Raw genomic sequence first — 71,398 nt, 5'->3', positions numbered from 1 at the left:
ATTACATCTTTTATAATGGACTCTAGCATTTTCCCCACTACCGATGTCAAGCTTACCGGTCTATAATTCCCCGCCTTTTCTCTACAACCTTTTTTGAATAGTGGGGTAACATTAGCTACCCGCCAATCCATGGGTACAGTTCCAGAGTCTATCGAGTTCTGGAAGATGACCAGCAATGCATCTAGGGCCACTTCCTTAAGTACCCTGGGATGTAGATTATCAGGCCCTGGGGATTTATCGGCTTTCAGTCCCATCAATTTTCCTAACACCATTTCCCTACAAATACTGATTTCTTTCAGTTCCACCCTTTCATCAGACCCTATGCTCCCGGCATCTCTGGGAGGTTATTTGTGTCCTCCTTTGTGAAGACCTAACCAAAATATGTATTTAGTTGGTCTGCCATTTCTTTGTTCCCCATTATAAATTCCCTCGATTCTGACTGCAAGGGACCTACGCTTGACTTCACCAATCTTTTTCTCTTCACATATCTATAAAAGCTTTTACAGTCAGTTTTTATGTTCTCTGCAAGCTTACTCTCATATTCTATTTTCCCTTTCTTAATTAATCCCTTTGTCCTCCTTTGTTGAATCCTAAACTGCTCCCAATCCTCAGGATTATTGCTTTTTCTGGCCAATTTATATGCCCTCTCCTTGGACCTTATGCTATCCCTAATTTCCCTTGTTAGCCACGGTTGGGTCACCTTTTTTGTTTTATTTTTATGCCAAACTGGGATGAACAAATTCTGTAGTTCATCCATTCGGTCTTTGAATGTTTGCCATTGCCTATCCACCGTCAACCCTTTGAGTGCCATTCCCCAATCAATCCTACCCAACTCGCTCCTCAGACCATCATAGTTTCCTTTATTTAAATTGAGAACCCTAGTCTCCGAGTCAACTACTTCATTCTCCATCTTAATGAAGAATTCGATCATATTATGATCGCTCCGACGCAAGGGGCCTCTTACGACAAGATTGCTAATTAATCCTTTCTCGTTACATAATACCCAGTCTAAGATGGCCTGATCTCTGGTTGGTTCCTCGACATATTGGTCCAGGAAACCATCCCGTAAACACTCCAGCAATTCCTCCTCCACAGTATTGTTACTAATTTGGTTGGCCCAATCTATATGTAGATTAAAGTCACCCATGATGACTGCTGTGCCCTTATTGCACGCTTCTTTAATTTCTCTTTTAATGCCATCCCCAACCTCCGCCTTACTGTTTGGAGGTCTATAAACCACTCCCACTATCTTGAGCGTGACCCAGATAGTTTGGTGATCCTCCGTTTTGATCACATTATGTAGTTTCAGACAACCCAGCTCCTTGCTTCCGGAGTCTGTATCACTCTTCTGTTCGTCTGAACTACTCTCCGTCACCTTATGTACCTTCTTGTACTTCTCCTGTGGAGATTTCTTGCTGCTGGTTTTCTTTCCCGACCTGCAGACTCTTGCTATGTGTCCTACTTTTCCACACTGTCTGCACACTTTGTCCTTGAACCAGCAATCATTATGGTCGTGTGTTGTTCTGCCGCAGCAATAGCACTTCACTGTTCCGTATGACATTTCATTTGTGCCATATTCCTGCGGTCTCCGTTGTATCTCTGCAACGCCCCGTGCTGCTGCTTCATGTGATACTGCAATGCTGAAAGCCTTGTCCAGCGTAAGACCCTTTTCTGATAGAAGCCATTTCTGGGTTCCTTCACTTTGAAGCCCACACACAAACTTGTCCCTTAAAGTATCTGCTAGTCCCGTTCCAAACTGGCAGTGTTTCGATAGCTTGCGCAGTTCCGTTAAATACTCAGCATTACTTTCATCTTTATGCTGGTTCCTGTTGTGAAACTTAAATCTTTCTGCTATCAGCAGCGGTGTGGGGTTTAAGTGGTCCTGTAGGATTGACACTATGTTTTCAAAATCCTTTTCCACTGGCTTCTCTGGGGTTACTAGGTTTCGTAGTAAGCCATACGTTTTTGCACCCATTGAATTCAACAATACCAGCGCTTTCTTGTCATCTGGCACTTCATTCGCCTTGCAGTACAGTTCTATGCGTTCGACATATGTCGTCCAATCTTCGACTTCATTGTCGAACGCTGTGATACTGCCACTCTTCGGCATTTTTGGGTGTGGTTAGACTGGCTTAAAATGGCATCTCCCGCGCTTTCCTTTCTTCCCCGCTGCGGCTTAAAATGGTGTCTCCCGCGCTTTCCTTTCTTCCCCGCTGCGGCTTAAAATGGCGTCTCCCGCGCTGCTGCCAACGCCGCTCTCGGCAAATGGCAGTGCCTCGCGTTTTCCTGCACGCCTCTCTCCCCCGTTGACGCTGCTCGGCCCTTGAACACCGGCTGCGCTCTGCTCTCTCTCGTCTCTCTCCCCCGTTGACGCTGCTCGGCCCTTGAACACCGGCTGCGCTCTGCTCTCTCTCGTCTCTCTCCCCCGCTGACACCGCTCGGTCCTGAACACTGGCTGCGTCCTGTGCGCTCTGCCCTCTCTCTCTCCCCCGTCGACGCTGCTCGGCCTTTTTCTGTGCCGCTCGGTCGGGCTCTAGCCCGTCGCTGTCCGGGAAGGGTCTGCACAGTACCTGTTGCCAGCCCGTTTCGCTGGACCACCGTGACTGGAAAGCCAAGCCTGGCTCTCGACAGCCTCCCCTGCGATGCTCAAATCTCCGCTGGATGACTGGGCGGTTGCCCGTGGTCGACGCCCGTGCTTCTGAACTCGACCTTCTTCCACTGTTCTCCAGGAGCGAATCCCTGGGAGGTGATGCAGAGTTGCAGGTAGGTTCGAACTTGCTCGTCGCCACTGTTAGGTCCATGTAGCTTAATGTTGTGTCCTTCAATAATCAGACAACAGACTGCAGGGAATGATTTAACAGGTGTTTACTGAATGAGGGTTACTCTAGAACTAACTGTACAGATCACTACTCAGGGTTTATATACAGGTGTGGTCACTACCGGTACTACAGTATACAGGAGCTGTAAAAAGTAGTTCTCCCCTTAAAGGTACATACATTACACTCTGGAATTCAGCTCCTTTGTCCATGTTTGCACCAAGACTGTAATGAGGTCTGGAGTAGATGTTTCTATGTTTCTCTTTGCTTTCCTAATATCATTTTTAATTGCACCCCTGCACTTTCTGTACTCCTCTAAAGATTCTGGAGTATTTAGCCCTCAGTATCTGTCATACGCCTCCCTTTTTTTCTTTATCCTATCCTGCATGTCTCTAGACATCCAGGGGGCTCGAGATTTGTTAGCCCCAACTTTTTTCGTTAAAGGCAGATGTTTGGTCTGAACCCTCCGGATCTCGTCCTTGAATGCCTCCCACTGCTCTGACACTGACTTACCTTCAAGTAGATGTTTCCAGTCCACTTTGGCTAAATCCCCTCTGAGCTTAGCAAAATTTGCTTTTCCCCAATTGCTTGTTGGAGATAGTCATTGCCTGGCACTTGTGTGGCACGAATGTTACCTCCCACTTATCAGCCCAAGCCTGAATGTCATCCAGGTCTTGCTGCATTAGAGCATGGACTGCTTCATTATCTGAGGAGTTGCGATTGGAACTGAACACTGTGCAGTCATCAGCGAATATTCCCACTTCTGACCTTATGATGGAGGTAAGATCATTGATGAAGCAGCTGAAGATGGTTGGGCCTAGGACACTGCCCTGAGGGAACTCCTGCAGCGATGTCCTGGGGCTGCGATAATTGACCTCCAACAACTACAACCATCTTCCTTTGTGCTAGGTATGATTCCAGCCAGTGGAGAGTTTTCCCCCTGATTCCCATTGACTTCAGTTTTACTAGGGCTCCTTGATACTGCACTCGGTCAAATGCTGCAATGATGTCAAGGGCAGTCACTCTCACCTCACCTCTTGAGTTCAGCTCTTTTGTCCATGTTTGGAGCAAGGCTGTAATGAGGTCGGGAGCTGAGTGATCTTGGCGGAACCCAAACTGGGCATCAGTGAGCAGGTTATTGGTGAGTAAGTGCCGCTTGATAACACTGTCGACGACACCGTCCATCACTTTGCTAATGATTGGGAGTAGATTGATGGGGCGGCAATTGGTCGGATTGGATTTGTCCTGCTTTTTGTGGCCAGGACCTACCTGGGCAGTTTTCCACATTGTCGGGTAGATGCCAGTGTTATAGCTGTACTGGAACAGCTTGGCTAGAGGCGCGGCTAGTTCTGGTGCACAAGTCTTCAGCACGACAGCCGGGATGTTGTCGGGGCCCACAGCCTTTGCTGTATCCAGTGCGCGCAGCAGTTTCTTGATATCACGTGGAGTGAATCGAATTGGCTGAAGACTGGCTTCTGTGTTGGTGGGAACCTCAGGAGGAGGCCGATATGGATCATCCACTCGGCACTTCTGACTGAAGATGGTTGCAAATGCTTCAGCTTTGTCTTTTGCACTCGCGTGCTGGGCTCCACCATCATTGAGGATGAGGATATTCATGGAGCCTCCTCCTCCCGTTAGTTGTTTCATTGTTCACCATCATTTATGACTGGATGTGGCAGGACTTTGATCTGATCCGTTGATTGTGGGATCGCTTAGCTCTGTCCATAGCATGCTACTTCCGCTGTTGAATAACCCCTTGTGTGGAACCTTATCGAATGCCTTTCAGAAGTCATTCGATAAGGTGCCACGCAAGAGCCTATTAAACAAAATTAGGGCTCTTGGGATTGAGGGTAATATACTAGCATGGATTGAGGATTGGTTAACGGACATGAAAACCGGGAGTAGGAATTAACGGGTCATTTTCGGGTTGGCAGGCTGTAACTAGTGGGGTACCACAAGGATCAGTGTTGGGCCTCAGCTATTCACAATCTACATCAATGATTTGGAGAGGGGACCAAATGTAATATATCCAAGTTTGCTGATGATACAAAGCTGGGTGGGAATGTAAGTTGTGAGGAGGATGCAAGGAGGCTTCAAGGGGATATAGACAGGCTAAGTGAGTGGGCAAGAACATGGCAAATGGAATATAATGTGGATGATGCGCCTCAATAACTTCAAGACTCAAAGTTAACTGAATAAAACAAGGCTTTTATTAGCAAAGAAAGATGCCTGTGTCTTCACCTAGCTTCACCTAGCGTTCTGCTGTTCTGCTGCAAGACAAGCCTGGGCTTGTCTTAAGTAGGGCCAGGTATGGGCGGAGCCGACACATCCAATGGGGAGAAAGGGGGCGGTGCACTATATACAATACAAGGTAAAACACCGGAGCAGGCAATACAATATATGTAGTTAAATACAGTCTGATGAATGACATACTTTATCACATTCACCCCTTCTACAGATTTAGTCTGTCCGGGGGTGTGATAGTCCTCTGTGACCGACGTAACGGTTGCGGTGCCGCGGGTGCCGGCTGGGTGTCCCGGGTGGTCTCCTGGGTCTCTGCCGGGGGCGCCACCGGGGTTGTTGAAGGAGTAGGTGGTGGGGGTACCGTTGGCTGGTGTTCTTCCGGGGGTGATGAAAGAATAGTGGGTGGAGTGGGTGGGTAGTAGTTGTTGTGGTTGTTGTCGTTGTTGCTGTTGTTGTTGTAGTCGTTGTCGTTGTTGCTGTTGTTACCGGCTGGGGCGAGGTCTTTTATGGACACAGTGTCCTCCCGTCCGTCGGCGTGCCGGACATACGCATATTGTGGGTTGGCGTGGAGCAGGTGCACTGGCTCCACGAGGGAGTCCGTCTTGTGGTCCCTCACATGCTTCCGCAAAAGTACCGGACCTGGGGTGGAGAGCCATGACGGTATGGATACGCCTGAGGTGGATTTCCGGGGAAACACAAACATTAGCTCATGAGGCGTGGCATTAGTGGCGGTACACAATAGTGACCGTATTGAGTGGAGCACATCTGGGAGGACTTCCTGCCAGCGGGAGATAGGGAGGCCCTTGGTCCTTAGAGTTAGGGTGACTGCCCTCCATACTGTCCCGTTCTCTCGCTCCACCTGGCCGTTACCCCGGGGGTTGTAGCTGGTGGTACGGCTCGTGGCAATCCCCTTGGACAGCATGTACTGGCGTAGCTCTTCACTCATGAAGGACGCCCCCCTATCCGTGTGGATATAGCTTGGCATACCCAACAGGCAGAACAGGCTGTTGAGGCATTTAATGACCGTGGCGCTGGTCATGTCTGGGCAGGGGAAGGCGAATGGGAAACGGGAGTATTCATCCACAATGTTCAGGAAGTAGACATTGCGGTCGACGGACGGGAGGGGGCCCTTGAAATCTAAGCTAAGCCGCTTAAAGGGCCGTGTAGCTTTGATTAGGTGGGCTCTATCAGGGCGGTAGAACCGAGGCTTGCACTCAGCGCAAGTGCAGCAGTTCCTGGTCAGGGACCGAACTTCCTCAATCAAGTAGGGTAAGTTGCGGGACTTTATGAAGTGGAACAGCCGTGTGACCCCTGGGTGGCAGAGGTCGTTGTGGAGGGTCTGTAGCCGATCCCCGGTGGTTGGCACACATCCCTCGTGAGAGGGCGTCGGGGGATTCGTTAAGGGCCCCCGGCCGGTATATGATGTCGTACTCGAAGGTGGAGAGCTCGATCCGCCACCTAAGAATCTTATCATTTTTAATCTTCCCCCTCTGTTTATTATTGAACATAAACGCTACCGACCGCTGGTCGGTAAGTAGGGTGAAGTGTTTGCCGGCTAGGTAGTGCCGCCAGTGGCGTACTGCCTCCACGATGGCTTGGGCCTCCTTTTCCACGGAGGAGTGTCTGATCTCGGGCCCCTGGAGGGTCTGCGAGAAGAAAGCTACGGGCCGCCCCGCCTGGTTGAGGGTGGCCGCCAAGGCAAAGTCAGACGCATCACTTTCCACTTGAAAGGGAGTGTTCTCGTCCACTGCCTGTAGCGTGGCCCGCTCAATATCCTGCTTAATGCTTTTGAAGGCAGCATGGGCCTCAGCAGAGAGCGGGAAAGAGGATGCTTTCAAGAGGGGGCGGGCTTTATCGGAGTAGTTGGGGACCCATTGGGCATAATACGAGAATAACCCCAGGCACCTTTTCAGGGCTTTGGGAATGTTGGGCAGGGGCAGCTCCCGTAGGGGGCGCAATCGGTCGGGGTCTGGTCCGATTTCCCCATTCTCCATCACGCTGCCTAGTATGCAGAGGCGCGTGGTGTTGAAAACGCACTTGTCCTCGTTGTAGGTGAGGTTGAGTTTTTGTGCGGTTTTCAGAAAGTCGTGGTCCTGTTGATTGTGGCCGCAGATGGTGACGTTGTCGAGATCGGGGAAGGTTGCCTGCAAGTGGTGGTCATCGACCATGTGGTCCATCTCCCTCTGAAAGACCGAGACCCCATTCGTCACCCCAAAGGGGACTCTGAGGAACTGGTAGAGGTGTCCGTTTGCCTCGAAGGCGGTGTACGAACGGTCCTCTGGTCTGATAGGGAGCTGGTGGTACACTGACTTGAGGTCGATGGTGGAGAACACCCGGTATTGGGCGATTTGGTTCACCATCTCGGATATGTGGGGTAGCGGGTAGGCGTCTAGTTGGGTATAGATGTTGACTGTTTGACTATAGTCAATCACCATCCGCTTCTTCTCGCTACCCCTCACCACCACCACTTGGGCGCGCCACGGGCTGTTGCTGCGTTCAATAATGCGCTCCTTCAGGAGCCTGTCTACCTTGGTCGCGATAAACCGCCTGTCCTCCCAGCTGTACCTCCTGCTTTTGGTCGCTATTGGCCGGCAGTTAGGGGTAAGGTTCGCGAATAGTGAAGGCGGCTTTACCTTCAGGGTAGCCAGACCGCACACTGTGAGGGGCGGCTGGGTCCCACCGAAATTGAGCGTGATGCTTTGGTGGTGGCATTGAAAATCCAGGCCCAAGATCACGCTCACACATAAATCCTTCATAATTAACAGTTTAAAATTATTATATACAGTGCCTTTAACGGACAATCGTACCGCGCAGTAACCCGCAATAGTCGATATCTGGGTTTTGTCGGCCATAGAGATCGTGCCCTGAGTAGGGACTATAGTTAGAGAGAGTCGTTGTACCAGATCAGGGTGAATGAAGCTCTCCGTGCTCCCGCTGTCAATTAAACATTTAACCTTGCACCCGTTTACCTCGATGTCCACCATCGATTTGGATAGTGGGTGCAGTCTGGACTGGTCCACTGTGATCGACGCCACTGTAGGGCCCTGATTGGGACAAGATGGTGGGCCCCACGAGGCCGGGTAAGATGGCGTCCACGATGTCTGCTCGCGAGATGGCGGACCCCACGAGGTCGGACAAGATGGCGTCCAAGATGGCCACTCCCACGGCTCGCACGCGGCGGTGGCGGTTTTGCCTGCGGGGTTCCCTCTGCACACCTTCCCAAAGTGCCCCTTCTTACCGCACTTACAGCAGGTGGTGCCTTTCGCCGGGCACAGGTTCCTGGTGTGCTTCGGCTGCCCGCAGAAGTAGCATTTGGGGCCCCGATGCGTCGCGGCGGTCGTAGGGCTTCTGGGGGGAGAGCAGGGCCCCGACGGTGTTGGGCTACCGGGCGGGGAAGGCGGCGCCCTTGCTGCGTACGAGGCGGCGTGGGCCGCGCGGCCTGCCGAGTAGGAGTCAGAGTTCTTCTGAGCCACATCCAATGATCGCGCTGTGTCCACAGCCTGTGTCAGATCTAGGCCCGTTTTCTCTAGCAGTCTCTGCCGGATGTAATTAGAGCTAAGGCCTGCGATAAAAGCATCCCGAATAAGCTCGTCTGTGTATACCATGGCTTTCACGTCTTTGCATTTGCAGTCTTTGCCAAGCACTTTTAGGGTGACTAGAAAGTCCTCTAGCGACTCTCCAGGTCGCTGTGTGCAGGTAGCAAGCAGGTGCCTGGCGTACACCTCGTTGGTAGGCCGCTGATAGTGGGCCTTTAGAATGTTGCAGGCATCCAGGTAGGTGGCGGCGTCTTGGATGAGTGGAAAAACCCGGTGGCTTACCCGATTCTGCAGGATCCCGAGTTTCACATCTCCGGTGGCTTTAGAGGCTGTGATGGCTTCGGAGTTGGCCATAAAAAATTCCAAGCACTGGAACCAGTGTCCAAACCGTGCCGATGCATCCGAAGCATGCGGGTCCAAATCCAAGCGTTCCGGTTTCAAAAGTTGATCCATCGTTAAAAGTTTGCTAATAAAATTGATCCGCCTCAATAACTTCAAGACTCAAAGTTAACTGAATAAAACAAGGCTTTTATTAGCAAAGAAAGATGCCTGTGTCTTCACCTAGCTTCACCTAGCATTCTGCTGTTCTGCTGCAAGACAAGCCTGGGCTTGTCTTAAGTAGGGCCAGGTATGGGCGGAGCCGACACATCCAATGGGGAGAAAGGGGGCGGTGCACTATATACAATACAAGGTAAAACACCGGAGCAGGCAATACAATATGTGTAGTTAAATACAGAGTCTGATGAATGACATATTTCATCACAGTGGAGAAATGTGAATTTATCCACTTCGTAGGAAAACTAGAAAAGCAGAGTATTTTTTAAATGGTGAGAGATTGGGAAATGTTGGTGTTCAGAGGGACCTGGGTGTCCTTGTACACGAATCACTGAAAGTTAACATGCAGGTACAGCAATTAGGAAAGCAAATGGTATGTTGGCCTTTATTACAAGAGGATTTGAGTATAAGAGTAAAGACGCCTTACTGCAATTATATAGGGCCCTGGTGAGACCACACCTGGAGTATTGTGGACAGTTTAGGTCTCCTTACCTAAGGAAGGATATACTTGCCATAGAGGGAGTGCAACGAAGGTTCACCAGACTGGTTCCTGGGATGGGGGGATTGTCCTATGAGGAGAGATTGAGTAGACTAGGCCTATATTCTCTAGAGTTTAGAGGAATGAGGCGATCTCATTGAAACATACAAAATTCTTACAGGGCTTGACAGGGTAGATGCAGGGAGGATGTTTCCCCTGGCTGGGGAGTTTAGAACCAGGGGTCACAGTCTCAGAATAAGGGGTCGGCCATTTAGGACTGAGATGAGGAGGAATTTCTTCACTCAGAGGGCGGTGAATCTTTGGAATTCTCTACCCCAGAGGGCTGTGGAGGCTCAGTCGTTGAGTATATTCAAGACAGAGATCGATAGATTTTTGGATATTAAGGGAATCAAGGGATATGGGGATAGATCAGGAAAGTGGAGATGAGGTCGAAGATCAGCCATGATCTTATTGAATGGCGGAGCAGGCTCAAGGGGCCGAATGGCCAACTCCTGCTCCTATTTCTTATGTTCTTATGTTTAGCATGCATGTAACATAGTGGTTATGTTACTGGACTAGTAATCCAGAGACGAGCATTCAAATCCCACCACGGCAGCTGGGGAATTTAAATTCAGTGAATTAAATAAATCTGGAATAAAAAGCTAGTATCAGTAATGGTGACCATGAAACTATCGGATTGTCGTAAAAACCCATCTGGTTCACTAATGTCCTTTAGGGAAGGAAATCTTCCATCCTTACCCGGTCTGGCCTATATGTGACTCCAGACCCACAGCAATGTGGTTGACTGCCCTCTGAAATGGCCTAGCAAGTCACTCAGTTGTACACAACTGCTATGAAAAACAATAATATGTTCACCACACGGACTGCAGCGGTTCAAGAAGGCGGCTCACCACCACCTTCTCAAGGGCAATAAGGGATGGGCAATAAATGCTGGCCTTGTCAATGATGCCCACATCCCATGAACGAATAAAAAAAAGTCCTGTGTTGCAGCTTCCCCAGGTTGGCAACTCATTTTTAGGTACGCCTGGTGCTGCTCCTGGCATGTTCTTCTACACTCCTTATTGAACCAGGGTTGGTTCCCTGGCTTGATGGTAATGGTAGAGTGAGAGATATGCCGGGCCATGAGGTTACAGATTGTGGTGGAATACAATTCTGCTGCTGCTGATGGCCCACAGTGCCTCATGGATGCCCAGTTTTGAGCTGCTAGACCTATTCTGAATCTATCCCATTTAGCATGGTGCTAGTGCCACACAACACGATGGAGGGTGTCCTCAGTGTGAAGATGGGACTTCATCGCCACAATGACTGTGCAATGGTCACTGGTACCAATACTGTCATGGACAGGATGCATCTGCGACAGGTAGATTGGTGAGGACGAGGTCAAGTAGGTTTTTCCCTCGTGTTGGTTCTCTCACCATCTGTCGCAGGCCCAGACTGGCAGTTATGTCCTTCAAAACACGACCTGCTCGGTCAGCAGTGGTGCTACCGAGTCACTGTTGGTGATGGACATTGAAGTCCCCTACCCAGAGTACATTCAGTGCCCTTGCTACCCTCAATGCTTCTTCCAAGTGGTGTTCAACATGGAGGAGTACTGATTCATCAGCTGAGGGAGGGCAGTAGGTGGTAATCAGCAGGAGGTTTCCTTGCCTGTGCTTGACCTGAAGCCATGAGACTTCACGGGGCCCAGAGTCAATGTTGAAGATTCCCAGGGCCACTCCTTCCCGGCTGTATACCACTGTGCCGCCACCCCTGGTGGGTCTGTCCTGCCAGTGGGACAGGATAAGAACATAAGAAATAGGAGCAGGAGCAGGCCAATCGGCCCCTCGAGCCTGCTCCACCATTCAATAAGATCATGGCTGATCTGACCCTAACCTCAAATCTTCTATCACTCTGCATCCACCCGAGCCCATGTGATCTCCCGGGAGAGGCGAAAAACCAGATAAAGACCCAATGGCCAATTTGGGAGAAAAAAATCTGGGAAATTCCTCTCCGACCCATCTAGGCAATCGAAATTCTTCCAGGAGGTCACTCTGTCCCTATATTTTCTACAGTACTTACCTTCTGTAAAGGCGATCTCCACCCCAGCCAGGAACAGGAATAAAACCATCTCCTGAAATCTAACACAGAATTAGAACACAGTAGGAGCAGAACAAGGCTACACGGCCCCTGGGCCCACTCCACTACCCACAGGGCCATGACCATTCCGAACCTAGACTCATGTCCAATTTCCTGCCCGCTCCCCGTAACCCTTAATTCCCTTTACTTCTAGGAAACTATCTATTTCTGTTTTAAATTTATTTAATGAGGTATGTCCACAGCTTTCTGGGGCAGCAAATTCCACAAACCTACCACCCTCTGAGTGAAGAAGTTTCTCCTCATCTCAGTTTTGAATGAGCAGCCCCTTATTTTAAGATTATGCCCCCTAGTTCTAGTTTCACCCATCATTGGGAACATCCTCACCGCATCCACCCGATCAAGCCCCTTCACAATCTTATATGTTTCAATAAGACCGCCTCTCATTGTTCTGAACTCCAATGAGTAGAGTCCCAATCTACTCAACCTCTCCTCATATGACCACCCCCTCATCCCCGGGATTAACTGAGTGAACCTTCTTTGTACTGACTCAAGAGCAAGTATGTCCTTTCTTAAGTATGGACACCAAAACTGTATGCAGTATTCCAGGTGCGGTCTCACCAATACCTTGTACAACTGCAGCAATACCTCCCTGTTTTTATGTTCCAACCCCCTAGCAATAAAAGCCAACATTCCATTGGCCTTCTTAATCACTTGCTGCACCTGCATACTAACTTTTTGAGTTTCGTGCACCAGGACCCCCAGATCCCTTTGTACTACAGTACTTTCCAGTTTCTTGCCATTAAGATAATAACTTGCTCTATGATTTTTCCTGCCAAAGTGCATAACCTCACACTTTCCAGTATTGTATTCCATCTGCCAAATCTCTGCCCACTTACTTAGCCTGTCTATGTCCCTTTGCAGGTTTTTTATGTCCTCCTCACTCACTACTTTCCGTCCCATCTTTGTATCATCTGCAAACTTTGATATGTTACACTTGGTCCCCTCCTCCAAATCGTTAATATAGATTGTAAAGAGTTGCGGACCCAGCACTGACCCCTGCGGAACACCACTAGTTACTGGTTGCCAATCTGAGAATGAACCATTTATCCCAACTCTCTGCTTTCTGTTAGAGAGCCAATCCTCCACCCACGCCAGAATATTACACCCAATCCCATGATTTTTTATCTTGAGCAATAATCTTTTGTGTGGCACCTTGTCAAATGCCTTTTGGAAGTCTAAATACACTACGTCCACTGGTTCCCCTTTATCCACCCAGGGATGGTGATGGAGGAGTCTGGGACATTGGCTGAAAGGTATGATTCTGTGAGAATGACTATGTCAGGCTGTTGCTTGACTAGTCTGTGGGACAGCGCTCCCAATTTTGGCAAAGTCCCCAGATATGAGTGAGGAGAACTTTGCAGGGTCGACTGGGCTGGGTGTGTCATTGTCATGTCCGAAGCCGGTGCCAAGGTTGATGCCAGATGGTCCGTCTGGTTAATTCTTATCATCCAGGGTTAACGGAGGAGTGACTCCAGTCTGTGGGGAACATTAACCCAGACCCTGGGGTAACGGGGGAGGAGTGACTCCAGTCTGTGGGGAACATTAACGCAGACCCTGGGGTAACGGGGGAGGAGTGACTCCAGTCTGTGGGGAACATTAACCCAGGCCCTGGGGTAACGGGGGAGGAGTGACTCCAGTCTGGGGAACATTAACCCAGATCCTGGGGTAACCGGGGAGGAGTGACTCCAGTCTGTGGGGAACATTAACCCTGATCCTGGGGTAACAGGGGAGGAGTGACTCCAGTCTGTGGGGAACATTAACCCAGATCCTGGGGTAACGGGGGAGGAGTGACTCCAGTCTGGGGAACATTAACCCAGATCCTGGGGTAACGGGGGAGGAGTGACTCCAGTCTGGGGAACATTAACCCAGATCCTGGGGTAACGGGGGAGGAGTGACTCCAGTCTGTGGGGAACATTAACCCAGACCCTGGGGTAACGGGGGAGGAGTGACTCCAGTCTGGGGAACATTAACCCAGACCCTGGGGTAATGGGGGAGGAGTGACTCCAGTCTGGGGAACATTAACCCAGACCCTGGGGTAACGGGGGAGGAGTGACTCCAGTCTGGGGAACATTAACCCAGACCCTGGGGTAACGGGGGAGGAGTGACTCCAGTCTGTGGGGAACATTAACCCAGTGATGCGCTATCAATAACTCAAAAGACTGAGATTAAGCGAGTAACCAACAGGCTTTTATTAACAAGAGAATGAAGGTGTGCCTAGAGTGGTCGACCGGTCCAGAATACAGAGGGACTGTGGAGCAGTCACCTTTATACCTGGACTCGTGGGAGGAGTCAGCCGAGACATGTACAGGCATGTACACAGTGGAATACAAACAGTGGTTTACCACATTCACCCCTTGTTTAAAATTGAGTCCGGCGGGGTGAAGTGTATTAAAAGTTAGTGTATTGGAGTCTCTCCGGAGGTCTTGTCTGCCGCTGTGATCGACGTGGCGACGGCAGGGGTAGTGAAGCTTCCGGCGTCGAGTCCCGCGTAGGCTGGGGCACTGGTGTGTAGTCCTCGTAGGTGTCGAGCGGGTCGCGGGGCCCAGGCCTGCCGTCTGCTGGGGCTGGATATCGGATCGCGGGGGGGGTGGTAGTGGGTAGTGGGTTACTGCGGCCCCCGAGGGTGCGAGGTCTCGTATGGAGACTGTGTCCTCCCGCCCGTCCAGGTACGCAATGTAAGCATACTGGGGGTTGGCATGGAGGAGGTCGACCCTCTCGACCAGGGGTCCGTTTTATGGGTCCTCACGTGTCTTCTCAGTAGGACCGGCCCTGGGGACGTCAGCCATGGTGGTAGCGATGTCCCCGATGTGGACTTCCTTGGGAAGACAAACATTTTCTCATGAGGGGTGGTGTTAGTGGCCGTGCAGAGCAGTGACCGATCGGGGGAGTGGAGCGCATCGGGGAGCACATCCTGCCAGCGGGAGGTCGGAAGGCCCCTAGACTTTAAGGCTAGCAGGCCGGCCTTCCAAACTGTCGCATTCTCTCTTTCCACCTGTCCATTCCCCCGGGGGTTGTAACTGGTGGTCCTGCTTGTGGCAATACCCCTAGCGAGCAGGTACTGATGGAGTTCGTCGCTCATAAACGATGAGCCCCGGTCGCTATGGCTTTAGCTGGGGAAACCGAACAGGGTGAAGAGGTCGTTCAGACATTTAATGACCGTGGCACTGGTCATGTCTGGGCAGGGGATGGCGAACGGGAAACGGGAGTACTCATCAATAATGTTGAGGAAGTACACATTGCGGTCGGAGGAGGGGAGAGGCCCTTTAAAATCAACGCTCAGGCGCTCGAAGGGGCGAGTGGCTTTTATCAGGTGAGCCCTGTCTGGTCTATAAAAGTGCGGTTTGCACTCAGCGCAGACTTGGCAGTTCCTGGTCATGGTCCTGACCTCCTCAATGGAGTAAGGCAGGTTGCGGGCCTTGATGAAGTGGAAGAACCTGGTGACCCCCGGGTGGCAGAGGTCATTGTGGAGGGCCCGCAGTCTATCGATCTGCGCGCTGGCACAGGTGCCACGCGATAGAGCATCCGGGGGTTCATTGAGCTTCCCGGGCCGGTACAAGATCTCGTAATTGTAGGTGGAAAGTTCGATTCTCCACCTCAAGATCTTGTCGTTTTTGATTTTGCCCCTCTGCTTGTTGTTAAACATAAAAGCAACTGAACGCTGGTCAGTGAGCAGGGTAAATCGTTTTCCGGCCAGGTAGTGCCTCCAATGACGCACAGCCTCCACAATAGCCTGGGCCTCCTTCTCAACAGTGGAGTGTCTGGTCTCCGGGCCCTGGAGGGTTCGTGAAAAGAAGGCCACAGGTCTCCCCGCCTGATTGAGGGGAGCGGCAAGGGCAAAGTCGGACGCGTCGCTTTCCACCTGGAAGGGGATGGATTCGTCCACTGCATGCATGGTGGCTTTGGCAATGTCTTCCTTGATACGGTGGAAGGCTAAGCGGACCTCTGCCGTCACGGGAAAAGAGGTGGACTTGATCAGCGGATGGGCCTTGTCCGCATAGTAGGGGACCCACTGGGCGTAATAAGAGAAAAACCCTAGGCACCTCTTCAGGGCCTTGAGGCAGTGGGGCAGTGGGAGTTCCATAAGGGGACGCATCCGGTCGGGGTCTGGACCGATGGCTCCGTGTTCCACAACACAGCCAAGGATGGCGAGGCGGGTTGTGCGGAATATGCACTTCTCCTAGTTATACGTCAGGTTCAGGAGTTTGGCGGTGCAGAGGAATTTTTCGAGGTTTGCGTCATGGTCCTGCAAGTCATGGCCGCAGATGGTCACATTGTCCAGATATGGGAAAGTGGCCTGCAACGCATTTTGATCGACCATCCGGTCCATCTCCCTTTGGAAGACGGAGACCCCGTTGGTGACGCCAAATGGAACCCTAAGGAGGTGATAGAGGCAGCCGTTTGCCTCAAAGGCAGTATACTGGCGGTCCACAGGGCGGATAGGGAGCTGGTGGTACGCTGATTTCAGGTCAATGGTCAAGAAGGCGCGGTACTGCGCGGTCTGGTTGACCATATCAGCTATGCGGGGGAGTGGGTAAGCGTCCAGCAGGGTGTAGCGATTTATTGTCTGGCTGTAGTCGATGACCAGGCGCTGCTTCTCGCCGGTCTTAACGACCACAACCTGGGCTCGCCAGGGGCTGGTGCTGCCCTCAATAATCCCTTCCTTCAGGAGCCGCTCCACTTCGGTTTTAATGAAAACCCTGTCCCCGGCACTGTATCGCCTGCTCTTTGTGGCGATGGGCTTACAGTCGGGGGTGAGGTTAGCAAACAGTGGGGGGGGGCGGTGACTCTGAGTGTGGAGAGGTTGCACTGGTGCGCGGCGGGCAATTTGGAAGCTGCTGGCTGCGGACTGTGAGTGGGGGGAGGGGTCCACCGTACGCCATCGTAACACTTTTAAGGTGGCACTGAAAATCTAACCCCAGTAGAACGGCAGCGCAGAGGTGGGGCAGGACCAGAAGTTTAAAATTATCGTACACAGTTACACAGTCCCGTCTACTACGAGTGTCACCACGCAGTAGCCGCCAATGTCTGCCGACTGGGACTCGGAGGCCATAGAAATCCGCTGGTGTGCAGGCAGGACTGGGAGAGAGCAACGCCGCACCGTGTCGGGGTGGATGAAGCTCTCCGTGCTCCCAGAGTCAAAAAGGCAGATTGTTTCGTGACCATTTACCTTAATGTCCATTGTGGACCGGGCCAGCTGGTGCGGTCTCGCTTGGTCCAGCGTAACGGAGGCCAGCGTAGGGGTCGGTGTGTCGCTGCGGGTATCAGATGAGGCGGTGTTGGGGGCCTGCTGTGTCCCGGCTGTCGTCCAAGATGGCGGCGTCCATGATCCCCATGTGGCTGGAGGCGTCCAGAATGGCTGCTGTTCCGGTGGTTCGCACATGGCTGGGGAGGCCCAAGATGGCGGCCCGCACGGCCCACACGTGGCGCTGCTGGGGTTCGGGGTGGCTTTGGCCCTGCAGACGCTGGCGTAGTGTCCCTTCTTCCCACAGCCCGAGCAGATCGCATTTTTCGCCAGGCAGCGCGCTCTGGGGTGTTTGGCCTGGCCACAGAAGTAGCATTTCTGGCCTTGGGGCACTGCTGTCTGGTCTTGGGACACTGCTGCGGTAGTTGGGCCGTTGCTGGGATGTGGCTGGGGTGGCACAGCGCTATGAGACGGTCCTACCATGTCCCAGGCTGTCGTTCCCCGCGGCGTCCACGGTGCAGAGGAGTAGGCATCCATGCCCCGGTAGGCTGCGTCCAATGATAGTGCGAGTTCAGAGGTCTTGTTGAGGTCGAGGTCACTCTGCTCCAACAGTCGCTGTCGGGTGTAATTGGACCTGTGGCCCGCTACAAAAGCGTCCCGGATAAGTTCTTCTGTGTACATGGCGGCCTTTACATCCTTACAACCACAGGCCCGGCCAAGCACAGACAGTGCCTGAAGGTATTCCTCGGTCGATTCCCCAGGTTGTTGTTTACGACTCCCCAGAAGGTGCCTGGCGTACACTTCGTTCACTGGGCGCGTGTACTGGTCCTTGAGGAGCTTGATAGCATCCACGTACGAGGTCGCGTCCTGGATGACCGAGTACACTCGGTGGTTCACTTTGGAGGTCAGGACATCCAGTTTGTCCTCGTCCGATTTGACCGTTGCAGCGGAGGCGATCAGGAAATTTTCAAAGCACCTCAGCCAGTGAGTAAACTTGGTGGATGCGTCCGACTCCCGATGGTCTAAGTCTAGGCATGCTGGTGTGAGGATCTTCTCCATTATAAAAATTTTGTTAATAAAATTGATGCGCTATCAATAACTCTAAAGACTGAGATTAAGCGAGTAACTAACAGGCTTTTATTAACAAGAGAATGAAGGTGTGCCTCGAGTGGTCGACCGGTCCAGAATACAGAGGGACTGTGGAGCAGTCACCTTTATACCTGGACTCGTGGGAGGAGTCAGCCGAGACATGTACAGGCATGTACACAGTGGAATACAAACAGTGGTTTACCACACCCAGATCCTGGGGTAACGGGGGAGGAGTGACTCCGGTCTGTCGGGAACATTAACCCAGATCCGGGTGTAACGGGGGAGGAGTGACTCCAGTCTGGGGAACATTAACCCAGACCCTGGGTTACGGGGGAGAAGTGACTCCAGCCTGTGGGGAACATTAACCCAGACCCTGGGGTAACGGGGGAGGAGTGACTCCAGTCTGTGGAACATTAACCCAGACCCTGGGGTAACGGGGGAGGAGTGACTCCAGTCTGTGGGGAACATTAACCCAGACCTTGGGTTACGGGGGAGGAGTGACTCCAGCCTGTGGGGAACATTAACCCAGACCCTGGGGTAATGGGGGAGGAGTGACTCCAGTCTGTGGAACATTAACCCAGACCCTGGGGTAACGGGGGAGGAGTGACTCCAGTCTGTGGGGAACATTAACCCAGACCCTGGGGTAACGGGGGAGGAGTGACTCCAGTCTGTGGGGAACATTAGCCCAGACCCTGGGGTAACGGGGGAGGAGTGACTCCAGTCTGTGGGGAAAATTAACCCAGATCCTGGGGTAACGGGGGAGGAGTGACTCCAGTCTGTGGGGAAAATTAACCCAGACCCTGGGGTAACGGGGGAGGAGTGACTCCACTCTGTGGGGAACATTAACCCAGACCCTGGGGTAACGGGGGAGGAGTGACTCCAGTCTGTGGGGAACATTAACCCAGACCCTGGGGTAACGGGGGAGGAGTGACTCCAGTCTGTGGGGAAAATTAACCCAGATCCTGGGGTAACGGGGAAGGAGTGACTCCAGTCTGTGGGGAACATTAACCCAGACCCTGGGGTAACGGGGGAGGAGTGACTCCAGTCTGGGGAACATTAACCCAGACCCTGGGGCAACGGGGGAGGAGTGACTCCAGTCTGGAGAACATTAACCCAGACCCTGGGGTAACGGGGGAGGAGTGACTCCAGTCTGTGGGGAACATTAACCCAGACCCTGGGGTAACGGGGGAGGAGTGACTCCAGTCTGGGGAACATTAACCCAGACCCTGGGGTAACGGGGGAGGAGTGACTCCAGCATGGGGAACATTAACCCAGATCCTGGGGTAACGGGGGAGGAGTGACTCCAGCATGGGGAACATTAACCCAGATCCTGGGGTAACGGGGGAGGAGTGACTCCAGTCTGGGGAACATTAACCCAGACCCTGGGGTAACGGGGGAGGAGTGACTCCAGTCTGGGGAACATTAACCCAGACCCTGGGGTAACGGGGGAGGAGTTACTCCAGCATGGGGAACATTAACCCAGATCCTGGGGTAACGGGGGAGGAGTGACTCCAGTCTGGGGAACATTAACCCAGACCCTGGGGTAACGGGGGAGGAGTGACTCCAGTCTGGGGAACATTAACCCAGACCCTGGGGTAACGGGGGAGGAGTGACTGCAGTCTGGGGAACATTAACCCAGATCCTGGGGTAACGGGGGAGGAGTGACTCCAGTCTGGGGAACATTAACCCAGACCCTGGGGCAACGGGGGAGGAGTGACTCCAGTCTGGGGAACATTAACCCAGACCCTGGGGTAACGGGGGAGGAGTGACTCCAGTCTGTGGGGAACATTAACCCAGACCCTGGGGTAACGGGGGAGGAGTGACTCCAGTCTGGGGAACATTAACCCAGACCCTGGGGTAACGGGGGAGGAGTGACTCCAGTCTGGGGAACATTAACCCAGACCCTGGGGTAACGGGGGAGGAGTGACTCCAGTCTGGGGAACATTAACCCAGACCCTGGGGTAACGGGGGAGGAGTGACTGCAGTCTGTGGGGAACATTAACCCAGACCCTGGGGTAACGGGGGAGGAGTGACTCCAGTCTGTGGGGAACATTAACCCAGACCCTGGGGTAACGGGGGAGGAGTGACTCCAGTCTGTGGAACATTAACCCAGACCCTGGGGTAACGGGGGAGGAGTGACTCCACTCTGTGGGGAACATTAACCCAGACCCTGGGGTAACGGAGGAGGAGTGATTCCAGTCTGGGGAACATTAACCCAGACCCTGGGGTAACGGGGGAGTAGTGACTCCAGTCTGGGGAACATTAACCCAGACCCTGGGGTAACGGGGGAGGAGTGACTCCAGTCTGTGGGGAACATTAACCCAGACCCTGGGGTAACGGGGGAGGAGTGACTCCAGTCTGTGGGGAACATTAACCCAGACCCTGGGGTAACGGGGGAGGAGTGACTCCTGTCTGTGGGGAACATTAACCCAGACCCTGGGGTAACGGGGGAGTGACTCCTGTCTGTGGGGATCATTAACCCAGACCCTGGGGTAACGGGGGAGGAGTGACTCCAGTCTGTGGGGAACATTAACCCAGACCCTGGGTTAACGTGGGAGGAGTGACTCCAGTCTGCGGGGAACATTAACCCAGACCCTGGGGTAACGTGGGAGGAGTGACTCCAGTCTGTGGGGAACATTAACCCAGACCCTGGGGTAACGGGGGAGGAGTGACACCAGTCTGGGGAACATTAACCCAGACCCTGGGGTAACGGGGGAGGAGTGACTCCAGTCTGTGGGGAACATTAACCCAGACCCTGGGGTAACGGGGGAGGAGTGACTCCAGTCTGGGGGACATTAACCCGGACCCTGGGGTAATGGGGGAGGAGTGACTCCAGTCTGTGGGGAACATTAACCCAGACCCTGGGGTAACGGGGGAGGAGTGACTCCAGTCTGTGGGGAACATTAACCCAGACCCTGGGGTAACGGGGCAGGAGTGACTCCAGTCTGGGGGACATTAACCCGGACCCTGGGGTAACGGGGGAGGAGTGACTCCAGTCTGTGGGGAACATTAACCCAGACCCTGGGGTAACGGGGGAAGAGTGACTCCAGTCTGGGGAACATTAACCCAGACCCTGGGGTAACGGGGGAGGAGTGACTCCAGTCTGGGGAACATTAACCCAGACCCTGGGGTAACGGGGGAGGAGTGACTCCAGTCTGTGGGGAACATTAACCCAGATCCTGGGGTAATGGGGAAGGAGTGACTCCAGTCTGGGGAACATTAACCCAGACCCTGGGGTAACGGGGGAGGAGTGACTCCAGTCTGTGGAACATTAACCCAGACCCTGGGGTAACGGGGGAGGAGTGACTCCAGTCTGTGGGGAACATTAACCCAGACCCTGGGGTAATGGGGGAGGAGTGACTCCAGTCTGGGGAACATTAACCCAGACCCTGGGGTAACGGGGGAGGAGTGACTCCAGTCTGTGGAACATTAACCCAGATCCTGGGGTAACGGGGAAGGAGTGACTCCAGTCTGGGGAACATTAACCCAGACCCTGGGGTAACGGGGGAGGAGTGACTCCAGTCTGTGGAACATTAACCCAGACCCTGGGGTAACGGGGGAGGAGTGACTCCAGTCTGGGGAACATTAACCCAGACCCTGGGGTAACGGGGGAGGAGTGATTCCAGTCTGGGAAACATTAACCCAGACCCTGGGGTAACGGGGGAAGAGTGACTCCAGTCTGTGGAACATTAACCCAGACCCTGGGGTAACGGCGGAGGAGTGATTCCAGTCTGGGAAACATTAACCCAGACCCTGGGGTAACGGGGGAGGAGTGACTGCAGTCTGTGGGGAACATTAACCCAGAACCTGGGGTAACGGGGGAGGAGTGACTCCAGTCTGTGGGGAACATTAACCCAGACCCTGGGGTAACGGGGGAGGAGTGACTCCAGTCTGTGGGAACATTAACCCAGACCCTGGGGTAACGGGGGAGGAGTGACTCCAGTCTGTGGAACATTAACCCAGACCCTGGGGTAACGGGGGAGGAGTGACTCCAGTCTGGGGAACATTAACCCAGACCCTGGGGTAACGGGGGAGGAGTGACTCCAGTCTGGGGAACATTAACCCAGACCCTGGGGTAACGGGGGACGAGTGACTCCAGTCTGGGGAACATTAACCCAGACCCTGGGGTAACGGGGCAGGAGTGACTCCAGTCTGGGGAACATTAACCCAGACCCTGGGGTAACGGGGGAGGAGTGACTCCAGTCTGTGGGGAACATTAACCCAGACCCTGGGGTAACGGGGCAGGAGTGACTCCAGTCTGTGGCCAACATTAACCCAGATCCTGGGGTAACGGGGGAGGAGTGACTCCAGTCTGTGGGGAACATTAACCCAGACCCTGGGGTAACGGGGGAGGAGTGACTCCAGTCTGTGGAACATTAACCCAGACCCTGGGGTAACGGGGGAGGAGTGACTCCAGTCTGGGGGAACATTAACCCAGACCCTGGGGTAACGGGGGAGGAGTGACTCCAGTCTGTGGAACATTCACCCAGACCCTGGGGTAACGGCGGAGGAGTGACTCCAGTCTGTGGGGAACATTAACCCAGACCCTGGGGTAACGGGGGAGGAGTGACTCCAGTCTGGGGAACATTAACCCAGACCCTGGGGTAACGGGGGAGGAGTGACTCCAGTCTGTGGGGAACATTAACCCAGACCCTGGGGTAACGGGGGAGGAGTGACTCCAGTCTGGGGGACATTAACCCGGACCCTGGGGTAATGGGGGAGGAGTGACTCCAGTCTGTGGGGAACATTAACCCAGACCCTGGGGTAATGGGGGAGGAGTGACTCCAGTCTGTGGGGAACATTAACCCAGACCCTGGGGTAACGGGGCAGGAGTGACTCCAGTCTGGGGGACATTAACCCGGACCCTGGGGTAACGGGGGAGGAGTGACTCCAGTCTGTGGGGAACATTAACCCAGACCCTGGGGTAACGGGGGAAGAGTGACTCCAGTCTGGGGAACATTAACCCAGACCCTGGGGTAACGGGGGAGGAGTGACTCCAGTCTGGGGAACATTAACCCAGACCCTGGGGTAACGGGGGAGGAGTGACTCCAGTCTGTGGGGAACATTAACCCAGATCCTGGGGTAACGGGGAAGGAGTGACTCCAGTCTGGGGAACATTAACCCAGACCCTGGGGTAACGGGGGAGGAGTGACTCCAGTCTGTGGAACATTAACCCAGACCCTGGGGTAACGGGGGAGGAGTGACTCCAGTCTGTGGGGAACATTAACCCAGACCCTGGGGTAATGGGGGAGGAGTGACTCCAGTCTGGGGAACATTAACCCAGACCCTGGGGTAACGGGGGAGGAGTGACTCCAGTCTGTGGAACATTAACCCAGATCCTGGGGTAACGGGGAAGGAGTGACTCCAGTCTGGGGAACATTAACCCAGACCCTGGGGTAACGGGGGAGGAGTGACTCCAGTCTGTGGAACATTAACCCAGACCCTGGGGTAACGGGGGAGGAGTGACTCCAGTCTGGGGAACATTAACCCAGACCCTGGGGTAACGGGGGAGGAGTGATTCCAGTCTGGGAAACATTAACCCAGACCCTGGGGTAACGGGGGAAGAGTGACTCCAGTCTGTGGAACATTAACCCAGACCCTGGGGTAACGGCGGAGGAGTGATTCCAGTCTGGGAAACATTAACCCAGACCCTGGGGTAACGGGGGAGGAGTGACTGCAGTCTGTGGGGAACATTAACCCAGAACCTGGGGTAACGGGGGAGGAGTGACTCCAGTCTGTGGGGAACATTAACCCAGACCCTGGGGTAACGGGGGAGGAGTGACTCCAGTCTGTGGGAACATTAACCCAGACCCTGGGGTAACGGGGGAGGAGTGACTCCAGTCTGTGGAACATTAACCCAGACCCTGGGGTAACGGGGGAGGAGTGACTCCAGTCTGGGGAACATTAACCCAGACCCTGGGGTAACGGGGGAGGAGTGACTCCAGTCTGGGGAACATTAACCCAGACCCTGGGGTAACGGGGGACGAGTGACTCCAGTCTGGGGAACATTAACCCAGACCCTGGGGTAACGGGGCAGGAGTGACTCCAGTCTGGGGAACATTAACCCAGACCCTGGGGTAACGGGGGAGGAGTGACTCCAGTCTGTGGGGAACATTAACCCAGACCCTGGGGTAACGGGGCAGGAGTGACTCCAGTCTGTGGCCAACATTAACCCAGATCCTGGGGTAACGGGGGAGGAGTGACTCCAGTCTGTGGGGAACATTAACCCAGACCCTGGGGTAACGGGGGAGGAGTGACTCCAGTCTGTGGAACATTAACCCAGACCCTGGGGTAACGGGGGAGGAGTGACTCCAGTCTGGGGGAACATTAACCCAGACCCTGGGGTAACGGGGGAGGAGTGACTCCAGTCTGTGGAACATTCACCCAGACCCTGGGGTAACGGCGGAGGAGTGACTCCAGTCTGTGGGGAACATTAACCCAGACCCTGGGGTAACGGGGGAGGAGTGACTCCAGTCTGGGGAACATTAACCCAGACCCTGGGGTAACGGGGGAGGAGTGACTCCAGTCTGGGGAACATTAACCCAGACCCTGGGGTAACGGGGGAGGAGTGACTCCAGTCTGTGGGGAACATTAACCCAGACCCTGGGGTAACAGGGGAGGAGTGACTCCAGTCTGTGGAACATTAACCCAGACCCTGGGGTAACGGGGGAGGAGTGACTCCAGTCTGGGGAACATTAACCCAGACCCTGGGGTAGCGGGGGAGGAGTGACTCCAGTCTGTGGGGAACATTAACCCAGACCCTGGGGTAACGGGGGAGGAGTGACTCCAGTCTGGGGAACATTAACCCAGACCCTGGGGTAACGGGGGAGGAGTGACTCCAGTCTGGGGAACATTAACCCAGATCCTGGGGTAACGGGGGAGGAGTGACTCCTGTCTTTGGGGAACATTAACCCAGACACTGGAGTAACGGGGGAGGAGTGACTCCAGTCTGGGGAACATTAACCCAGACCCTGGGGTAACAGGGGAGGAGTGACTCCAGTCTGGGGAACATTAACCCAGACGCTGGGGTAACGGGGGTGGAGTGACTCCAGTCTGTGGGGAACATTAACCCAGATCCTGGGGTAACGGGTGAGGACTGACTCCCGTCTGTGGGGAACATTAACCCAGACCCTGGGGTAATGGGGGAGGTGTGACTCCAGTCTGGGGAACATTAACCCAGACCCTGGGGTAACGGGGGAGGAGGGACTCCAGTCTGTGGGGAACATTAACCCAGACCCTGGGGTAACGGGGGAGGAGTGACTCCATTCTGTGGGGAACATTAACCCAGACCCTGGCGTAACGGGGGAGTGACTCCAGTCTGTGGGGAACATTAACCCAGACCCTGGGGTAACGGGGGAGGAGTGACTCCAGTCTGGGGAACATTAACCCAGACCCTGGGGTAACGGGGGAGGAGTGACTCCAGTCTGTGGGGAACATTAACCCAGACCCTGGGGTAACGGGGGAAGAGTGACTCCAGTCTGGGGGAACATTAACCCAGACCCTGGGGTAATGGGGGAGGAGTGACTCCAGTCTGTGGGGAACATTAACCCAGATCCTGGGGTAACGGGGGAGTGACTCCAGTCTGGGGAACATTAACCCAGACCCTGGGATTACGGAGGAGGAGTGACTCCAGTCTGTGGGGAACATTAACCCAGACCCTGGGGTAACGGGGGAGGAGTGAGTCCAGTCTGGGGAACATTAACCCAGTTCCTGGGGTAACGGGGGAGGAGTGACTCCAGTCTGTGGGGAACATTAACCCAGACCCTGGGGTAACGGGGGAGGAGTGACTCCAGTCTGTGGGGAACATTAACCCAGACCCTGGGGTAACGGGGAAGGAGTGACTCCAGTCTGTGGGGGACATTAACCCAGACCCTGGGGTAACGGGGGAGGAGTGATTCCAGTCTGTGGGGAACATTAACCCAGACCCTGGGGTAACGACGGAGGAGTGACTCCAGTCTGGGGAACATTAACCCAGACCCTGGGGTAACGGGGGAGGAGTGACTGCAGTCTGGGGAACATTAACCCAGACCCTGGTGTAACGGGGGAGGAGTGACTTCAGTCTGGGGAACATTAACCCAGACCCTGGGGTAACGGGGGAGGAGTGACTCCATTCTGTGGGGAACATTAACCCAGACCCTGGGGTAACTGGGGAGTGACTCCAGTCTGGGGAACATTAACCCAGACCCTGGGGTAACGGGGGAGGAGTGATTCCAGTCTGTGGGGAACATTAACCCAGACCCTGGGGTAACGACGGAGGAGTGACTCCAGCCTGGGGAACATTAACCCAGACCCTGGGGTAATGGGGGAGGAGTGACTGCAGTCTGGGGAACATTAACCCAGACCCTGGTGTTACGGGGGAGGAGTGACTTCAGTCTGGGGAACATTAACCCAGACCCTGGGGTAACGGGGGAGGAGTGACTCCATTCTGTGGGGAACATTAACTCAGATCCTGGGGTAACGGGGGAGGAGTGACTCCAGTCTGTGGGGAACATTAACCCAGACCATGGGGTAACGGGGGAGGAGTGACTCCAGTCTGTGGGGAACATTAACCCAGACCCTGGGGTAACAGGGGAGGAGTGACTCCAGTCTGTGGGGAACATTAACCCAGACCCTGGGGTAACGGGGGAGGAGTGACTGCAGTCTGTGGGGAACATTAACCCAGACCCTGGGGTAACAGGGGAGGAGTGACTCCAGTGTGTGGGGAACATTAACCCAGACCCTGGGGTAACGGGGGAGGAGTGACTCCAGTCTGTGGGGAACATTATCCCAGATCCTGGGGTAACGGCGTAGGAGTGACTCCAGTCTGGGGAACATTAACCCAGACCCTGGGATAACGGGGAGGAGTGACTCCAGTCTGGGGAACATTAACCCAGACCCTGGGGTAACGGGGGAGGAGTGACTCCAGTCTGTGGGGAACATTAACCCAGACCCTGGGGTAACGGGGGAGGAGTGACTCCAGTCTGTGGGGAACATTAACCCAGACCCTGGGGTAACAGGGGAGGAGTGACTCCAGTCTGGGGGAACATTAACCCAGACCCTGGGGTAACGGGGGAGGAGTGACTCCAGTCTGTGGGGAACATTAACCCAGACCCTGGGGTAACGGGGGAGGAGTGACTCCAGTCTGTGGGGAACATTAACCCAGACCCTGGGGTAACGGGGGAGGAGTGACTCCAGTCTGGGGAACATTAACCCAGACCCTGGGGTAACGGGGGAGGAGTGACTCCAGTCTGGGGAACATTAACCCAGACCCTGGGGTAACGGGGGAGGAGTGACTCCAGTCTGGGGAACATTAACCCAGACCCTGGGGTAACGGGGGAGGAGTGACTGCAGTCTGTGGGGAACATTAACCCAGACCCTGGGGTAACGGGGGAGGAGTGACTCCAGTCTGTGGGGAACATTAACCCAGACCCTGGGGTAACGGGGGAGGAGTGACTCCAGTCTGTGGAACATTAACCCAGACCCTGGGGTAACGGGGGAGGAGTGACTCCACTCTGTGGGGAACATTAACCCAGACCCTGGGGTAACGGGGGAGGAGTGATTCCAGTCTGGGGAACATTAACCCAGACCCTGGGGTAACGGGGGAGTAGTGACTCCAGTCTGGGGAACATTAACCCAGACCCTGGGGTAACGGGGGAGGAGTGACTCCAGTCTGTGGGGAACATTAACCCAGACCCTGGGGTAACGGGGGAGGAGTGACTCCAGTCTGTGGGGAACATTAACCCAGACCCTGGGGTAACGGGGGAGGAGTGACTCCTGTCTGTGGGGAACATTAACCCAGACCCTGGGGTAACGGGGGAGTGACTCCTGTCTGTGGGGATCATTAACCCAGACCCTGGGGTAACGGGGGAGGAGTGACTCCAGTCTGTGGGGAACATTAACCCAGACCCTGGGTTAACGTGGGAGGAGTGACTCCAGTCTGCGGGGAACATTAACCCAGACCCTGGGGTAACGTGGGAGGAGTGACTCCAGTCTGTGGGGAACATTAACCCAGACCCTGGGGTAACGGGGGAGGAGTGACTCCAGTCTGGGGAACATTAACCCAGACCCTGGGGTAACGGGGGAGGAGTGACTCCAGTCTGTGGGGAACATTAACCCAGACCCTGGGGTAACGGGGGAGGAGTGACTCCAGTCTGGGGGACATTAACCCGGACCCTGGGGTAATGGGGGAGGAGTGACTCCAGTCTGTGGGGAACATTAACCCAGACCCTGGGGTAACGGGGGAGGAGTGACTCCAGTCTGTGGGGAACATTAACCCAGACCCTGGGGTAACGGGGCAGGAGTGACTCCAGTCTGGGGGACATTAACCCGGACCCTGGGGTAACGGGGGAGGAGTGACTCCAGTCTGTGGGGAACATTAACCCAGACCCTGGGGTAACGGGGGAAGAGTGACTCCAGTCTGGGGAACATTAACCCAGACCCTGGGGTAACGGGGGAGGAGTGACTCCAGTCTGGGGAACATTAACCCAGACCCTGGGGTAACGGGGGAGGAGTGACTCCAGTCTGTGGGGAACATTAACCCAGATCCTGGGGTAACGGGGAAGGAGTGACTCCAGTCTGGGGAACATTAACCCAGACCCTGGGGTAACGGGGGAGGAGTGACTCCAGTCTGTGGAACATTAACCCAGACCCTGGGGTAACGGGGGAGGAGTGACTCCAGTCTGTGGGGAACATTAACCCAGACCCTGGGGTAATGGGGGAGGAGTGACTCCAGTCTGGGGAACATTAACCCAGACCCTGGGGTAACGGGGGAGGAGTGACTCCAGTCTGTGGAACATTAACCCAGATCCTGGGGTAACGGGGAAGGAGTGACTCCAGTCTGGGGAACATTAACCCAGACCCTGGGGTAACGGGGGAGGAGTGACTCCAGTCTGTGGAACATTAACCCAGACCCTGGGGTAACGGGGGAGGAGTGACTCCAGTCTGGGGAACATTAACCCAGACCCTGGGGTAACGGGGGAGGAGTGATTCCAGTCTGGGAAACATTAACCCAGACCCTGGGGTAACGGGGGAAGAGTGACTCCAGTCTGTGGAACATTAACCCAGACCCTGGGGTAACGGCGGAGGAGTGATTCCAGTCTGGGAAACATTAACCCAGACCCTGGGGTAACGGGGGAGGAGTGACTGCAGTCTGTGGGGAACATTAACCCAGAACCTGGGGTAACGGGGGAGGAGTGACTCCAGTCTGTGGGGAACATTAACCCAGACCCTGGGGTAACGGGGGAGGAGTGACTCCAGTCTGTGGGAACATTAACCCAGACCCTGGGGTAACGGGGGAGGAGTGACTCCAGTCTGTGGAACATTAACCCAGACCCTGGGGTAACGGGGGAGGAGTGACTCCAGTCTGGGGAACATTAACCCAGACCCTGGGGTAACGGGGGAGGAGTGACTCCAGTCTGGGGAACATTAACCCAGACCCTGGGGTAACGGGGGACGAGTGACTCCAGTCTGGGGAACATTAACCCAGACCCTGGGGTAACGGGGCAGGAGTGACTCCAGTCTGGGGAACATTAACCCAGACCCTGGGGTAACGGGGGAGGAGTGACTCCAGTCTGTGGGGAACATTAACCCAGACCCTGGGGTAACGGGGCAGGAGTGACTCCAGTCTGTGGCCAACATTAACCCAGATCCTGGGGTAACGGGGGAGGAGTGACTCCAGTCTGTGGGGAACATTAACCCAGACCCTGGGGTAACGGGGGAGGAGTGACTCCAGTCTGTGGAACATTAACCCAGACCCTGGGGTAACGGGGGAGGAGTGACTCCAGTCTGGGGGAACATTAACCCAGACCCTGGGGTAACGGGGGAGGAGTGACTCCAGTCTGTGGAACATTCACCCAGACCCTGGGGTAACGGCGGAGGAGTGACTCCAGTCTGTGGGGAACATTAACCCAGACCCTGGGGTAACGGGGGAGGAGTGACTCCAGTCTGGGGAACATTAACCCAGACCCTGGGGTAACGGGGGAGGAGTGACTCCAGTCTGGGGAACATTAACCCAGACCCTGGGGTAACGGGGGAGGAGTGACTCCAGTCTGTGGGGAACATTAACCCAGACCCTGGGGTAACAGGGGAGGAGTGACTCCAGTCTGTGGAACATTAACCCAGACCCTGGGGTAACGGGGGAGGAGTGACTCCAGTCTGGGGAACATTAACCCAGACCCTGGGGTAGCGGGGGAGGAGTGACTCCAGTCTGTGGGGAACATTAACCCAGACCCTGGGGTAACGGGGGAGGAGTGACTCAAGTCTGGGGAACATTAACCCAGACCCTGGGGTAACGGGGGAGGAGTGACTCCAGTCTGGGGAACATTAACCCAGATCCTGGGGTAACGGGGGAGGAGTGACTCCTGTCTTTGGGGAACATTAACCCAGACACTGGAGTAACGGGGGAGGAGTGACTCCAGTCTGGGGAACATTAACCCAGACCCTGGGGTAACAGGGGAGGAGTGACTCCAGTCTGGGGAACATTAACCCAGACGCTGGGGTAACGGGGGTGGAGTGACTCCAGTCTGTGGGGAACATTAACCCAGATCCTGGGGTAACGGGTGAGGAGTGACTCCCGTCTGTGGGGAACATTAACCCAGACCCTGGGGTAATGGGGGAGGTGTGACTCCAGTCTGGGGAACATTAACCCAGACCCTGGGGTAACGGGGGAGGAGGGACTCCAGTCTGTGGGGAACATTAACCCAGACCCTGGGGTAACGGGGGAGGAGTGACTCCATTCTGTGGGGAACATTAACCCAGACCCTGGGGTAACGGGGGAGTGACTCCAGTCTGTGGGGAACATTAACCCAGACCCTGGGGTAACGGGGGAGGAGTGACTCCAGTCTGGGGAACATTAACCCAGACCCTGGGGTAACGGGGGAGGAGTGACTCCAGTCTGTGGGGAACATTAACCCAGACCCTGGGGTAACGGGGGAAGAGTGACTCCAGTCTGGGGGAACATTAACCCAGACCCTGGGGTAATGGGGGAGGAGTGACTCCAGTCTGTGGGGAACATTAACCCAGATCCTGGGGTAACGGGGGAGTGACTCCAGTCTGGGGAACATTAACCCAGACCCTGGGATTACGGAGGAGGAGTGACTCCAGTCTGTGGGGAACATTAACCCAGACCCTGGGGTAACGGGGGAGGAGTGAGTCCAGTCTGGGGAACATTAACCCAGTTCCTGGGGTAACGGGGGAGGAGTGACTCCAGTCTGTGGGGAACATTAACCCAGACCCTGGGGTAACGGGGGAGGAGTGACTCCAGTCTGTGGGGAACATTAACCCAGACCCTGGGGTAACGGGGAAGGAGTGACTCCAGTCTGTGGGGGACATTAACCCAGACCCTGGGGTAACGGGGGAGGAGTGATTCCAGTCTGTGGGGAACATTAACCCAGACCCTGGGGTAACGACGGAGGAGTGACTCCAGTCTGGGGAACATTAACCCAGACCCTGGGGTAACGGGGGAGGAGTGACTGCAGTCTGGGGAACATTAACCCAGACCCTGGTGTAACGGGGGAGGAGTGACTTCAGTCTGGGGAACATTAACCCAGACCCTGGGGTAACGGGGGAGGAGTGACTCCATTCTGTGGGGAACATTAACCCAGACCCTGGGGTAACTGGGGAGTGACTCCAGTCTGGGGAACATTAACCCAGACCCTGGGGTAACGGGGGAGGAGTGATTCCAGTCTGTGGGGAACATTAACCCAGACCCTGGGGTAACGACGGAGGAGTGACTCCAGCCTGGGGAACATTAACCCAGACCCTGGGGTAATGGGGGAGGAGTGACTGCAGTCTGGGGAACATTAACCCAGACCCTGGTGTTACGGGGGAGGAGTGACTTCAGTCTGGGGAACATTAACCCAGACCCTGGGGTAACGGGGGAGGAGTGACTCCATTCTGTGGGGAACATTAACTCAGATCCTGGGGTAACGGGGGAGGAGTGACTCCAGTCTGTGGGGAACATTAACCCAGACCATGGGGTAACGGGGGAGGAGTGACTCCAGTCTGTGGGGAACATTAACCCAGACCCTGGGGTAACAGGGGAGGAGTGACTCCAGTCTGTGGGGAACATTAACCCAGACCCTGGGGTAACGGGGGAGGAGTGACTGCAGTCTGTGGGGAACATTAACCCAGACCCTGGGGTAACAGGGGAGGAGTGACTCCAGTGTGTGGGGAACATTAACCCAGACCCTGGGGTAACGGGGGAGGAGTGACTCCAGTCTGTGGGGAACATTATCCCAGATCCTGGGGTAACGGCGTAGGAGTGACTCCAGTCTGGGGAACATTAACCCAGACCCTGGGATAACGGGGAGGAGTGACTCCAGTCTGGGGAACATTAACCCAGACCCTGGGGTAACGGGGGAGGAGTGACTCCAGTCTGTGGGGAACATTAACCCAGACCCTGGGGTAACGGGGGAGGAGTGACTCCAGTCTGTGGGGAACATTAACCCAGACCCTGGGGTAACAGGGGAGGAGTGACTCCAGTCTGGGGGAACATTAACCCAGACCCTGGGGTAACGGGGGAGGAGTGACTCCAGTCTGTGGGGAACATTAACCCAGACCCTGGGGTAACGGGGGAGGAGTGACTCCAGTCTGTGGGGAACATTAACCCAGACCCTGGGGTAACGGGAGAGGAGTGACTCCAGTCTGGGGAACATTAACCCAGACCCTGGGGTAACGGTGTAGGAGTGACTCCAGTCTGGGGAACATTAACCCAGACCCTGGGGTAACGGGGGAGGAGTGACTCCAGTCTGTGTGGAACATTAACCCAGACCCTGGGGTAACGGGGGAGGAGTGACTCCAGTCTGTGGAACATTAACCCAGACCCTGGGGTAGCGGGGGAGGAGTGACTCCAGTCTGTGTGGAACATTAACCCAGACCCTGGGGTAACGGGGGAGGAGTGACTCCAGTCTGGGGAACATTAACCCAGACCCTGGGGTAACGGGGGAGGAGTGACTCCAGTCTGTGGGGAACATTAACCCAGACCCTGGGGTAACGGGGGAGGAGTGACTCCAGTCTGTGGGGATCATTAACCCAGACCCTGGGGTAACGGGGGAGGAGTGACTCCAGTCTGGGGAACATTAACCCAGACCCTGGGGTAACGGGGCAGGAGTGACTCCAGTCTGTGGGGAACATTAACCCAGACCCTGGGGTAACGGGGGAGGAGTGACTCCAGTCTGTGGGGATCATTAACCCAGACCCTGGGGTAACGGGGGAGGAGTGACTCCAGTCTGTGGGGAACATTAACCCAGACCCTGGGGTAACGGGGGAGCAGTGACTCCAGTCTGGGGAACATTAACCCAGATCCTGGGGTAACGGGGAAGGAGTGACTCCAATCTGAGGAGGATGTCGTGAAACTCCAGTACGATTTGGCCAGATTGGGTGGTTGGGCAGGAACATGGCAAATGCACTATAATGTGGATAAATGTGAGGTTATCCACTTTGGTCGCAAAAATAGGAAGGCAGATTATTATTTGAATGGCAATAGATTGGGAGAAGGGGAAGTGCAAAGAGACCTGGGTGTTCTTGTGCACCAGTCGCTGAAGGTAAGCATGCAGGTGCAGCAGGCGGTTAAGAAGGCAAATGGTATGTTGGCCTTCGTAGCAAGAGGGTTCGAGTACAGGAACAAGGATGTCTTGCTACAGTTGTACAAGACCTTGGTGAGACCGCCCCTTGAGTATTGTGTGCAGTTTTGGTCACCTTACCTGAGGAAGGACGTTCTTGCCATGGAAGGAGTGCAGCGAAGATTCACCAGGCTGATACCTGGGATGGCAGGAATGACGTATGAGGAGAGATTGTGTCGATTGGGCTTATACTCACTGGAGTTTAGAAGATTGAGAGGGGATCTCATCGAAACCTATAAAATTCTGTCAGGCCTGGACAGACTAGATGCAGGAAGAATGTTTATGATGGCCGGGGAGTCCAGAACCAGGGGTCATAGTCTAAGGATAAGGGGTAAGCCATTTAGGACTGAAATGAGGAGGAATTTCTTCACCCAGAGAGTGGTGAACCTGTGGAATTCTCTGCCACAGAGGGCGGTGGAGGCCAGTTCATTAAATATATTCAAAAAAGAGTTGGATATATTTCTTAAGGCTAAAGGGATCAAGGGATATGGGGAGAAGGCAGGGACAGGGTACTGAATTTGGATGATCAGGCAGGATCTCATTGAATGGCGGAGCAGGCTCGAGGGGCCGAATGGCCTACTCCTGCTCCTATCTTCTATGTTTCTATGGCCTAGAAATTGGGTATAGCCCCGCTTGAGGCGTTAGAACTGGCGATGCGCAAAGTTTATAGCCAGACGAGACTTATCTGCGCCTGGCACGATATTGGGTTGCTTCGCCCCCAAAGGGGATTGAGGCGCTAAATCAGCCGTTGCACGGTGCTCTTAAGGCGCAAAAGGTCAGGCGCTACTCAATATCGACGCGGACGGGCGCAGCGCAGGTGAACTCAATTACGGCAAAGCACGAGACCTACAGGCGCCGGCCGGCTCTTAAAGGGGTGGGTCAGTCAGACTGAGCTTCAACACCCAACGCTCTGCAGGCCTCAGATTCGGCGCTCGCCCTTGTCTGGCGGTACAAGGTGATCATTATGGAGAAGGTTAGGCAGAGAGCAGAGCGCTTCAGCACTGAGGCTCTGGACCACTTGGTGGCTGCAGTTGAACACCGTCGACAGGTGCTGTACCCGGATAATGGCAAGAGGCCAAATCAGAAGGCTTACCGACGATCTTGGAGGGAGGTTGCTGTGAGGGTGAACTCCATCAGCATGGCGACCAGGACCCCTGTTCAGTGCAGGAAGAAATTCAACGACCTCACATGGATCGTCAGGGTGAGTGATGGTTTACCAAACTTGTGCTTCCCTCCATCTGCAGCTGACTTCAGGCACCCTGCTGCAATGATGCGCCAATGGCCATCTGTCAGTATGCACCCATGGCCCTTTCTGGGCACGCACATGGACAGATGTCTCAAGGCCTCACGTAAGGGCTCTTGCACAATGGGGGGCATGCGAGAAGGTCTGAAGGCCTCATGTAAGGGCTCTTGCACAATGGGGGGCATGCGAGAAGGTCTGAAGGCCTCATGTAAGGGCTCTTGCACAATGGGGGGATGCGAGGAGGTCTCAAGGCCTCATGTAACAGAACCTCCCCTTCTTTCCCCTGCAGTCCAAGATGGCGCAGATCCGGAAGGAGCAGCGTCGAACCGGTGGCGGACCTGCACAAGTGGTCACTCTAACGGATCTGGAGGAGAGAGTGCACCAGATACTTGGAGGACATCTGTCTGGTCCTGTCACCACAGCATCTGCCGACCCCATTACCGACAGCGAGGGTAAGACTCTCCCCTTTTCCACCTGTTGCCTTCCACTTGGTCCCCCCGCCAGCATGCATCCTCAGTGTGCAGCCATGCCAGAGCCTTGCTGCAATCTGACATGCCTTTCAGCAAACCTGTCCTTCTGCTAAGGCCACTCTTCCACCTCCCACTTTCAGATGAAGCAGCACCAACTCGGGCTCAACGCGCTGAAGCTGCCGTGCCAGTGCCACCGGAGGCGAGGACCAGGAGGAATCCGGACCAGCTGCTGCAGAATCCGGGGAGCTGAGACATCTACAGACTGGGGATAGTAGTCCCCTGGAGGGGAGGGGGGGGGGCTCTGAGGATGAACCAGTTGCCGGACCAAGCGGCATGGAGCAACGCAGGGGGGATAGGCAAGTTCGGCCACCGTCTCCCCGCAGGGCAAGGCAGGTCGTCATGACTGCTGCACAGAGTGCAGATGAGGTCCGTCGCCTGGCAGAGATGAGCAAACAGGCCCGGGTCAGACACACGGAGCTGATGGCTGCAGTGGAGAAGATGCCTGAGTCAATAGATTCATTGGCTAGGAGTATGCTGGACTTCGGGGCAACAATGGAGAGGACTCTGCAGGGCTTTGGCGCAACAATGGAGAGGTCTCTCCAGGTGTTCGGGGAAACAATGGACAGGTCTATCCAGGGCTTCGGGGCCACAATGGACAGGACTATCCAGGGCTTCGGCCCAACAATGGAGAGGACTGTCCACGGCTTTGAGTCGGCAATGGAAAGGACTGTTCAGGGCTTCGGACAATCCCTGGAAAGGTCTGTGCAGGGCTTGTCCGAGGCAGTGGAGCGGTCGGCTCCTGCCTTGTCCGAAGCCATGGGAAGAACTGTCCAGGCGTTCTCCGAAGCACTGGCACCTGGCACACAGGTCCTCACTGTTGCCACGCAGTCACTTGCTGGGCTTCTCCACAGCCAGATTGACGCAACGCGATGTCTGACTGCAGCCACCCTCTCTGCATCAGACAGGATCACCCCGGGCCCTTCCACTCCCGTACAATGCCAGGAATCCGTGGAGCCTGCGATTGTGGCGGATGAGCCGAACCGCTCCCCTCAGATAGCCAGTGTGTCGTCCGACCATGGTGCAGGTGTCCTCTCTCAGCAGGAGACCATTGCACATGCCAGCGCTGGGACGCCTGCATTGCAGCTGCCACCACCTGCAGCCCACACTGCTTCCAGCCATGCTCAAAGCAAGCATCCTGCGTCCGCACCCTCCAAGCCCAGAGGTCGGCCAGGCCGTACCTCAGGGGCTTCTGCGCGTCCAGACAGTGAGCAAGCGTCCCCCAGCCTTGAGCCCGCCACTGGGGTGCAATTACGTAGGAGCAGCAGGGAGGGAAGGGGCCGGGCGTGCAAGAGAAGTCGTTCTCCCTCAAGGGGCCAGTTGTAGAGGGAGGTGTTGAGATGTTTGTTTGTCCAAATTGAAGGACACCCTCAGCTGCTGTTATAGTTGCAGATTTTTGTTGAGTTTTGCGGCTTGGCCGAACAGGTCACTTTTATTTTGTCCGTTATGGTTTCTGCTCACTTTACGTTGTTTAGCTGTAATGCAAGACTTTTGTGTCAATAAACAGAAGTTTCAATGTTGCTTGGTGCATGTGACTACTTTCAGTGATGCTGGCATGCAGAGGCCCTCAAACATCCAAAGTGCGCATGAGGTAAGACTCTCATCATTCTGCCACAGGGGCGTCGAGACGAGTCCAGAGGAGCCTCTGACGTATGGACCTTCCACTTTCAGCAGCCCTTCCATCTTCCTCCTCCTCCTCCTCCTCCGCCTGCTCTTCCTCCTCCTCCTCCTCCTCCTGCTCATACTCCTCCTCCGTCTGCTTGTGCAGGGTCCGAGGGAAGGTAATGAATGGACGCGTTCGCCTATAAGGGCCTCTGTCACTTGCCGGATGCAACAGCGGACTGCAGCCTGAGCGTCAGTCACCTTGTCCTCAATGGCTGACTGAAAGGATCCATTTGCATAAAAATGGAGGCCATCAGTCAGTGTAGCCATCACGGACAGAGAGGCTCTGCAGCGTTCACACGGCTGCAGATCCTGACCAAGCAGGTGGCACAGATCAGTAACAATGTCCCTCCAGATTCGGAGCCATCGCTAACACTGCTCCTCCGACATGTCAAGGCTTGTCTCCTGCTGCCTAAAGACCCTCGCAGCATCCTGTCGGATTGGACGACCTCGATTGCCCCTCCTCCTTCTGGCCAATCCCTGCCCTCTCTCCCGCCGTCTCTCTGCCCCTTCACAGTGTTGGGCGATGAGGCCGTCACCCCCCGAACAAGCTCCCATTCCAATGCCATTTGGTCAAAAGGCTTTTAGGTGTAGTGCTGCAAGTGCTTGGGACAGGGTTGAGGGTCCCAAGTACTGTGTAGCTCAAATCCCAGAACTCCGCTCCACATTGCGATCGCTGCTAGAGAGAGTTGGCGAGCTAATGAGCAGGCCAAGTGGCAGAAGATTCTGCACTAGAGCTGTCCCCTTTAAATAGCGCCGCCCTACTCCGAGAAGGGCCTGTTAGCCCTCCTTCGAACTGTCACTAATAGCGCTGGGCGCTAAGGCTCCGGGCGCCGCCCAATATGCGCTCAGGCGCTCCTAAAAGGCGTTGCACACTGAAATGACGTCATGAGCTGCTTGCGCTCGCGGGCGCGCGCAAACACTTAGCGCAGGCGCTAAATGTATAGTCAATTTCGAGTCGGCGCTATCTTCATAGCGGCCACCCCAACATAGGGCTTCGCCCCAATTCTAGGTCTCTTTAGGCGCTCAGCGCCGGCGATACCAACCCAATTTCTAGGCCTATGTTTCTACATTAACCCAGATCCTGGGGTAACAGAGGTGGAGTGACTCCAGTCTGGGGAACATTAACCCAGACCCTGGGGTAATGGAGGAGTGACTCCAGTCTGTGGGGAACATTAACCCAGATCCTGGGGTAACGGGGGAGGAGTGACTCCAGTCTGTGGGGAACATTAACCCAGACCCTGGGGTAACGGGGGAGTGGGAGTGACTCCAGTCTGTGGGGAACATTAACCCAGATCCTGGGGTAACGGAGGAGGCTGTCGGTACTTTAACTGCATAGTGTTGTGAATGTGGTGCGTTGTTTAAGATGTCACTCGGGACCCGTGTACTTCCTGTGGCTGAAGGGCCATCGCATTTAACCTCTCCGCATAATATAGGAAACAAAACAGCTGGAAGAGACTGGTAACTGACACTTTATTTAGCACATCCCAATATACAGTCAGAAGTTGCAGTCATTCAAATCATTTGCTTTAAGCAACAGCCAGTTATTACATCATTGCAATTCCATCAGGGAAAAATTAGCGAGAGATCCTTTCAGAGGGACCTTGCAGATCACAGTGTGAGACAGGCAGAAAAGAAACAGTGAATCAGTCACCGGTGAAAACGCGAATGCCAGGCTGTGACAGGCTTGCCCAGAGGCGCTGGGTCCCCAGGTGGCCGTGTCGGGCTCCCTGTACACATGCTCTGGGAGGGGGACAGTTGCCCTCACTCATCCCTCCACCTCCAGAAACCCAACACCAAACATTGTTCCACTTCCCGCAAGGTCAGGATTCTAGTATGAGGAGAGATTGGGTCGATTGGGCTTATACTCGCTGGAGTTTAGAAGAATGAGAGGGGATCTCACTGAAACTTATAAAATTCTAACAGGACTAGACAGACTAGATGCAGGAAGGCTGTTCCTGATGGTCGGGGAGTCTAGAACCAGGGGTCACAGTCTAAGGATAAGGGGTAAGCCATTTAGGACTGAGATGAGGAGGAATTTCTTCACCCAGAGAGTGGTGAACCTGTGGAATTCTCTACCACAGAAGGCAGTAGAGGCCAATACATTAAATATATTCAAGAAGGAGTTGGATATATTTCTTAAGGCTAAAGGGATCAAGGGATATGGGGAGAAGGCAGGGACAGGGTACTGAATTTGGATGATCAGCCATGATCTCATTGAATGGCGGAGCAGGCTCGAGGGGCCGAATGGCCGACTCCTGCTCCTACCTTCTATGTTTCTAGTCTGGAGAATCTCTGTGGCGACAGCAGCGAGTAACCAGAGCCCCCATCCATGGGCTTTACCCGGCGTGGACGATCGCGTCCAGCTCGCCGTTCTCAGCCTCCTGGATTGTATGTTGGGGAAAGTTGTGGTGGTGGGACAGTGCGCTGTTCTTTCTGACGACGTGGACCATGTGGCCAGGCATATTGTCGCGAATGTGGAGAGCGAGTTCCTCCGCATCTCCACCCTTCTGGCACAGTGTCGCCAATCTAACCATTGCTTCAGGATCGGCCTTTATATTCTTATTGGCATAAGAGACGACACAATTCACACCGTTCTTTCTGAAGAAGTGAAGATAATTTGGGCCAGTTACACAGTGATTGTTAAACCCTTGCCGCTCGTCATAGACCCGGACTGACCAATACACCCAGTCATATTTCTTTCCCAATTCTGCGCATATATCGCGTGCAAGGGTTTGGTGGTCACCGGTATCCTTGCTTTTGAGCATTGCCTCAAGTTCTATCTTAGCCTGGTCTGGAAACTCAGATATGCACTTCTCGACCATGGTTTTCATCTTCTCCTCGACCTCGCTCATGTTCTTTTCCCACGTTTTTGAACAGAGTGTCAGGTCGTTGCCGGTGAGGGCGGTTTGACCCATCAGGGCGATCAGGCCGATACAGAAGAGCTGCTTCAGACGGGCGCAGAGCTCCTCCATGAGGCGCCGGTCCCTCTGGTGATACTCCATGGCGGTTTCCAGAATGGGAACCCCGAAGATACAATTCTTTCCCAAAACACCTTCATAGAGACTGTAAAGGTTCTGATCTCCACTTGTCGAGAGGAAGTGCGACAGAAAGTCTTCTTTCTCCTTCTCCCTGTACTCCGGTTTGGCACTGGTTATTTCCAGGTACTTTCTGAACTGGTTTTTCAGATTCTCTTCGATTGGGAAGTACTGACTTTGACCAGTGCTTTGGTCTATCGCCGTGAGGACCTCCGCAATCTGACTTGAAATCACGTCTAACTTGTTCCTGATTATTCCGAACTGTTCCTTCATGTATTTCAGCTCTTCACTCTCCACTTCACCCATAACCAGTTTAAGCACCACTCCGGCGACTCCAAAAATGGGGCCCAGCACTCCACACACTGAGGCCAACTTCTCCACACTTTCAAACACCTCCATAGCTTTGCCCATCGCTGTGACAGCCACTGCCACATCAATCCCATCACTCAATGCCCCATCCATTCTGTGGAAGGCTGAGGGTCTTGGCGCTAGAAGAGGGTGATGAGATACTTGCTGCGGAGTCACTGCAAAAGAAAGACTGAAATGGAATTTTCAGCGGTTAACATAATTCAGTGAAACCGGGGGTACGTTTCAACTTTAATGGGGGCGGGAAACAAGTGGGTAGCAGGTCGGCTGTCTCAGGCCAGTGTCGGGAGCGGTGAGAGCGTAGGTTCAGTGAGTATTTAAACTCACTTTAGCGGGCTTTTTTTCACAGGCTTACCAATCTCGCAGCCCGGTGGCGGCGTTCCAGAGCCACGTCACGATTCAAAATGTGACGCGGGCAGGAGGAAGCAGCTGATTGGGTGAGTACTTATACTACTCGATACGATAGCAAAATACTGCAGATGTTGGAAATCCGAAATAACAACAGAAAATGCTGGAAAAACTCAGCAGGTCAGGCAACATCCGTGGAGAGAAATTTGAGTTGACGTTTCGGGTCGAACCCTTCTTCAAAACTGGAAAGAAAAGAAAATAGATCGAAGGCAGGGCTGCGATCGGACAAAAGAAACAAAAGAAGTAAAAGAGACAATAAAAGGTATTCAAAGCTAGACGAGATGGTAATAGGCTGAGATTAGGTGTGAAGTGTACTGGCAGGGCAAGAGATAGCTGCCAGGTGTGAGAGAGAAACAAAAGGAAAGGGGGGGGGGAAAGGAGTGGAAAAATTACAAGAAAAAATGTAATAGGGGCCGAGGTTATGATCTGAAATTGTTGAACTCGATATTGAGTCTGGAAGGCTGCAGAGTGCCTAATCGGAAGATGAGGTGCTGTTCCTCGAGTTTACGTTGAGCTTCCGTGGGTGAGTCAGGGAGTTAGGTGAGGCAAGGCCTCAGAGCTTCGGCGGGTGCTTCAGCGGTAGAGCGGGCCTACAAAGGGCTCCAGAGACCAGGTAAGGCTTACTTTACTGGTGGTATTGAATTAATTTAATTTAAATTGATTAAAGGGGTAGGTCATGCCAGGAGAGCCCAGCTCCGTGATATGCTCCTCTTGCTCTATGTGGGAATTCAGGGACGCTGCCAGTGTCCCTCACCAACACGTGTGCCAGAAATGCATCCAGCTGCAGCTACTAACGGGCCGTCTTGGGGCGCTGGAGCTGCGGGTGGATGGGTTGTGGAGCATTCACGATGCTGAGAGGGTCGCAAATTACTCGTACAGTGAGTTGGTCACACCGCAGGGTAGGGCTGCACAGGCAGAAGGGAAATGGGTGGCCACCAGGCGGAACAATAGAAGCAGGCAGGTAGTGCAGGAGACCCCTGTGGCCATCCCCCTTTCAACCAGGTATACCGCTTTGGATACTGTTGGGGATGACTTATCAGGGGAAGGCAGCAGCAGCCAACTTCCTGGCACTGGGGGTGCTCCTGCTGCCCAGGAAGGGAGGAAAAAGAGTGGGAGAGCAATAGTGGTAGGGGATTCTATAGTAAGGGGAACAGATAGGCGTTTCTGTGGCCATAGACGTGAATCCACGATGGTTTGTTGCCTCCCTGGTGCCAGGGTCAAGGACGTCACTGAGCGGCTGCAGGGCATTCTGGAGGGGGAGGGCGAACAGCCAGAGGTCGTGGTCCACATTGGTACCAACGACATAGGTAAAAACAGGGATGTGGTCCTGCAGCAAGAATTTAGGGAGCTAGGTAGAAGATTAAAGAGCAGAACCTCAAAGGTTGTAATCTCTGGATTACTCCCAGTGCCACGTGCTAGTGAGTATAGGAATAGGAAGATAGAACAGATGAATGCGTGGCTAAAGGGATGGTGCAGGAGGGAGGGCTTTAGTTTCCTGGATCACTGGGTCTGCTTCTGGGAAAGGTGGGACTTGTACAAGTCGGACGGTTTACACCTGAACCAGAGGGGGACCAATATCCTTGCGGGGAGGTTTGCTAGCACTGTTGGGGGGGGGTTTAAACTAACTTGGCAGGGGGATGGGATACAGAGTGGAGCTATAGTAGGGGGTGATTTACAGCCAAATACGGAGGAAAAAACAAGTCAGCTGGGAAGGCAGAGCAAATATGTGAAGGCAAAAGGGAATATGGCAAGGCTGGAAGGCATTTATTTTAATGCAAGGAGTCTTGCAAATAAGGTGGATGAACTGAAGTTGTTGTTGAACACATGGGAGTACGATATTGTTGCTATCACGGAGACATGGTTGAGGGAGGGTCAGGACTGGCAGCTCAATATTCCGGGGTATAGAATCTTCAGGCGAGACAGAGGGGGGTGTAAAAGGGGAGGGGGTGTTGCAATATTAATTAAGGAGTCAATTACTGCTGTAAGGAGGGATGATATATTAGCGGGTTCCTCTAATGAGGCCATATGGGTAGAACTTAAAAACAAAAAGGGGGCAAGCACATTGCTGGGAGTGTACTATAGGCCCCCAAACAGTCAGGGGGAGATAGAGGAACAGATATGTAGGCAAATCTCAGAGAAGTGCGAAAATAATAGGGTAATAATAGCGGGGGATTTCAACTTCCCCAATATTAATTGGGATGGTCAGAGTGTGAAAGGCTTAGAGGGTGCAGAATTCTTAAAGTGCATCCAGGAGAGCTTTTTGCGCCAACATGTAGAAAGTCCTACAAGAGAGGGGGCGGTACTGGACCTAATTCTAGGGAATGTAGCCGGGCAAGTGGTGGAAGTGTCATTAGGAGAGCATTTTGGCGACAGTGACCATAATTCGGTGAGATTTAAGGTGGTCATGGAAAAAGACAAAGACGGCCCGGAAATAAGGGTTCTAAATTGGGGAAGGCCGATTTTAATATGATAAGGCAGGATCTGGCCAAAGTGGACTGGGAGCAGCTACTTATAGGAAAATCCACATCAAAGCAGTGGGAGACTTTCAGAAGGGAAATAGAGAGAGTACAACACCAACATGTTCCTGTAAATGTCAAGGGTGGGACCAACAAGCAAAGGGAACCTTGGATGACAAGGGATATACAAAAATGCATTAGGAAAAAAAGGGGGGCTTTTGGCAGTTACAAAAGACTAAAGACGGAGGAAGCCCTAGAGGAGTATAAAAAGTGCAGGGGCATACTTAAAAAAGAAATTAGGAGAGCGAGGAAGGGCCATGAAATAACATAAGAACATAAGAACATAAGAAATAGGAGCAGGAGTAGGCCAATCGGCCCCTCGAGCCTGCTCCACCATTCAATAAGATCATGGCTGATCTGATCCTAACCTCAAATCTTCTATCACTCTGCATCCACCCGAACCCATGTGATCTCCCGGGAGAGGCGAAAAACCAGATAAAGACCCAATGGCCAATTTGGGAGAAAAAAATCTGGGAAATTCCTCTCCGACCCATCTAGGCGATCGAAATTCTTCCAGGAGATCACTCTGTCCCTATATTTTCTACACTGGCGAGCAAAATAAAGGAAAATCCTAAGATGTTTTATAAGTATATTAAGGGCAAGAGGATAACCAGGGAAAGGGTAGGGCCCATTAGGGACCAAAGTGGCAATCTGTGTGTAGAGCCAGATGATGTAGGCGGGGTTTTAAATGAATTTTTTGCATCTGTGTTCACTATGGAGAAAGACGATGTAGACATAGAAATCGGGCAAGGGGGCTGTGACATACTTGAACATATTAGCATCAAGAGGGAGGAGGTACTAACGGTTTTAGCAGGCCAAAAAGTGGATAAATCCCCAGGCCCAGACGAGATGTATCCCAGGCTGCTATGTGAGGCAAAGGAGGAGATTGCAGGGGCTCTGACACAAATTTTCAGAACCTCTCTGGCCACAGGGGATGTACCAGAGGACTGGAGAACAGCTAACGTAGTACCATTATTCAAGAAGGGTAGCAGGGATAAACCAGGGAATTACAGGCCAGTGAGCCTAACATCTGTGGTAGGGAAATTATTGGAAAAACTTCTGAGGGACAAAATTAGTCTCCACTTGGAGAGGCAAGGATTAATCGGGGATAGTCAGCATGGCTTTGTCAAGGGTAAATCATGTCTGACCAATCTGATTGAATTTTTCGAGGGGGTGACTAGGGGGGTGGATGAGGGAAATGCTGTGGATGTGGTATACATGGACTTCAGTAAGGATTTTGACAAAGTCCCGCATAGGAGACTGGTCAAGAAGGTAAGAGCCCATGGGATCCAGGGTGCCTTGACGCGTTGGATCCTAAACTGGCTGAGTGGCAGGAGGCAGAGGGTGATGGTCGAAGGTTGCTTTTGTGACTGGAAGCCTGTGTCCAGTGGGGTACCTCAGGGATCGGTGCTGGGTCCCTTGCTGTTTGTGATCTACATAAATGATTTGGATGAGAATGTAAAAGGTATGATCAGTAAGTTTGCAGATGACACGAAAATTGGTGGGGTGGTAAATTGCGAGGAGGAAAGCCTCAGGCTACAGGATGATATAAACGGGTTGGTCAGATGGGCGGAAAAGTGGCAAATGGAATTTAACCCTGAAAAGTGCGAGGTGATGCATTTTGGACGGACAAATAAGGCAAGGGAATACACAATGAGTGGTAGGACCCTAGGAAGTACAGAGGGTCAGAGGGACCTTGGTGTACATGTACATAGATCCCTGAAGGCAGCGGAACAGGTAGATAAGGTGGTTAAAAAGGCATATGGGATACTTGCCTTCATTAGCCGAGGCATAGAATATAAGAGCAGGGAGGTTATGATGGAGCTGTACAAAACGCTGGTGAGGCCACAGCTGGAGTACTGTGTGCAGTTCTGGTCGCCTCACTATAGGAAGGATGTGATTGCTTTGGAGAGGGTGCAGAGAAGATTCACCAGGATGTTACCTGGGATGGAGCGCCTCAGCTATGAAGAAAGACTAAACAGGCTGGGGTTGTTTTCCTTGGAGCAAAGAAGGCTGAGGGGGGACCTGATTGAGGTGTACAAAATGATGAGGGGCATAGATAGGGTAGATAAAGAGGAACTTTTCCCCTTAGTAGGGGGGTCAATAACAAGGGGGCATAGATTCAAGGTAAGGGGCAGGAGGTTTAGAGGGGATTTGAGGAGGAACTTTTTCACCCAGAGGGTGGTTGGAGTCTGGAACTCACTGCCTGAAAGGGTGGTAGAGGCAGGAACCCTCACAACATTCAAGAAGCATTTGGATGAGCACTTGAAATGCCATTGCATACAAGGCTATGGACCAAATGCTGGAAAATGGGATTAGATTGGACAGGGCTTGATGGGTGGCACAGACACGATGGGCCGAAGGGCCTCTTTCTGTGCTGTATAACTGTATGACTCTAATACAAGAGGCCAAGGACGGTGAGGTCCGAGTGGGAATGGAGCGGTGAATTAAAATGACAGGCGACCGGAAGCTCGGGGTCACCCTTACGGACTTTTTTGACAGTTAAGATTCATAGGGCTAGATTTTCAGTTGCTTGCGCCAGCAGTTAGCGCCTTAAGAGAAGTGATTTTCGGGCGCTATGCGTGTAGCGCCTGGGCGCAGCGCAGTTTGCGCCCCGCCCCAAATTAAGTTGCCCGTTATCGCCGGCGCAAAGTTTAGCGGCCGCCCGGATGCGCGCGCAGAAAATGACGTCACATCCTCGTGCAACGCCCTTTGGCCGCCCCGAATCCAAACTTCAGTCGGACCGCCCCATTGTGCGGCTGGCGTCCAGAGCGTTTGTAAAATGGAACGCAACACACCCTGGGGAGCGCAAATTAAAGGGCACTCGTACAAAAGGCACTCTGCATGTGTTGTGTGGAAGTAAGCAGGGTGTTGTTGTGAACGGTCCATTTATGTTTCCGGGCACCAATCACTCCTCCTCCTCCTCCTCCTCCTCCTCCTCCTCTTCTTCCTCCTCCACATCATCATCATCCCGTTTCCCCCCAGACTTTGCATTTGAAAAAAATACATGCACCCTTCCCCTTTAAGAGCTCACTGGCACCAGAGTGTCTGCCGTGCGCTGCGCCCAAGCTCGGGTGTTGCGCTCTCCACCGCCGGCTTAGCGCCTAAAGATACTAGTGGAACGCCTCTTTTAGCGCTCCACCAACCTCTTAGGGCGAAGCCACTGAATTTCCGGCAACGGGGCGCTACTTTGGGGCGGGCGATAACTTCGGGCGGGCGCTAAGCTTAGCGCCCCAAAACTGTCTATACTGAAAATCTAGCCCATAGTTTATAAAGTTTAGAAGGTCTTCATTTTGTGGTTATAGTTTCTAAGGTTTCTGTTGTGTAGCGGGGAGTGCTAGGAAACAAGGGCCCTTGAGTATATAATTTAATTGTAGTATAATTGGTGGTATTGATTTCATTTAAATTAATTAAAGGGTAAGTCATGGCAGCAAAGCTCGGCCCCATGGCATATTCCTTCTGCACTATGTGGGAAATCAGGGACACTTTCTGTGTCCCTGACGACCATGTGTGCGGGAAGTGTATCCAGCTGCAGCTAATGGCAGACCACATTGTGGCGCTAGAGCTGCGAATGGATACATACTGGAGCATTTGCAATGCTGAGGACATTGTGGATATCACGTTTAATCAGTTGGTCACACTGCAGGTAAATGCTGCACAGGCAGGAAGGGAATGGGTGACCGCCAGGCAGAGTAGTAGGCGCGGGCAGGTAGTGCAGGGGTCCCCTGTGGCCATCCCCCTCTCAAACAGATATACCACTTTGGATATTGTTGGGGAGGATGGCTTATCGGGGGAAGGCAGCAGCAACCAACTTCCTGGCACCATGGGTGGTTCTGCTGCACGGGATGGGAGGAAAAAGAGCAGGAGAGCTATAGTGATAGGGGATTCTATTGTAAGGGGAATAGATAGGCATTTCTGCGGCCGCAAACGAGACTCCAGTGCAAGAGTCAAGGATGTCTCAGAGCAGCTGCAGGGCATTCTGGAGGGGGAGGGTGAACAGCCAGTTGTCGTGGTGCATATAGGTACCAACGATATAGGTAAAAAATGGGATGAGGTCATAAAAGCTGAATATAGGGAGTTAGGAGGTAAATTAAAAAATAGGACCTCAAAGGTAGTAATCTCAGGATTGCTACCAGTGCCATGTACTAGTCAGAGTAGAAATAGAAGGCTATTTCAGCTGAATACATGGCTAGAAGAATGGTGCAAGGGGGAGGGATTCAAATTCCTGGGACATTGGAACCGGTTCAGGGGAGGTGGGACCAGTACAAACTGGACGGTTTGCACCTGGGCAGGAGCGGGACTGATGTCCTAGGGGGAGTGTTTGCTAGTGCTGTTGGGGAGGGTTTAAACTAAATTGGCAGGGGGTTGGGAACCTGTGCAGGGAGATAGAGGAAAGGGAAGCAAGGATAGAAGCAAAAGACAGGAAGGAGAAAAGCAAAAGTGGAAGTCAGAGAAATCAAGGGTGTAAATCAAGAATGGCCACAGTAAATAATAATTCTAAAAGGTCTAAGAGTGTTAAAAAAACAAGCCTGAAGGCTTTGGCCTAGAAATTCGGTTGGCTTTGCGCCCAGTTTTCGCCCAAAGAGGGCTTTTGCGCCACTTGCTAAACTTCCCCCGATATTCAGCGGTGTGGTAATGGCGGCGTTAGCCAGTAGCGCTGCGCCGCCACCGATGACGTCATCGGTGTGCGCAGTGCCCCGCTACCGCCCCACTACCGGCCCGACCGCCATATTGAGTTGCGGCCGCCTCTTCCGCGGCGGCCGCAAACAGCGACCAGAAAACGGGGCCTACCTGATGCGGTAGTGGGGCGAGTTAAGGCGGATGTGCGGCCGGCCGCTTTTTCGGCGGCCGCCTGCCCACACCTCCTTCCCCGGCCTCCTCCACCCGCCCGCCCCCCCCCGCGGCATTGCCGGCTGTTTTCCGGGAGCCCGGCACTTCTCCGTGGTGCCGGGCTCATTTGCCGGCACTAGCGAGCGGCGATCGCGCTGTTGCAGGCACCTCCCCCTTAAGAGAGGGAGGAAGGCCTGCAGTACCGCAGCCTGCCGCTCCGCAGCGGGTGGCGCTGCGGCACTTAGCGCGCCGATATTCAGTTTCAGCGCCCCAAGCGGGGGCGGCGAAACCCTTGATTTGCGGCCGGCTTCGACATGGGGCGCTGAAACTGAATATCTGGCTGGCGCAAGTGGCTCCGCGCGCAGCGTTAATTTCTGGGCGCAAGCGAGCTGGCCGCCCCAAAGTCAATTTCTAGCCCTTTGTGTCTTAATGTGAGGAGCATTCGTAATAAGGTGGATGAATTAGCTGTGCAAATAGATGCAAACAGATATGATATAATTGGGATTACGGAGGCATGGCTCCAGGGCGACCAAGGCTGGGAATTCAACATCCAGGGTATTCAATATTCAGGAAAGACAGGCAAAAAGGAAAAGGCGGTGGGGTAGCAATGCTGGTTAAAGAGGAGACATTCAAAGTCAAGATGGCGACCGAGGCGGTCCGGAGGTAAGCGCTCTCCCTGCTTCGGACGGCCCGCTCCTCCGCCGCCCACTCCCACTGCCGGAGCGATGTGTTCGGCGAGTCGGGAGGAGGCAGCGCAGCAGCAGCCACGACGACCCGCTACAGCACGTCGGCCGGTAGCTCCTCGGCGGGAAGCTCGCATTCTGACTGGGAGGAGGGGAGCCGGGCATGGCAGCCAGAGGCTGGACCGTGAGTGGGAGAAGCAGGCCCCGGGCCGTCGGACCGTGGAGCCAGCGACAGTGAGGAGGAGGCCGCAGCGGCCGGAGCTTATACATCTCGACGATGTGTTCGGCGAGTCGGGCGGAGGCAGCGCAGCAGCAGTAAGCAGCAGCAGCTACGACGACCCGCTACAGCACGTCAGCCGGCAGCTCCTCGGCGGGAAGCTCGCAGTCCGACTGGGTGGAGGGAGAGCCGGGCATGGTGGCCAGAGGCCGGACCGTGAGCGGGAGAAGCAGGCCACCACATCGTGGAGCCGGCAACAGTGAGGAGGAGGCCGCGGTGATGGAGCGGCTGAGGGACATCACGTTCCCACTGCCATTGGATGCCATTGAATTTACTTTTCTGAACCTGGCGCTGGAGAATAGCGATGTGTCTCTGTGAGCTCCCACAGCTTATTGTGGGAGTGATCGGGGAGTAAGCATTCCATTGTACTAGTTACATATGGCAAATAAAATTGAAATTGAAATTGAATTGATTAACACAATAGTAAGGAAGGATATTAGCTCTGATGATGTGGAATCTGTATGGGTAGAGCTGAGAAATACCAAGGGGCAGAAAACATTAGTGGGAGTTGTATACAGACCCCCAAACAGTAATGCTGAGGTTGGGGATGGCATTAAATGGGAAATTAGAGATGCGTGCAATAAGGGCACAGCAGTTATCATGGGTGACTTTAATCTACATATAGATTGGGCTAACCAAATTAGTAACAATACTGTGGAAGAGGAATTCCTAGAGTGTAGACGGGATGGTTTACTGGACCAATATGTCGAGGAACCAACTAGAGATCAGACCATCTTCGACTGGGTATTATGTAATGAGAAAGGATTAATTAGCAATCTTGTTGTGCAAGGCCCCTTGGGGAGGAGCAATCATAATATGATAGAGTTCTTCATTAAGATGGAGAGAGAAGTAGTTGATTCAGAGACTTGCGTACTGAATTTAAATAAAGGAAACTACGATGGTATGAGGCATGAGTTGGCTAGGATGGATTGGGGAACGTTACTTAAAAGGTTGACGGTGAATAGGCAATGGCAAACATTTAAAGATCGCAAGGATGAACTACAGAATTTGTTCATCCCTGTTTGGCATAAAAATAAAACAAAAAAAGTGACTCAACATTGGCTAACAAGGGAAATTAGGGATAGCATAAGATCCAAGGAGAGGACATATAAATTGGCCAGAAAAAGCAGCACACCTGAGGATTGGGAGCAGTTTAGGATTCAGCAAAGGAGGACAAAGGGATTAATTAAGAGGGGGAAAATAGAGTATGAGAGTAAGCTTGCAGGGAACATAAAAACTGACTGTAAAAGCTTCTATAGATATGTGAAGAGAAAAAGATTGGTAAAGTCAAGCGTAGGTCACTTGCAGTCAGAATCAGGGGAATTTATAATGGGGAACAAAGACATGGCGAACCAATTAAATACATACTTTGGTCTGTCTTCACAAAGGAGGACACAAATAAACCCCCAGAGATGTCGGGGAACATAAGGCCTAATGAGAGGGAGGAACTGAATGAAATCGGTATTTGTAGGGAAATGGTGTTAGGGAAATTGTCGGGATTGAAGGCTGATAAATCCCCAGGGCCTGATAATCTACATCCCAGGGTACTTAAGGAAGTGGCCCTAGAAATAGTAGATGCATTGCTGGTCATCTTCCAAAATTCTACAGACTCTGGAACAGTTCCCATGGATTGGAGGGTAGCTAATGTAACCCCACTATTTAAAAAAGGTGGTAGAGAAAAAATGGGGAATTATAAACTGGTAAGCCTGACATCGGTAGTGGAGAAAATGCTAGAGTCCATTATAAAAGACGTAATAGCAGAGCACTTGGAAAACAGTGACAGGATCGGACAAAGTCAACATGGATTTACAAAAGGTAAATCATGCTTGACTAATCTACTGGAATTTTTTGAGGATGTAACTGGTAGAATAGATAAGGGAGAACCAGTGGATGTGGTGTATTTGGACTTTCAGGAGGCTTTCGATAAGGTCCCGCATAAGAGATTAGTGTGTAAAGTTAAAGCACGTGGGATTGGGGGCAAGGTACTGACTTGGATAGAAAACTGGTTGGCAGACAGGAAGTAAAAGAGTTGGAATAAACGGGTCTTTTTCCAAGTGGAAGGCAGTGACTAGTGGGGTACCGCAGGGATCAGTGCTAGGACCCCAGTTATTCACAATATATATTAATGATCTAGACAAGGGAACTAGATGTAATATCTCCAAGTTTGCAGACGACACAAAGCTGGATGGGTGTGTGTGCTGTGAGGAGGATGCAGAGAAACTCCAGTATGATTTGGACAGGTCGGGTGCAAGCAGATGCAGTATAATGTGGATAAATGCGAGGTTATCCACTTTGGTGGCAAATATAGGAAGGCAGATTATTATCTGAATGGCAATAGATTGGGAGAAGGGGAAGTGCAACGAGACCTGGGGGTCCTTGTGCACCAGTTGCTGAAGGTAAGCATGCAGGTGCAGCAGGCGGTTAAGAAGGCAAATGGTATGTTGGCCTTCGTAGTGAGAGGATTTGAGTACAAGAGCAAGGATGGCTGATATACCTATCAATTCATCCAATGAAAAGCGACGAGTTAAGAAAGTAACTATAGGTTTTTATTGGCTAAATAACAGAGCCCACCCTCGTGGGTGATCGGGTCCAACAAGGAGGAATACCAGCCAGTCGTCCACCTTTATACCTGGGCAAGCAGGTGGAGTCATGGGCGGAGTCAGCTGTGGTCAGCCCAGGTATAACAGCGTGACAAGAGGTGACCTTGTGTAGTGATACAACAGTGTAAACAGTGATAACCATAGTGTAACGATATAAACAGTGATAACCATAGTGTAACGATAGTGAACGATAAAAGTGGTTTACCACATTCACCCCTTGTTTAGATTTGAGTCCGGCGGGGTGAGGTGTGCTACCAGTTCGGGTATGACAGTCTGTCCGGAGGCCTCGTAAGTCTCTCTGATCGGCGCAGCAGCGGCGGCGGTGATGCAGTATCCGATGTTAATGCTGGTGTCTGCGTGGTCGGCGAAGGCTCGTGGGGTTCCGGCATGCCGTCTACCTGAGGTGGATTTGGGGGGGTGGTGGGGGGTAACGGTGGTGTCTCAGGGGTGCCCGAGGGTGCAAGGTCTCGTAAGGAGACTGTGTCCTCCCGCCCGTCTGGGTATGCCACATAGGCGTACTGGGGGTTGGCGTGCAGGAGGTCCACCCTCTCGACCAGGGGGTCCATTTTATGGGCCCTCACGTGCTTTCGCAGCAAGACGGGCCCCGGAGAAGTCAGCCATGTTGGTAGCGAGGTTCCCGTAGTCGACTTCCTGGGGAAAACAAACATTCGTTCATGGGGGGTGGCGTTAATGGCCGTGCAAAGCAGTGACCGGATGGAATGCAGCGCTGCCGGGAGGACTTCCTGCCAGCGAGAGGTTGGCAGGCCCTTAGACTTTAAGGCTAAGAGAACGGCCTTCCAGACAGTCACGTTCTCTCTTTCCACCTGGCCGTTCCCTCGGGGGTTGTAGCTGGTGGTCCTGCTTGCAGCAATGCCTCTCGCTAGTAGGAACTGGCGAAGTTCCTCGCTCATGAAGGATGAGCCCCGGTCGCTATGTATATAGTTCGGGAACCCGAACAAGGCGAAGAGGTCGTTCAGGCATTTGATGACCGTGGTACTGGTCATGTCTGGGCAGGGGAAGGCAAAAGGGAAACGGGAGTACTCATCAATGATGTTGAGGAAGTACACATTACGGTCAGAGGACGGGAGGGGCCCCTTAAAATCGATGCTCAAGCGCTCGAAGGGGCGGGTGGCCTTGATCAGGCTTGCTCTGTCCGGCCTAAAGAAATGCGGTTTGCATTCGGCACAGGTTTGGCAGTTCCTGGTCATGGTCCTGACCTCCTCGATGGAGCAGGGCAGGTTGCGGGCCTTAATGAAGTGGTAAAGTCAGGTGACCCCGGGGTGGCAGAGGTCGTTGTGGAGGGTCTGCAGTCTATCAATTTGCGCGTTGGCGCATGTAATTCGTGATAGAGCATCTGGGGGTTCGTTCAGTTTACCAGGTCGGTACAAGATATCATAATCATAGGTGGAGAGCTCGATTCTCCACCTCAAGATCTTGTCGTTCTTGATTTTGCCCCTCAGCTTGTTATTAAACATAAAGGCGACTGAACGCTGGTCGGTGAGGAGGGTAAATCGTTTGCCTGCCAGGTAATGCCTCCAGCGTCGTACTGCCTCCACGATCGCCTGGGCCTCCTTCTCGACCGAAGAGTGTCGGATCTCAGGGCCCTGGAGGGTCCTTGAGAAGAAGGCCACAGGTCTCCCTGCCTGGTTAAGGGTTGCTGCTAGGGCGAAGTCGGATGCATCGCTCTCCACTTGGAAAGGGATAGACTCATCCACCGCGTGCATTGTGGCCTTAGCAATGTCTCCCTTTATGAGGGAGAAGGCTGCGCACGCTTCTGCCGTCAGGGGGAAGGAGGTGGACTTCATGAGGGGTCTGGCTTTGTCCGCATAATCCGGCACCCATTGGGCATAGTAGGCGAAGAGCCCCAGGGTTCTCTTCAGCGCCTTTGGACAGTGGGGCAGGGGTAGCTCCATGAGGGGGCGCATTCTTTCGGGGTCGGGGCCGATGACCCCGTTCTCTACTACGCAGCCGAGGATGGCGAGACGCGAGGTGTTAAACACACATTTCTCCTTATTGTAAGTGAGGTTCAGCCGTTCGGCCGTACGGAGGAATTTCTCCAGATTAACATCGTGGTCCTGCCGGTCGCGGCCGCAGATGGTGACATTATCTAGATAAGGGAACGTGGCCTGCAGCCCATTCTGGTCAACCATCCGGTCCATCTCCCTTTGGAAGACCGAAACCCCGTTGGTGACGCCGAAGGGAACCCTAAGGAAGTGGTAGAGGCGGCCATTCGCCTCGAAGGCGGTATACTGGCGGTCCTCAGGGCGGATAGGGAGTTGGCGATAGGCCGACTTAAGGTCGATGGTGGAGAATACCCGGTACTGTGCAATCTGATTGACCACATCAGATATGCGGGGAAGGGGGTATGCGTCCAGCTGGGTGTACCGGTTTATGGTTTGGCTGTAGTCGATGACCAGGCGGTTTTTATTGCCGGTCTTAACGACTACGACCTGGGCACGCCAGGGGCTGTTGCTCCCCTCGATGATGCCCTCCTTCAGGAGACGCTGCACCTCAGAGCTAATAAAAGCTCTGTCCCCGGCGCTGTACCGCCTGCTCTTGGTGGCGACGGGTTTACAGTCGCGGGTGAGGTTAGCGAACAGGGAGGGGGGCGGGACCTTGAGGGTGGATAGGCCGCAGGTGGTATGCGGTGGGCGGTTTAAAGGCTGCTGGTTGTCGACTGTGAGTGGGGGGAGGGGTCCACCGTATGCCAAAGTGACGCTTTGAAGGTGGGATTGGAAGTCCAGCCCTAGTAGGACGGCAGTGCAGAGCTGGGGCAGGACGAGGAGTTTAAAATTTTTATACACCGTGCCCCTAACCGACAGGGTCACAACACAGTAGCCGCTGATGTCTGTAGAATGGGACCTCGACGCCATCGAGATCCGGTTGCGCGTTGGCCGGACAGTGAGGGAGTAGTGGCTCACCGTGTCTGGATGGATGAAACTCTCCGTGCTTCCGCTGTCGAACAGGCAGGTCGTGGCGTGGTCGTTTACTTTGATGTCCATCATGGACTTGGACAGGTGATGCGGGCGAGCTTGGTCCAGTGTGACGGAGGCTAGTGTATGGCTGAGCGAGCTGCTGTAGTCTGCGGGTGAGGCGGTGGTCGGGTCTGGAGGCAAGGTGGCGGTCGAGTGTGGTGGACAAAATGGCGGCGCCCACGAGGTTGAATAAAATGGCGGAGAAGATGGCCGCTGATGTGCCTCAATAATTCCGAGACCCGATGTTAGCGAAACAAAATAAGGCTTTTATTAACTTAGAAAGTAACACGTAAGAGAGAGAGATATCTTCCTTCTGGAGACTGAGGCCAGACTGAGCTAGCTTACAAAAGGGGCCCAGGTATGGGCGGAGCCCTACACACAGCACATTCCAGCACATTCCAATAAACAATACAATGAGGACTGGGGGAAGGGAAATGACACTGAAACCGACCAAAGTCACAGGCAGTGATGAATGGAATATTTCATCACATTCACCCCTTCTATAGATTTAGTCTGTTCGGGGGTTTGATAGTCCTCTGCGACCGACGTGGCTGTTGTGGTGCCGCGGGTGTCGGCTGGGTGTCCCCGGTAGCCTCCTGGGTCTCTGCCGGGGGTGCCGCCAGGGTTGTTGAAGGGGTAGTTGGTGGGGGTGCCGTTGGTCGATGTTCTTCCGGGGGTGATGAAAGAGTAGTGGGTGGGTAAGAGTTGCTGTGATCGTCGTTGCTGCTATTGCCGTGGTTGTTGTCGATGCCGGCTGGGGCGACGTCTTTTATGGACACGGTGTCCTCCCTTCCGTCGGCGTGCCGGACATATGCGTATTGGGGGTTGGCGTGGAGTAGGTGTACTGGCTCCACGAGAGGGTCCGTCTTGTGGCCCCTCACATGCCTTCGCACGAGTACCGGACCTGGGGTGGAGAGCCATGACGGCATGGATACGCCTGAGGTGGATTTCAGGGGAAAGACAAGCATTCGTTCATGAGGCGTGGCATTAGTGGCCGTACACAATAGCGACCGTATCGAATGGAGCACATCCGAGAGGACTTCCTGCCAGCGGGAGATAGGGAGGCCCTTGGTCCTTAGAGCTAGAGTGACTGCTTTCCATACTGTCCCGTTCTCTCGCTCCACTTGGCCGTTACCCCGGGGGTTGTAGCTGGTGGTACGGCTCGTGGCGATCCCCTTGGACAGCATGTACTGGCGTAGCTCTTCACTCATGAAGGACGCCCCCCTATCCGTATGGATGTAGCTCGGCATACCGAACAGGCAGAACAGGCTGTTGAGGCATTTAATGACCGTGGCGCTGGTCATGTCTGGGCAGGGGAAGGCGAATGGGAACCGGGAGTATTCGTCCACAATGTTCAGGAAGTAAACATTGCGGTCGACGGACGGGAGGGGGCCCTTGAAATCTAAGCTGAGCCGCTCAAAGGGCCGTGTAGCTTTGATTAAGTGGGCTCTATCTGGGCGGTAGAACCGAGGCTTGCACTCAGCGCAAGTGCGGCAGTTCCTGGTCAGAGACCGAACTTCCTCAATCGAGTAGGGTAAGTTACGGGACTTTATGAAGTGGAACAGCCGCGTGACCCCTGGGTGGCAGAGGTCGTTGTGGAGGGTCTGTAGCCGGTCCCCGGTGGCGTTGCACACATCCCTCGTAAGAGGGCGTCAGGGGATTCGTTAAGGGCCCCTGGCCGGTAAATGATGTCGTACTCGAAGGTGGAGAGCTCGATCCGCCACCTAAGAATCTTATCATTTTTAATCTTCCCCCTCTGTTTATTATTGAACATAAACGCTACCGACCGCTGGTCGGTAAGTAGGGTGAAGCGTTTGCCGGCTAGGTAGTGGCGCCAGTGGCGCACTGCCTCCACGATGGCTTGGGCCTCCTTTTCCACGGAGGAGTGTCTGATCTCGGGCCCTTGGAGGGTCCTCGAGAAGAAAGCTACGGGCCGCCCCGCCTGGTTGAGGGTGGCCGCCAAGGCGAAGTCAGACGCATCACTTTCCACTTGAAATGGAGTGTTCTCGTCCACTGCCTGTAGCGTGGCCCGCTCAATATCCTGCTTAATGCTTTTGAAGGCGGCGTGGGCCTCAGCAGAGAGCAGAAAAGAGGATGCTTTCAAGAGGGGGCGGGCTTTGTCGGAGTAGTTGGGGACCCATTGGGAATAAGAAGAAAATAACCCCAGGCACCTTTTCAGGGCTTTGGGAGTGTTGGGCAGGGGCAGGTCCCGTAGGGGGCGCAATCGGTCGGGGTCTGGTCCGATTTCCCCATTCTCCACCACGCTGCCTAGTATGCAGAGGCGCGTGGTGTTGAAAACGCACTTGTCCTCGTTGTAGGTGAGGTTGAGTTTTTGTGCGGTTTCCAGGAACCTCTCGAGGTTCGAGTCGTGATCCTGCTGATTGTGGCCGCAGATGGTGACGTTGTCGAGGTAGAGGAAGGTTGCCTGCAAGTGGTGATCATCGACCATGCGGTCCATCTCCCTCTGAAAGACCGAGACCCCATTCGTCACCCCAAAGGGGACTCTGAGGAATTGGTAGAGGCGTCCGTTCGCCTCGAAGGCGGTGTACGGGCGGTCCTCTGGTCTGATAGGGAGCTGGTGGTATGCTGACTTGAGGTCGATGGTGGAGAACACCCGGTATTGGGCGATTTGGTTCACCATTTCTGATATGCGGGGTAGCGGGTAGGCGTCTAGTTGGGTGTACCTGTTGATCGTTTGACTGTAGTCGATCACCATCCGTTTCTTCTCGCTACCCCTTACCACTACCACTTGGGCGCGCCACGGGCTGTTGCTGCGTTCAATAATGCGCTCTTTCAGGAGCCTGTCTACCTCGGTCGTGATAAACCGTCTGTCCTCCCAGCTGTACCTCCTGCTTTTGGTCGCTATTGGCCGGCAGTTAGGGGTAAGGTTCGCGAATAGCGAAGGCGGCTTTATCTTCAGGGTAGCCAGACCGCACACTGTGAGGGGCGGCTGCGGCCCACCGTACTTGAGCGTGATGCTTTGGTGGTTGCACTGGAAATCCAGGCCCAAGATCACGCTCGCACATAGGTTCTTCATGATTAATACTTTAAAATTATCGTATACAGTTCCGTTAACGCCCAATTGTACCGTGCAGTAACCCAGAATGGTCGATGTCTGGGTTTTATCAGCCACAGAGATGGTACCCTGAGCAGGGACCACCTTTAGGGAGAGTTGTTGTACCAGTTCAGGGTGGATGAAACTCTCCGTGCTTCCATTGTCAATTAAACATTTAACCCGGCACCCGTTTACCTCGATGTCCACCATTGATTTGGATAGCGGGTGCGGCCTGGTCTGGTCCACTGTGACTGATGCCACTGTAGGGCCCTGATCGATACAAGATGGCGTCCACGCTGTCTGCTCATAAGCTGGCGGACCCCACGAGGTCGGGCACGATGGCGTCCGAGATGGCCGCTCCCACGGCGCACACGCGGCGGTGGCGGGTTTTCCGGCGGTTGGTTTTCCGGCGGGGTTCCCTCTGCACACCTTCCCGAAGTGCCCCTTCTTACCGCACTTAAAGCAGGTGGTGCCTTTCGCCGGGCACAGGTTTCTGGTGTGTTTTGGCTGCCCGCAGAAGTAGCAGTTGGGTCCCTGACGCGTCGCGGCTGCCGTAGGGCTTCTGGGGGGAGAGCGGGGCCCCGCCGGTGTCGGGCTGCCGGGCGGGGAAGATGCCTTCCAAGATGGCGGCGCCCTCGGTGCACACGTGGCGGCGTGGACGGCGCGGGCTGAAGAGTAGGCGTCCGAGTTTCTCTGGGCCACATCCAGGGATCGTGCGGTGTCCGCAGCCTGTTTCAGGTCCAACCCCGTTTTCTCCAGCAGTCTTTGTCGGATGTAAGTGGAGCTGAGGCCTGTGATAAAGGCATCGCGAACAAGCTCGTCAGTGTACACTGCGGCTTTTACATCTCGGCACTTGCAGTCTTTGCCAAGCATTTTCAGGGTGCTTAGGAACTCCTCCACCGATTCCCCAGGTCGCTGTGCGCGAGTAGCGAGCAGATGCCTAGCATACACCTCATTCGTAGGCTGCTGGTAATGCGCCTTTAAGATGTCGCAGGCGGCCAGGTACGTATCGGCGTCTTGGATGAGGGGGTAAACCCGGTGGCTTACCCAATTCCGCAGAATTCCGAGTCTCATCCTCGCAGCGTCCGTAGCGTCTTTGACGGCTGTGGAATTGTCCAGGAAGAATTCCATACACTCAAACCAGTGTCCGAAGCGTGCTGATGCGTCCGGAGCATGTTGATCCAAATCCAAACGTTCGGGTTTCAGGAGTTGATCCATAGTGTTGAAAAATAAGTTAATAAAATTGATGTGCCTCAATAATTCCGAGACCCGATGTTAGCGAAACAAAATAAGGCTTTTATTAACTTAGAAAGTAACACGTAAGAGAGAGAGATATCTTCCTTCTGGAGACTGAGGCCAGACTGAGCTAGCTTACAAAAGGGGCCCAGGTATGGGCGGAGCCCTACACACAGCACATTCCAGCACATTCCAATAAACAATACAATGAGGACTGGGGAAGGGAAATGACACTGAAACCGACCACAGTCACAGGCAGTGATGAATGGAATATTTCATCACAGCCGCCCCCACAACTCACATGAGGCACTGCTGGTGTCGGTGGCCTTGATCAAAGATGGCCGCCCCCACCACTCACACGAGGGGATACTGGCATCTGTGGCCTTGATGAAAGATGGCCGCCCCCACAACTCGCATGAGGCACTGCTGGCGTCTGTGGCTCTCCCCCTGCAGGCCTTAGCGAAGTGGCCTTTCTTGTGGCAATCGGAGCAAGTCGCGTTTCTTGCAGGGCAGCGCGTCCTCGGGTGTTTCGCCTGGCCACAGAAGAAGCAGCCGGCGGCCCGATCGCGGGGTTCCGATGTTGCAGCCGGTACCGGGGGTGGCGGTCCCGATCGGTTCTGGGACGCCGACGCTGAGGTAGGTCCCAGAGGCGGCGGTGCGAGGGGTATTGCGGCCGGGGTCGGGCCGGAGTCCCAGGGTCGCGCAGCACAGTACCTGGAATACGCCTCGAGGTCCCGATGGGCCACTTCCAGAGAGCGAGCGAGGGCTGCAGTTGTATTCAGGTCGAGGTCCTTTGATTCGAGCAGTCTTTGCCGTGAGTAGTCGGACCGAAGGCCTTTCACGAAGGCATCGCGGATATTCCCTTCAGTATTTTCTGCAGCCGTTACAGCTTTAAAGTCACAGTCCCTGCCGAGTGTTTGTAGCGCCCGTAAAAATTCATCTACAGACTCTCCTGGCTGTTGCGAGCGGGATCTTAGGAGATGTCTGGCATACATAGAGTTTACCGGGCTCCGGTACTGCTCTTTCAGCAGGTTGAGGGCGTCCTCGTATGTAGTAAGGTCCTGGATGATTGCAAATACTTTAGGGCTCACTTGGGCGGTCAGAACTCTTAGTTTGGATCCCGGAGGCACGCCGGATTCTCCCAGGTAGGATTCGAAACAGCTCAGCCAGTGTTTGAAGTCGAGGGCTGAGTTCGCTGCCTGTGGGTTTAGATCCAGGTACGGCGGTCGGAGGGCTCGCAGCCAGGCCGGCTGCTGTGGCTGTTGTAGCTGGCCGTTTGGCTGGTCGTTTGGCTGCTCCGATCCACTCATTTCAAAATTTAGCCAATAAAATTGATATACCTATCAATTCATCCAATGAAAAGCGACGAGTTAAGATAGTAACTATAGGTTTTTATTGGCTAAATAACAGAGCCCACCCTCGTGGGTGATCGGGTCCAACAAGGAGGAATACCAGCCAGTCGACCACCTTTATACCTGGGCAAGCAGGCGGAGTCATGGGCGGAGTCAGCTGTGGTCAGCCCAGGTATAACAGCGTGACAAGAGGTGACCTTGTGTAGTGATACAACAGTGTAAACAGTGATAACCATAGTGTAACGATATAAACAGTGATAACCATAGTGTAACGATAGTGAACGATAAAAGTGGTTTACCACAATGGCTTGCTGCAGTTGTACAGGGCCTTGGTGAGACCACACCTTGAGTATTGTATGCAGTTTTGGTCGCCTTATCTGAGGAAGGATGTTCTTGCCATGGAGGGAGTGCAGCGAAGATTCACCAGACTGATACCTGGGATGGCAGGAATGACGTATGAAGAGAGATTGGGCCGATTAGGCTTATATTCGCTAGAGTTTAGAAGAATGAGAGGGGATCTCATTGAAACTTATAAAATTCTAACAGGACTAGACAGACTAGATGCAGGAAGGCTGTTCCCGATGGCGAGAGAGTCCAGAACCAGGGGTCAAAGTCTAAGGATAAGGGGTAAGCCATTTAGGACTGAGATGAGGAGGGATTTCTTCACCCAGAGAGTGGTGAATCTGTGGAATTCTCTACCACAGAAGACAGTTGAGGCCAATTCATTAAATATATTCAAGAAGGAGTTAGATATATTTCTTAAGGCTAGGGGGATCAAGGGATATGGGGAGATGGCAGGGACAGGGTACTGAATTTGGATGATCAGCCATTATCGCATTAAATGGCAGAGCAGGCTCGAGGGGCCGAATGGCCTACTCCTGCTCCTATCTTCTATGTTTCTATGTTTTATACACCTTGGCAGATTTTCCATTCCATTGACTTCCAAACGTCCGAGGGGGAACCAGTGCGGTGCAGAGGAGGTATACATAAGAACATAAGAATTAGGACCTTCTACCTCAACTCCACTTTCCTGCACTATCCCCATATCCCTTGATTCCCTTAATATCCAAAAATCTATCGCTCTCTGTCTTGAATATACTCAACGACTGAGCCTCCACAGCCCTCTGGGGTAGAGAATTCCAAAGATTCACCACCCTCTGAGTGAAGAAATTTCTCCTCATCTCAGTCCTAAATGGCCGACCCCTTATTCTGAGACTGTGACCCCTGGTTCTAGACTCCCCAGCCAGGGGAAACATCCTCCCTGCATCTACCCTGTCAAGCCCTGTAAGAATTTTGTATGTTTCAATGTGATCACCTCTCATTCTTCTAAACTCTCGAGAATATAGGCCTAGTCTACTCAATCTCTCCTCATAGGACAATCCCCCCATCCCAGGAACCAGTCTGGTGAACCTTCGTTGCACTCCCTCTATGGCAAGTATATCCTTCCTTAGGTAAGGAGACCTAAACTGTACACAATACTCCAGGTGTGGTCTCACCAGGGCCCTATATAATTGCAGTAAGACTTCCCTCTTATAGTCCAATCCCTTTGTAATAAAGGCTAACATACCATTTGCTTTCCTAATTACTTGCTGTACCTGCACATTAACTTTCTGTGATTCATGTACAAGGACACCCAGGTCCCTCTGAATACCAATATTTCCCAATTTCTCACCATTTAAAAAACATTCTGCTTTTCTATTTTTTTGACCAAAGCGGATAACTTCACATTTCCCCACATTATACTCCATCTGCCACCTTATTGCCCACTCACTTAACCTCTCTATATCCCTTTGCAGCCTCTTTGCATCCTCCTCACAGCTTACTTTCCCACCTAACTTTGTATCATCAGCAAACTTGGATATATAGTCCAAAGATGTGCGGGTTAGGTTGATTGGCTATGATAAATTTACCCTTAGTGTTAGGGGGATCAAATACGTGGGGTTACAGGGATAGGGTGGGATATGTGTTGGTGTAGGGGTTACGGGGATCAGGTGGGATATGTGTCGGTGCAGGCTCGATGGGCCGAAATGGCCTCTATCTGCACTGTGGGGTTTCTGTGATTCTGTGATTCTGTGATATTACACTCAGTCCCCTTATCCAAGTCATTAATATAGACTATAAATAGCTGAGGCCCAAGCACTGATCCTTGCCGTACCCCACTAGTTACAGCCTGCCAACCCAAAAATGACCCGTTTATCCCTACTCTCTGTAGTCTGTCCGTTAACCAATCCTCAATCCATGCTAATATATTACCCCATCACATGAGCCCTAATTTTATGTAATAACCTGTGTGGCACCTTGTCAAATGCTTTCTTGAAAATCCAAATACACCACATCCAATGGTTCCCCTTTATCTACCCTGCTAGTTACAACCTCAAAAAGCTCTATTAGATTTGTCAAACAGGATTTCCTTTTCATAAATCCATGCTGACTCTGCCCAATCATATAATAATTTTCTAAGTGCCCTGTTACTACATCCCTAATAATAGATTCCAGCATTTTCTCGATGACTGATGTCAGGCTAACTCGTCTATAGTTCTGTTTTCTCTCTCCCTCCTTTAAAACAGCGGGGTTACTTTTACTACCTTCCAGTCCACGGGGACCATTCTAGAATTCTGGAAGATCAAAACCAATGCATCCACTATCTCTGTAGCCACCTCTTTTAAAACCCGAGGATGTAGGCCCTCAGGTCAAGGGGGATTTGTCAACTTTTTATCCCATTAATTTCTCCAGTACTATTTCTTCAATAATACTAATTTGTTTAAGTTCCTCATTCTCACAAGACCGTTGGTTCCACATTATTTCCGGAATGTTTTTTGTGTCTTCTATCATGAAGACAGATACAAAGTATTTGTTTAAAGTCTCTGCCATTTCCTTATTCACCATTATAATTTCTCCTGTCTCTGCCTCTGAGGGACCCACATTTACTTGCGCTAATCTTTTCCTTTTTACATACCTATAGAAGCTTTTACAATCTGTTTATGTGTCTCTCACTAGTTTACTCCCATATTCTCTTTTTCTTTATCAATTTCTTGGTCCTCCTTTGCTGAATTCAAAAATCCTCCCAATCCTCAGGCTTACTAATCTTTTTGGCAGCATTATAAGCCTCTTCCTTTGATCTAATACTATCTTTAACCTCTCATGTTAGCCACGGTTGGACCACTTTTCCTGTGGAGTTTTTATTCCTTAGGGGAATGTATATTTGTTGCAAATTATTAATTAATTCTTTAAATATTTGTTATTTCTTATCTACCGTCATATCCCGTAATCTAGTTTCTCAATCTACGTTTGCCAACTCGCCTCTCACACCTATGTAGTTCAGATTATTTTGTTTTATTGCTTGGTTCAGATTTAAGACCCTAGTATCGGACTTATCTAGATCATTGACAAACTCAGTATAAAATTCTATCATTGGGACAGAGGAGAGTCACAGGGACAGAGGAGAGTCACAGGGACAGAGGAGAGTCACAGGGGCAGAGGAGAGTCACAGGGACAGAGGAGAGTCACAGGGACAGAGGAGAGTCACAGGGACAGAGGAGAGTCACAGGGACAGAGGAGAGTCACAGGGACAGAGGAGAGTCACCGGGACAGAGGAGAGTCACAGGGACAGAGGAGAGTCACCGGGACAGAGGAGAGTCACAGGGACAGAGGAGAGTCACAGGGACAGAGGAGAGTCACAGGGACAGAGGAGAGTCACAGGGACAGAGGAGAGTCACAGGGGCAGAGGAGAGTCACAGGGACAGAGGAGAGTCACAGGGACAGAGGAGAGTCACAGGGACAGAGGAGAGTCACAGGGACAGAGGAGAGTCACAGGGACAGAGGAGAGTCACAGGTACAGAGGAGAGTCACAGGGACAGAGGAGAGTCACAGGGACAGAGGAGTCAAGGGACAGAGGAGAGTCACAGGGACAGAGGAGAGTCACAGGGACAGAGGAGAGTCACGGGGACAGAGGAGAGTCACAGGGACAGAGGAGAGTCACAGGGACAGAGGAGAGTCACAGGGACAGAGGAGAGTCACAGGGACAGAGGAGAGTCACAGGGGCAGAGGAGAGTCACGGGGCAGAGGAGAGTCAAGGGACAGAGGAGAGTCACGGACAGAGTGATGTGCCTCAATAAGTTTCGAGACTCGATGTTAGCGAAACAAAATAAGGCTTTTATTAACTTAGAAAGTAACACGTAAAAGAGAGAGATGTCTTCCTTCTGGAGGCTGAGGCCACACTGAGCCAGCTTACAAAAGGGGCCAGGTATGGGCGGAGCCCTACACACAGCACATTCCAGCACATTCCAATACATAATACAATGAGGACTGGGGGAAGGGAAATGACACTGAAACCGACCACGGTCACAGGCAGTGATGAATGGAATATATTTCATCACATTCACCCCTTCTATAGATTTAGTCTGTTCGGGGGTTTGATAGTCCTCTGCGACCGACGTGGTGCCGCGGGTGTCGGCTGGGTGTCCCTGGTAGCCTCCTGGGTCTCTGCCGGGGGTGCCGCCAGGGTTGTTGAAGGGGTAGTTGGTGGGGGTGCCGTTGGTCGATGTTCTTCCGGGGGTGATGAAAGAGTAGTGGGTGGGTAAGGGTTGCTGTGATCGTTGAAAAGAGTAGTGGGTGGGTAAGAATTGCTGTGATCGCTGTCGCTGCTATTGCCGTGGTTGTTGTCGATGCCGGCTGGGGCGACGTTTTTTATGGACACGGTGTCCTCCCTTCCGTCGGCGTGCCGGACATATGCATATTGGGGGTTGGCGTGGAGTAGGTGTACTGGCTCCACGAGAGGGTCCGTCTTGTGGCCCCTCACGTGCCTTCGCACGAGTACCGGACCTGGGGTGGAGAGCCATGACGGCATGGATACACCTGAGGTGGATTTCCGGGGAAAGACAAACATACGTTCATGAGGCGTGGCATTAGTGGCCGTACACAATAGCGACCGTATCGAATGGAGCACATCCGAGAGGACTTCCTGCCAGCGGGAGATAGGGAGGCCCTTGGTCCTTAGAGCTAGAGTGACTGCTTTCCACACTGTCCCGTTCTCTCGCTCCACCTGGCCGTTACCCCGGGGGTTGTAGCCGGTGGTACGGCTCGTGGCGATCCCCTTGGACAGCATGTACTGGCGTAGCTCTTCACTCATGAAGGACGCCCCCCTATCCGTATGGATGTAGCTCGGCATACCGAACAGGCAGAACAGGCTGTTGAGGCATTTAATGACCGTGGCGCTGGTCATGTCTGGGCAGGGGAAGGCAAATGGGAACCGGGAGTATTCGTCCACAATGTTCAGGAAGTAAACATTGCGGTCGACGGACGGGAGGTGGCCCTTGAAATCTAAGCTGAGCCGCTCAAAGGGCCGTGTAGCTTTGATTAAGTGGGCTCTATCTGGGCGGTAGAACCGAGGCTTGCACTCAGCGCAAGTGCGACAGTTCCTGGTCAGAGACCGAACTTCCTCAATCGAGTAGGGTAAGTTACGGGACTTTATGAAGTGGAACAGCCGCGTGACCCCTGGGTGGCAGAGGTCGTTGTGGAGGGTCTGTAGCCGATCCCCGGTGGCGCTGGCACACATCCCTCGTGAGAGGGCGTCAGGGGATTCGTTAAGGGCCCCTGGCCGGTAAATGATGTCGTACTCGAAGGTGGAGAGCTCGATCCGCCACCTAAGAATCTTATCATTTTTAATCTTCCCCCTCTGTTTATTGTTGAACATAAACGCTACCGACCGCTGGTCGGTAAGTAGGGTGAAGCGTTTGCTGGCTAGGTAGTGGCGCCAGTGGCGCACTGCCTCCACGATGGCTTGGGCCTCCTTTTCCACGGAGGAGTGTCTGATCTCGGGCCCTTGGAGGGTCCTCGAGATGAAAGCTACGGGCCGCCCCGCCTGGTTGAGGGTGGCCGCCAAGGCGAAGTCAGACGCATCACTTTCCACTTGAAATGGAGTGTTCTCGTCCACTGCCTGTAGCGTGGCCCGCTCAATATCCTGCTTAATGCTTTTGAAGGCGGCGTGGGCCTCAGCAGAGAGCGGAAAAGAGGATGCTTTCAAGAGGGGGCGGGCTTTGTCGGAGTAGTTGGGGACCCATTGGGAATAATAAGAAAATAACCCCAGGCACCTTTTCAGGGCTTTGGGAGTGTTGGGCAGGGGCAGCTCCCATAGGGGGCGCAATCGGTCGGGGTCTGGTCCGATTTCCCCATTCTCCACCACGCTGCCTAGTATGCAGAGGCGCGTGGTGTTGAAAACGCACTTGTCCTCGTTGTAGGCGAGGTTGAGTTTTTGTGCGGTTTCCAGGAACCTCTCGAGGTTCGAGTCGTGATCCTGCTGATTGTGGCCGCAGATGGTGACGTTGTCGAGGTAGGGGAAGGTTGCCTGCAAGTGGTGGTCATCGACCATGCGGTCCATCTCCCTCTGAAAGACCGAGACCCCATTCGTCACCCCAAAGGGGACTCTGAGGAATTGGTAGAGGCGTCCGTTCGCCTCAAAGGCGGTGTACAGGCGGTCCTCTGGTCTGATAGGGAGCTGGTGGTACGCTGACTTGAGGTCGATGGTGGAGAACACCTGGTATTGGGCGATTTGGTTCACCATTTCTGATATGCGGGGTAGCGGGTAGGCGTCTAGTTGGGTGTACCTGTTGATCATTTGACTATAGTCGATCACCATCCGTTTCTTCTCGCTACCCCTTACCACTACCACTTGGGCGCGCCACGGGCTGTTGCTGCGTTCAATAATGCGCTCTTTCAGGAGCCTGTCTACCTCGGTCGCGATAAACCGCTTGTCCTCCCAGCTGTACCTCCTGCTTTTGGTCGCTATTGGCCGGCAGTTAGGGGTAAGGTTCGCGAATAGCGAAGGCGGCTTTACCTTCAGGGTAGCCAGACCGCACACTGTGAGGGGCGGCTGGGACCCACCGTACTTGAGCGTGATGCTTTGGTGGTTGCACTGGAAATCCAGGCCCAAGATCACGCTCGCACATAGGTTCTTCATGATTAACACTTTAAAATAAACGTATACAGTTCCGTTAACGCCCAATTGTACCGTGCAGTAACCCAGAATGGTCGATGTCTGGGTTTTATCAGCCATAGAGATGGTACCCTGAGTAGGGACCACCTTTAGGGAGAGTTGCTGTGCCAGTTCAGGGTGGATAAAACTCTCCGTGCTTCCACTGTCAATTAAGCATTTAACCCGGCACCCGTTTACCTCGATGTCCACCATTGATTTGGATAGCGGGTGCGGCCTGGTCTGGTCCACTGTGACCGATGCCACTGTAGGGCCCTGATCGATACAAGATGGCGTCCACGCTGTCTGCTCATAAGATGGCGGACCCCACGAGGTCGGGCAAGATGGCGTCCAAGATGGCCGCTCCCACGGCGCACACGCGGCGGTTGCGGGTTTTCCGGCGGTTGGTTTTCCGGCGGGGTTCCCTCTGCACACCTTCCCGAAGTGCCCCTTCTTACCGCACTTAAAGCAGGTGGTGCCTTTCGCCGGGCACAGGTTTCTGGTGTGCTTTGGCTGCCCGCAGAAGTAGCAGTTGGATCCCTGACGCGTCGCGGCTGTCGTAGGGCTTCTGGGGGGAGAGCTGGGCCCCGCCGGTGTCGGGCTGCCGGGCGGGGAAGATGCCTTCCAAGATGGCGGCGCCCTCGGTGCGCACGTGGCGGCGTGGACGGCGCGGGCTGAAGAGTAGGCGTCCGAGTTTCTCTGGGCCACATCCAGGGACCGCGCGGTGTCCGCAGCCTGTTTCAGGTCCAACCCCGTTTTTTCCAGCAGTCTTTGCTGGATGTAAGTGGAGCTGAGGCCTGTGATAAAGGCATCGCGAACAAGCTCGTCGGTGTACACTGCGGCTTTTACATCTCGGCACTTACAGTCTTTGCCAAGCATTTTCAGGATGCTTAGGAACTCCTCCACCGATTCCCCAGGTCGCTGTGCGCGAGTAGCGAGTAGATGCCTAGCATACACCTCATTCGTAGGCTGCTGGTAATGCGCCTTTAAGATGTCGCAGGCGGCCAGGTACGCATCGGCGTCTTGGATGAGGGGGTAAACCCGGTGGCTTAACCAATTCCGCAGAATTCCGAGTCTCATCCTCGCAGCGTCCGTAGCGTCTTTGACGGCTGCGGAATTGTCCAGGAAGAATTCCATACACTCAAACCAGTGTCCGAAGCGTGCTGATGCGTCCGGAGCATGTTGATCCAAATCCAAACGTTCGGGTTTCAGGAGTTGGTCCATAGTGTTGAAAAATAAGTTAATAAAATTGATGTGCCTCAATAAGTTCCGAGACTCGATGTTAGCGAAACAAAATAAGGCTTTTATTAACTTAGAAAGTAACACGTAAAAGAGAGAGATGTCTTCCTTCTGGAGGCTGAGGCCACACTGAGCCAGCTTACAAAAGGGGCCAGGTATGGGCGGAGCCCTACACACAGCACATTCCAGCACATTCCAATACATAATACAATGAGGACTGGGGGAAGGGAAATGACACTGAAACCGACCACGGTCACAGGCAGTGATGAATGGAATATATTTCATCACACAGAGGAGAGTCACAGGGACAGAGGAGAGTCACAGGGACAGAGGAGAGTCACAGGGGCAGAGGAGAGTCACAGGGACAGAGGAGAGTCACAGGGACAGAGGAGAGTCACAGGGACAGAGGAGAGTCACGGACAGAGGAGAGTCACAGGTACAGAGGAGAGTCACAGGTACAGAGGAGAGTCACAGGGACAGAGGAGAGTCACAGGGACAGAGGAGAGTCACGGACAGAGGAGAGTCACAGGTACAGAGGAGAGTCACAGGGACAGAGGAGAGTCACAGGGACAGAGGAGAGTCACAGGGACAGAGGAGAGTCACGGGGACAGAGAGTCACGGGGACAGAGGAGAGTCACGGGGACAGAGGAGAGTCACGGGGACAGAGGAGAGTCACGGGGACAGAGGAGAGTCACGGGGACAGAGGAGAGTCACTGGGACAGAGGAGAGTCACAGGGACAGAGGAGAGTCACAGGGGCAGAGGAGAGTCACGGGGCAGAGGAGAGCCAAGGGACAGAGGAGAGTCACAGGGACAGAGTGATGTGCCTCAATAAGTTCCGAGACTCGATGTTAGCGAAACAAAATAAGGCTTTTATTAACTTAGAAAGTAACACGTAAAAGAGAGAGATGTCTTCCTTCTGGAGGCTGAGGCCACACTGAGCCAGCTTACAAAAGGGGCCAGGTATGGGCGGAGCCCTACACACAGCACATTCCAGCACATTCCAATACATAATACAATGAGGACTGGGGGAAGGGAAATGACACTGAAACCGACCACGGTCACAGGCAGTGATGAATGGAATATATTTCATCACACAGAGGAGAGTCACGGGGACAGAGGAGAGTCACGGGGACAGAGGAGAGTCACGGGGCAGAGGAGAGTCACGGGGACAGAGGAGAGTCACGGGGACAGAGGAGAGTCACGGGGGCAGAGGAGAGTCACGGGGACAGAGGAGAGTCACGGGGACAGAGGAGAGTCACGGGGACAGAGGAGAGTCACGGGGACAGAGGAGAGTCACGGGGACAGAGGAGAGTCACGGGGACAGAGGAGAGTCACGGGGACAGGGGAGAGTCACGGGGACAGAGGAGAGTCACGGGGACAGAGGAGAGACACGGGGACAGAGGAGAGTCACGGGGACAGAGGAGAGTCACGGGGACAGAGGAGAGTCACGGGGACAGCGGAGAGTCACGGGGACAGAGGAGAGTCACGGGGACAGAGGAGAGTCACGGGGACAGAGGAGAGTCACGGGGACAGAGGAGAGTCACGGGGACAGAGGAGAGTCACGGGGACAGAGGAGAGTCACAGGGACAGAGGAGAGTCACGGGGACAGAGGAGAGTCACGGGGACAGAGGAGAGTCACGGGGACAGAGGAGAGTCACGGGGACAGAGGAGAGTCACGGGGGCAGAGGAGAGTCACGGGGGCAGAGGAGAGTCACGGGGACAGAGGAGAGTCACAGGGACAGAGGAGAGACACAGGGACAGAGGAGAGACACAGGGACAGAGGAGAGACACAGGGACAGAGGAGAGACACAGGGGCAGAGGAGAGTCACAGGGACAGAGGAGAGTCACAGGGACAGAGGAGAGTCACAGGGACAGAGGAGAGACACAGGGGCAGAGGAGAGTCACAGGGACAGAGGAGAGTCACAGGGACAGAGGAGAGTCACAGGGGCAGAGGAGCGACATTTATTTGCGTTGATTTTGGTTTTTTAGGAGGTATTAACACAACTAGTTCTTGTTAAGTGCGAACGGGACGGTGTCTGGCCGGAAATCCTCCCCCCGAATATGAGCTTACCGTCAGTTATACCTCACTCCTTCCCTGGAACAGTTGCTCTGCCTCTGTGGTGGGCTGTGATGTTCTGCCTGGTCTTCACTCTCGGCTACAGCCTGGTTCTGGGTTCCAACACACAAGAGTTGAAAGCTCAAGTAGCTCTGTGGGTTGAGGCAGTGATTGTACCGGCTTTTAAACATCTTGTATCTCCGCCCCCTCCTTCAGTTCTCCAAGAGTAGGCGGGACTAATCTCTCGCCTTGAGCAGTCCTTGCCAAACCACGGGGTGTGGGAGATGGAGCATGCTCTGAGCAGCCAATGCTGCCTGACTGGAAACAGATTTTTCATAGAATAATACAGCACACAAGGAGGCCATTTGGCCCATCGTGCCTCTGCTGGTTCTTTGAAAGAGGTATCCATTTAGTGCCACTCCCCTGCTCTTTCCCATAGCCCTGTACATTTCTCCTTTTCACGTATTTACCCAATTCCCTTTTTCTTACCTGAGTTTGACCAGTAGAAAATCTCACCAAATTTTTAACTAGCGATCAAACGTACTGAGAGGGTCCCGCTGCGTTTTTAAAATTCTCATTCTTGTGTTCAAATCCCTCCATGGCCACACCCCTCCCTATCTCTGTAACGTCCTCCAGCCCTACAATCCACCAAGATCTCTGCGCTCCTCCAATTCTGGCCTCTGGTCCATCTCCGATTTTCTTCACTCCGCC

At 53.5% G+C, this 71,398-nt stretch overlaps 1 protein-coding gene across 2 annotated transcripts; it reads right to left on the bottom strand.

Annotated features, from left to right (window-relative positions):
* Nucleotides 1-38,550: 38,550 nt before the first annotated feature.
* Nucleotides 38,551-70,827, bottom strand: LOC147114481 (protein rapunzel-like). Of its 2 annotated transcripts, none has more exons than XM_085992193.1 (2): nucleotides 70,703-70,827; nucleotides 38,551-40,664 (listed from the first exon to the last, which is right to left on the bottom strand). In XM_085992193.1, exon 2 carries the CDS (start codon nucleotides 40,586-40,588, stop codon nucleotides 39,428-39,430), a length of 1,161 nt encoding a protein of 386 aa, XP_085848319.1. In that variant the 5' UTR covers nucleotides 40,589-40,664; nucleotides 70,703-70,827; the 3' UTR covers nucleotides 38,551-39,427. The 2 variants fall into 2 exon arrangements, with proteins under 2 accessions (XP_085848319.1, XP_085848320.1); XM_085992194.1 differs by having other exon boundaries at nucleotides 38,551-40,650.
* Nucleotides 70,828-71,398: the final 571 nt, after the last annotated feature.

The sequence above is a fragment of the Somniosus microcephalus genome, chromosome 7 (genome assembly GCF_052327205.1).
Source record: "Somniosus microcephalus isolate GS21.2 chromosome 7, FLI_Smic_1.0, whole genome shotgun sequence".
In the NCBI taxonomy this organism is placed as follows: domain Eukaryota; kingdom Metazoa; phylum Chordata; class Chondrichthyes; order Squaliformes; family Somniosidae; genus Somniosus; species Somniosus microcephalus.
Note: the sequence above shows the minus strand (reverse complement) of the source record. Positions and strands in the feature narration are given on the sequence as shown.

Bases quoted from the DNA above. Each gene is read 5' to 3' on its own strand.
- LOC147114481 (XM_085992193.1), bottom strand. From the start codon at position 40,588: ATGGATGGGGCATTGAGTGATGGGATTGATGTGGCAGTGGCTGTCACA.